Raw genomic sequence first — 72089 nt, forward strand, 5'->3', positions numbered from 1 at the left:
AACCAGTATGTTCTGCCATCATTTGTTGTCCATATGAGGCCCAATACAGCAAGTCCAAACTGAATCTCACTTCACACATTATTTATTGCAACCAGCCGTTGGCATATTCTCACTTGAAACTCACTCGCACACGCTTAACATGCATGAATATTGCAGATGTGCTTCTCACAGCTGAGGAGGGAAGATAATTTTTCTCTTCAAAAATTCAAATTAAAAGGGAAAAAAAAAAGTGAGACACTGTACATGACAAACCTGCTGAAGTCCTCAGATATAAAAGAGCAGCGAAACTACAGTAAAACGTTACAAGAAAGCACAATAAATGATGAAGTTATATGTTGTCTACAACTAGAGGTGTTTCTTTTTTTGTTTTGTTTTTTCACTCAAAACTTGGTTCCCAACATGTTTGAGCACACCGTTTTTTTTTTTTTTGTTTGTTTGTTTTTTTTCTCTCCTTGGGTAAGGTGATGTTGTAGTATTCTGTATGGGTGAAGGTACACTATAATTTCACTCTGGAGTAGTCCCACATGTATTTTAACCACAACATTTCTCTTTTTTGCCTGATAAAAATTAATTCTCTTCTCACTGAACACACGCAAATTCTCCATTTCAAAAAGGTCAACGTCAAAAGATTAAAAGATTAATAAAGCTCAAAATATGTAGAACATCTATCTTGAACCAACATTGCATGGAAGGAGTGGAAACAACTTTATTTATTCTTTTAAATGTGAAATCCATAAGCATTCTTTTTCACCAAACAAAAATTAAAGTGTAATACATCAGTGTTTGTGTTAACACAAGTAACTCATAAATTCAACTCAAAGAATGTCTCATGATAGACTGTCATTAACTCGTACAGAATTTTGAGCGTTTTGCCATCAACACTGTTGAAATAAAAGATTTAAAATGTTCACATACCATCCATATTCCTCCTTTTTGCAGGTAACCCATGCATAACATATCATGCTTTTGTCAAATCATATAGAAGGGTGATTTCACTAAAATATTGTCTACTTGCATTAGATCTAAGGAGGGTTTTTTGGCAAGTCCTTTAGCTAAGAGTAATCATAGCTGACACGACTATTATTCAAACGTCAACCTAAATTTCCCACCCTCATTCATCCGTCTGCGTTACAAAGATGTTTTGAGGGGTCAAATTCTACAATATTTGGCCTCTTGTTTCCTTGCCCAATCGGCCACATGCAATCTTTTATGAAACGCTCTTTGACAGGACATACTGAAAACAAGGCTCATATCACTTACCAAGAGCCTCTACAAATCTGCATTACAGCTCTATCTATCTATCTATCTATCTATCTATCTATCTATCTATCTATCTATCTATCTATCTATCTATCTATTTTAGATACATAAATTTGGATAAATGGTTACAATATATTACCGACATAAAGGGCCCCGTGTGTAAAGAAGGTAAGGCAGCTGAAAAAGTACTTTGTTTGAGCCTAATTCTTAGATTAACCGAATTTCCTCAGAGTGAAAGTATAAAGTATTGCATATTTTTTTCAGAGAATTGTCACTTTTTACTACAAAATTAATAAGGAATAAATGGTCATTTAAAATAGCCTTTAGTCATGATTTATAATGGCAATTTCTTCTTTTACAATTCCCATGTGCCTGGAAGTACTTCACCTAAATGATGACCTCCTTTATCTGGTGTTCGGTGGGGTTCCTGTTATAAAACTGATAACCCTTAGCTGGGTTGGCCATTTACCCAACCTATTGTCCATGGCTTTTTGGCTCAGGGGGAAATCCATTGTGTGAGTGAGAGGCAAGGGCAGTGACCCTGCTGTTAACTTCAGCTCACCCTGGTGTGATGGGCCATCCTGAGGTCATGGAGTCCCGGGCTTAACAGCAGTGCTAACTCTATTTTCTCCCCGCTGGATGAAATAACAATCTATCCCTGAACCAGTTAAATTATGAATTAAGGTGAAATGGATGTCAGGCAATGAAACTTTACAATGCAACTGAAAGAGTTATTGAAAGGAACGGAAGGCTTGGGCAGCCAGTGCAGAGATTACTTTCTTGACAGTTTTAGTATATATTATGTTGTCTTATTAAGTCGAAAGCCTACAGTAGATAGTTACAGATAGAGGCTATGTTCTTTTTCTTTACTATCTGTCAACTTTACTATCACCAGAGTGGAGTCATTATGAAATTCCAGTGGGCAGGAAGGTAGGTCACTGGCTTTTCAGTAAGGGCAATACCATGAATATGGACTGAACAAGTACACGCTGAAATAAGTAACTTTTTATCATTGTGACTTCTACATGTTGGCTCTTCATCTTTTGCTTATTTTTGTCCATCATATCTATTTTGGGACCGAACAAGCCAGCTCAACCTGAAAATTAGCAAAGTTCATAACCAAATTGATAAGGTGGCTGGAGTAATGTTCCTTAGAACTGCTCGATGCAGCTTGCAGAGGACACTGTGTTTCTATGTCTAGCATAAGGGAACATTGAAAGAATGTGTTTACAGAACACACCTTAAACCTTCCACAGATGTGTGACTGTACTCTACTAACCCCTATCCCATTTCAAGCTCACTTCGAGTTAATTTCAAACTGCAGTGGCGAACATATAGGCACATTTCAGGACAAGAGGGTAATTCCAAGCAGTAAGAACCAATCCTATCTCTTCCAGCCAGACGACACAGATGTTTATGGTGGCATGTGAATTTGGGAAGGGGTTCTATGACAAGGGGATGTCTGTGCTCTCTCTCTCTCTCTCTCTCTCTCTTTCTGGATACTGAGACCCAAGTATGACTGAGTCAGACTGTTGAGCAGGTGGTTCTTATCGTAGTCCAACCAATGCACCAGGACAAGTTATTAAGTGACATCTGCGGAGTATCCACACCCCCACACCACAAGTGGAGCCAGACTAGCAAAGTATGGCTCTTGTGATATGCAATGGGGCGTTACTGTATTTACTGATGGTTGTCATGAAAAATTTGTAAATATTTTTTTTCCCTCATTTTGCTTGACTCTTTACCTTACTTAGCACAAAGCGACTACCTTTTTAGTAGGCCTTTTTAAAATAATATAAACTATGCCACAACTATGAGACTGTACAGTTGTAAAGTCCATACAAATCAATAACATCCATTAATGAAAATGCTCACATTATGATCAGTCACAATGTCATTAAAAAATTAGTAATTAAAAAATAAATAACTGGAAAAAAAATGACAGTAATGTCTCTCTTGGTGATGCTGTGTTTTTATTCTGACTCATTTCACTAAGGGTTTTTTTTTTTTTAATTATTTATTTACAGTACATCCCACTAATCGAGGATGGAGGATGTGTTGGTCCAAATATGTCATGGTGGTTTGCTCAACTCAGCGCTGTCCTTTGATAAGTGGAAAATTAGGCTTAAGTTGGTGTGAGTTTTTCAGCGATGTAATTAATCTTGAGGAGAGAAGGGAAAATAACAGGAGTAACTCGTCAATGATGAGTTTCAAAGCTTTTCAGTGTGTTCCAACATGAGCAGCTGTTTATTCAGAAAACAGGAGGTAGGGTTTCGACCGAGCAACACGCCAGCTACCTGAAAAATGAAAGAATTAATGCACAGACCTCGTTTTCAACGTGGTCAGTCTGATGAAAAGGTGTAATTAAGAGCCCTTAGCTAACACTTTTACTAATGTCCAAAATGGACAGGATGTTTGGCCAAATATTAGATTCTCCCTTTCCCATTTTGGACAAGAAGCTGCTTTCTCAGAGAGAGATTTCTTTTTATAATGAAAGAGACACTAAACAAAAATCAACAGCGGTCTCATGCAGGAATTTGCTCTCACGTAGCTGACAGTTTCTACAAAGGCCACTGGCCATTGAGTTTAATGTCCTTTTACAATTTTTCCGCCCTCTTTAGCAGAGGCCTAAAACTCGTCCATAGGTTTGTGGTGAAGCAAGAATGCTTGCAGTAAATGGAGTGGTTTTTCATGTGTGTTTGTGAAATACTGCAGTCCATAAAAATGGAATCCATCAACCACCTGAGAGCTGAACACCTCTATTTCTCATGAGGAGATCTGTCATTGGTTACGTGGTTCAAGAGTTAGAGGAACCAGGAGCCAAAGAGGAAATTCAGTGAGACATTTGATTACAAATACCCAGGACTAGCACCTCAAAGCAGTGCAAGCGAAATTTTGTTTCTTTCTCTTGTTGGAGATCTTTGAAAGATACAATAGAACTATCTGCCACTGTCAGTTGATGACAGATAAGTCCAACAGATAACATAAAGCAGACAATCAAAACTAAGTAAATTTATGACTAAAATAACTTTATAAGTTAAAAACGTAGGGATTTTAAAGATGTTAAATTTCCAATTGAATATCCAAGAAGGATGAAGAGGACTGCATCTGAAAAAAAAACTGCATGACCACTGGATGCTGGTGTCTCACTGGTATTCTATTTGATATCAGAGTCAGGATAGAGGTGAAGTACTGTGAAGTTATAGTGGATTTGTCACTCAGTAAAGCATAAAATGGGGGCAAATACTGCTATTTTCAGTTTTTAAGGAGCTTCCTATTCCCTTTATCATAATATCAAGCCACATTAAATATATTTCACATTCCTTGTCCATGTCTTATTTCTCAGTTCTTCAAACTCAACTGCAGGTCAGAGAAACTGATAATGAGTGGGCGATGTATGACACAGGTTGGCCAGGTGGTGCTTGCTAAAATTGAAAAAAAAAAAAAAAAAAAGTAAATATTTACAGACGTTAATCCTGATATCTCTATCCACCTACAGTGTTGATGGCCCAACCGACAGAAGGCAAACAGCATGAAAAGACCCAACAGCAAGAGCGATACTGTGCCAGCACAGGGCATTTCAACCAGCCTGAACTTGCTTGTTTCATGATCCCAACCCCAAGACAACCCTTTCCATCCAAATCCTTTCATACAGCAAAAAAAAAAAAAAAAAAGAGAGAGAGAAAGACAGAACGAGAGGAGGAGAGAGGGAGTGAGAGGGAGAGAGAAAGAGCCAGAAAAAAAAAAGTGTTGTTTTTCTTGGGACAGCTGCGAAGAGGCAGCATACACCGAGGCCCTTAGCGTAAGAGAACTGTCTGTATCAGATGTCTCCCCACACATCCTAATACAAATATTGTGTGGCAGTTGTCATGGCGACGCCGCGGCAACAGCTGGCTTGATTCACTTCACCTAGAACCTGTTCCTGATGGCACGGTGCCAAACACTCTGAACTTGAACTCCTCCGCAATGAATTGGAGGTGCCATGTGAATATGTGAGCTTTCTTTTATTCCCCCTACATCTTCTTCTTCTTCACTTGTTCTTTTCAAGGATGTTGGCTGTTAGTTTTGTATCATTAACCCAACGCAACCTTTACAAACATCTGCTGAATTTTAGCAATGTATCATTTTTTGTTGTGAGAGCTAACAATAAAATAAGACAGTACTGGATTTTCAGTTAATTTTGGATTTTTTGCGTCAGTGCGAGTGTTTCTTTATCCATGTAAGGACGTGGCTTAAGTTTGAACACTGAATAATGATCATTATGTCAGACGGATCCCAAATATATCTGTTCACCGAAGTTGCCAAAATAATATGGCAGTTAAACTAACATAATTTGTTGAAGAGTTATTTCTAATATTAAAATTTCTGTGTAATCTTAACTTGCCCGAGCTGAGCTGTCAACCATGTAACTGCAGCCAGCAATTGGACCCTTCCCCAAAGATCGCCTGGAAATGGTTTTCAGGGGGTGGTCAGGTTCCTAACGTAGAACACTGATCTCTGTTTTCCCGGCTTCTCTCATGCACTTGGGGTTCATGTTACGGTTATCGGAAGGAATCTATGAAAAAAAGCGGAGCCAAGCACAACTGCTCATCATCAGGACAGATTAACCTTGTCAAGCAGGGGCGCACCAGGAAAAAGAGAGAGAGGGAGAGAACGAGAGAGAGGGAGAGAGAATGGCTGGCAGGCAGGCAAGCCGGCTCCACAGCAAACTCAACACCAGTGAGGCCTTCCACTAGTCCTGAGGGAGCGCAAGCACTCAGCTCCCTTTTCAACTCCACTGTGCCACTACATGTGTGTAACCTTCCCGAAAACATGTAGACACACGGCATTCACCTGAACCTCATTTCATTTCCAGCTTCCTGCCTTTTTTTTTTTTTTTTTTTCATAATTACACCAAATGGTAGATGGCTAAACATCAATGTGTTATGTATGTAGGCCTTTTTTCCCCCCGTGGACTGAGGTTGCCTTAAATGCTGGTCTGTGACCTGCCTTGTTTCTTTTTAGACTGAGGATAAGATTAAGAGAACTGGTAAATGGATTTAAGAGCACCTAAGGGCAACTTCATCCCATTGTTTATTTCTCCTGTAGTGTCTTTTTTCATTAAGAATAGAGGGAGGCATCAACAGAGGAAGGTCTGATGCTCCACCTTTCTCGTACTTAAAGCCTGGCGTGTTTAGTGATGGCAACGGTAGGTTATGTGGTAAAGATTTACTTGGTATCTTAGCAACAAGGTATGCAAGAACAACACTGGCTTTGATGCTCCTTTTTTTTTTTGCGTCATTCAACTGAAACATTCTATCATATGGGAGCAGGTGACCATCAGGTCAGGTTTTCCAAACCCTAACTGTTTGCGTGAAAATGACCTGCAACGTTCTCCGAAGCCCTCAAACCTGCGATGAGTTCAAAGCTTTGCTTCGTCCTGAGAGACCTGCCTGAAAATGCCCTTTACCATAGGAAAGGGTTGACAAAGGTTGTCTCTGAGAAATCTTCTGAGGTAACATCTCTGGATACTGAACTCTTGAACTGTGCGTGTTGATCTAAAGCCTTGTTCATTTGTTCTTTGTAAGGAACAGAATTACAGGTTTGATTTTAACAAGCATGCAGTTACAGACAAGCTCATACCTTCTAGTTGAAACTTGATCAGTTATATTTGACATTGGCACAAAATCAAATTCTCCATATCTTACAAACATCGTATTAGAAATCTTTGTTGTAAATCATCATATATATTTTTATTTATAGTGACTGGCTGATAACAGAAAGTAAATAAGAAATCCAGGACATCAGGCCATTGAAGTTTTTCACTCATCTTGCACTTCCAAAGCACTGATTAGTCTTATATTCTACAAATATCCAGTGCAACATTTTCAAGCCTAATATTGTCACAATTTCAAAATCCTTGAGTAGTTGTCTAAGCAAATCCATAATGAAATGGTAACAAGAGTACAGTGGGTCATTTTAAATTAATTATGTTCAATAAATAAACACACCGCAATGCAATAAAGAGTTTCTTTGATTGCATACTTTGTGGGTTTTGACAAAAACCTGTTCTGGCATACGGTTAGCAAAACATATATTGTGACAAGACGAAGCAAACAGTAAACATTATGTTATACCACAGGGTCGCCTGTGCCAAAGTTGTCATGGCAAACCTGGTTACAACACGTAAGAAAACAAAGTAAACTTTTCTGCAAACTTTCCTCTATTTAAGGTGTTAGCGTAAGCAGTGACAATATGACCTGAAAACAGATGTGCATCAGAATTTCAAAACCCACCTCTCTTAAGGCAATAATGTGGAATAGTCACATAGTTTGAAGGCAATCCTGGGAGCAAACTTGGACTTTGCCCTCATGTGTCTTAAGCTGAAAAGCAGGCCCCACGGCTAAGCTGTTTGTGGTTTTATTTCAGCTATGTAGAAAAGACATAGTCTTCCTTGCCAGACAAACAAGAGGAAGCCAAGCCGCAATGGCGTTTTTTTTTTTTTTTCCCTTCCCTTTTTCCTTCACCCACTTGAAAGGCAAACAGAACGTTTCTCAATTTAGGTCAGTGGTCAGTGACAGTCCAATGGGACACGTTGGTGTTGGGATGGAACTCTATTTTGTCCTGCAATTAGCAGCAAACCAGAGGTCTGTCATTGCAACTGCAAAGTAAGCCTTAACCTACTTAGGTTAATCCATAACCCACATATCCCTAAAGATTCAAAAAAACATCCTGGATTATGTTGCCACAATTGTTTTCTGACACTGTTGATCTGTGTTTAAAATTAAGGGTTTTTTTTAATCTACTCAGGCCTCTCTGTAGGACTTATAATTTAACATAATTAGGTATGTAACTTCCGGACACAACTGGTTTTTAATAATTGCATTTGGAGGCATAATTATACACGAAATGCAACAAATAAAATTAATATTCAAAAATAATCCCAGAACAGATTCTCCACAGAACATAACTTTTTTTTTTCCTTTTTTTGAGTCCTGACAAGTCGTTGACTCTATAAAAGAGGCCTGGCTCTCCGCCACATCAGCTCTGCGGCTCCACTTCCCCTTAACCGATTCTCCCAGAGGGGGGTGCGAGAGCCCTTAATGTCATAAAGCAAGAAATCAGGCCCAAGAGGGGTGGAGTATAAAAAACAAGCACTCGCACACTAGGGAGTGCAGGTTGAGACCCAGCCCCTGACATTCCACTCAGTACCTGCTGCTTCGGCACAGAGAGTCGACTGGAGTTTTTGAACGCATCTTAAAGAGAGGTACTATTTACCCGCCGGGCCGGAAAGCCTAGAAGGAGGAGATGGAAAAGGAGGAGGAGGAGAAGGAGGAGGAGGAGAGGTTGACGAGTGCTCAGCTCAGGTTTTTTTGGACATGGCCAAGTGCAAAAGGGCCTTCCAAAAAACACTGCTGACAGCGATTGTCAGCACTTCTGTCTCTCTCCCTCACACACACACACACACACGAGTCTTCATCCACCTCCCTCATTGTTACTCGTTTGGTTGCATGTCACAGAGTTTGCTTTGTACCATTCCAGTGTGCTCTAGTTTGAGGCAGGGCTGGGAGGGAGGGAGGGAGGGAGGGCAGGGGTGGGGGGGTAGGGGGTCTGCTCTCTACAACAGCTAGCATGTGCCGACCGGAAAAGAATTATGTAAATGGGTCACTCATTAAAAGTTTATGTAGTGGAGGGAGGGAGGCAGGGAGGGACGGAGGGACAGAGCAAAGGGGAGGGGGCTGCCATTTAGTGTTAGAGATTCACACAGTATCACAGAGGAACTGAACTCACTGATAATGATTGAGAATTTTTTTTTTTTACAGAACTAGGTCAAGCTATAAAATAATGAAAACTAGCCAAATTTATGATAGAAAAACATTTCAAGCTCAATACAACAGATGTCAGAGGCATACACACGTACGTGGAATCATGGTACATTTTATCCATTTAAAAAAAAAAATATTTAAAAAAAAAAAACATTTGAATGCACACTGAACAATTACCAAGAATTCACGTACAGAACGTGTTTGGACCGTGTATGTCAAAAAAAAAAACCAGAGCTGGTCTCTCAGTTGGAGGTGGTATAGGAGTTACAGTGAGAGACTGACAAAAACCTGTCCAGGATTCATTTTGAACTTTATTGGCATTTTGCAAGACAAGAGAATTATGAACATGTTGCACAGGCGAATCTCTGTCAATTAGAGATGTCAAAAATCACTTTCAGACCAAAAGTAGTTTGGTTATTTAACATACCCTTAATATTAAAGGGTTGCTTTTTTTTTTTTTTTTTTTTTTTTACTTTTTTTCAAACTTTTTTTTTAGCACAACCTAATCAACCATGCTCTGATTATTTTCATCAAAGATCTGATATTGCTGAAGTTGCATTTGTGGAATAAAGTAAATGGTAAACATAGCATTCAAGGCATTAAAGTAATTGGCTTAGCGAGACACAAGAGGTCACAGTTTGAGCAAAGTTATAACAATCTAAAAATGACACCTATGATATTAAAAAAAAAAAAACAACTTAAAAGGTGCAAAAGGCAAATATATATTTTCAATATAAGTACAAATTCCAGTTTGGACTCATCGACACAACGAGCTATTTACGCATAGCTTAAGTCCAGTCACAACTTAAGGGGAAAAACAAAAAAGAGAGAGAAATCCTTCGCATAGTGTAAACATATCTTAAAATTGGTAAAAGCTTGTCAATTTAATGTACGCGTCGAATCATGGAAACCAAAAAGTGAAAGGAAAATTGAAAGAGAGTATTCTAATACTGCAATGCAATAATGACTTGTCAAGCTCCATAATGGGAGAGAAGGAAATCAACCGAGAGCAAAGAGTAAACAGTCTCCTCTGTTAAAAAGTCCAAACTGTGAGGAACAATGAACACAGTTGCATAGGATCGCATATGCACATTATATATGTATTTTTATAACTTTTTTTTTTTTTTTTTGGCAAGTCGTTTCTTTGATGTTTTAATGACTCGAATCATCCTGTCACTGTGCATTCGATATTAAAAGAACGGGCTGTTAATTAGCAGGGTGGAACAGTACTGTTGTTGATGTTTCCCAAAGTATTTCTACAACTGATTATTAAATACAAGACCATCTAAGAAGTCAAAGGGAGAGACTATTAGAGAGAAAAAGAAAAAAAAAAAAGAAGAATTAGGTGGTTTAATATATACTCATTTATGAAAGTGACGTGCCAGTTCATTTGACTTTTAATGAGGGGTTCTAATTTTTTTTGGCAACTCTGATGCACTCTTTTTTTTTTCACTACCCCCCCCCCTTCCTCTTCGTTTTTTTTCCCCCCTGGGATCCAGTCCAGTTCATTTGACGGGTTGCAAATCATCAAGGAATTTCACATTAGGGAGGAATGTTTGGCGAGGCAACCTTGAAAGACAGAGAGAGTGAATGAAAGTGGTGCTTTTGGCAAACTGCCCTGACCGAGACGCATTGTTGCACTTATGGAAGTCATCACTGCCTGTAACTGTCCTATTGCAACATATTCATTCCTCACATAAGCCAGCTACAAAGCGAGCTGTGTTTTAATCCACGTTGACGTCCACTCTACTCTAATTGATCGTCATCGAGTTTTCCAGTGCCCCACAATGACGTTCATTACAGATGTGATTCTAGGATGACTCTGGCTTTTGTGTGAGTAAACTGCAGTGTGTCCCATGCGCTCCTTTACGTGTACTGCATGTAGTCTACATCATTCACTAATGAGCTTCTGAAGGTCCATACCAGCTCAGCTCTGTACAGCTTATAGACAACAGCAGTGAAACTCCACCGAGACATATATCTGTGCATGTGTAACGTTAGTCAGGTAACTGCTCTTTTCACACAACAAAGACCTGTGACTCAAGAATAATGAGAAGAAAACCAAAGTGACGTACTGTTTCAGTTGGTGCATCCTAACTACCACAACCAACCACCACCTGAACATTTCAGCTCTGAAAGACTGCAGTTAGTGTGTGTGAGTTGTCTAGATCAGTGTGCTTCACTGTGCCATCATTTTGTGTCTATGTCTGTGTGTGTGTGTGTGTGCACGCTCACCTCTAGTAGAGGAAGAAGAAGCGTGTCCTGTGAGAAGTGGCCATGTTCTCAGACATGTTACGTACTTTCAGGTAATTGACAAATCCTCGGAAGAAGAGGAGGAGACCTGGAGAGAGGGGAGGAGCAAACGGTCACCACGGCAACTCAATAAGCTTTTAAGTGCTGTCACCCTAGATGTCTAACTGAAGCCTTGTGTTCAAACTGCCACTTACTACAGAAATGAGGCTCACATAAGAATATGCTAGCTATATCTCGAATGGGTATCCTGGAGTAGCACAAGTACTTATTAAATTTCCATCAAGCCATTTTAAAACCAGACTTTTATAACAGCATGAACACTCAAACCATAACAGCCTTGCTGAAATCCTCTTCTTTGATGCTACCATATTTATGGAAATATCCATATTTAGGCTCCATCCTTTTGATTGTTGTGCCAGCATTAGTGTTCAGACAGCTTGGGGGAAATATGTAGTACAGGCACTATACCAACAGATGGCAGCATCAGATCAAAAACTTACCAAGCACCAGGAAAATCCACCAGAGCCAATACTGTCCATTAAAGTATCCAGTGAAGTAATCAGAAAACTGAATGATGAATAAATATAGAGATGGGGGGAGGGGGAGAGAGGGAGAGAGAGAGAGAGAGAGAATCATTTAACATATTAATTTACTCACTTTTCAAATCAGTTGTGATCTCCTAAAACAGCAATACTCAAACTATGGGCCGCGGACCGGCACTGGTCCACCTAAAGGAAACTGCCAGGTCCCCGCCTCCTTGACTGAACTTCCTGCTTTGAAAATAGTAACATTTTATTCGAGATTCTAGGATGCTAAACATTCCTGCCCTCGAGAACTTACTTAATATTCTAGAACCTTTACTATTTTCACCTGGTAAGTGACAGACGCACAGAGCATAATTTGGTGCAGCTGCAGGGCTCTGCGGACCGGCAGTTTCCTCATCCTGGACTGACGCGTCATATTTTGAGAGGAGCGGTTCTAAAATATTCACTAGTAACCAATAGCCCATAAACTTAACTTCTCCAACTTTATGAACTGACAACAGCTTTCAAACCATTTTGCGTGGATCTGTCAGACTAGCTGTGGTTTCTTACCCTCACGATGAGGATCCACTTGATGAGGGAGAGGCCAAAGCCGCATATGGCCCCATATCGGCCAGCAATGGTGTTGGTCAAACAGAAAGACAGACAGAACCCGATCCAGTTAAAGAGGAAGGCCACTGTTCACACAGACACAGACAGATTAGGAGTCAGATTACATCTGGTTGTCTCAGGAAAACCCTACATATGTCTATACATACAAATGTACTGATGTCTTTATACATATAAATATTAAGTTTACACGTAAATAATCTTTTATCAGCCAGTATATTAAAAAAAACAACTGTATCTTCAAGCCAATTATTGAGATGCTTTGGTTACAGTAATGTCTTGTGGCTGCTGGCATGCTAAAATCCAGTTATTTATTTGAACTTTGCAGTTATTACAGTGTGAAAGGAAGCGTGCCCTGGCGTGTAATTCTCGGACTTGACAGGTCAGTGAGATAAATGTCAAAATATTCAATCTATTTGAATGTTTTGGCAGAGCGGGAGACACAACAGCTTTGCAGAATAACGAGTTAAGTGTATTTGTTTTCATTGACCTACTGTTTGAAGTATTGGGAGAACTTTTTTTGTTGTTGATAAAAAGAAGAAAGAGAAGCTTGCCGCACCTAGAAAATGCTTACTGGAAGCCTGGAAAGATGTCCGTCAAGTGAGACAGAAATGAATTAAAAGCCAGAATGTCACCATCTAGTGGTGAAGATTTACCCAGTGTGGTGTGGTAGGGTGAAACTGAATCCTTGTAAGTAATGTGTAATGAGATATATCAGGATTCTAACTGAAAACGAGGGGATTTTCTTTATCAGGGAATCAGCAATGAAGCGATATTCAGCATCTAGGATCTTAGCACAGGGTATATGCAGGAATTCTGAAGTTAAATTCAAGACCTTTTAAAACCTTTTTAACACCTTTTCAATACATTTTGAGACCTCAACGCCACTTTGAGCGGATAGCGGTTACATCAGCAACACACCTCTAATGTACATTTACTATACACTGATTTTGAGATTGCAAAACTAAACAGTCTTAGTTTGCAAACACTGCTATGGACCACTGTATCAATACAACAGAATTCAGATAGGCTGGGAGGGAACAAAGCTCAAGAGAATAAATTGAGTGACTAACGCAAAGGTAAGGTTTATCAAAATTAATAACAGTAACACACACAGAGAGAGAGAGAGAGAGAGAGAGAGAGAGAAAGAGAGAGAGAGAGAACATGGTCATAAACAAAACTCTCTGTGGTCTTTGCATGCTTTGCTCTCTTTCCCATTCACTTTCTGTTGCATTTGGCTTAACAAATGAGGCCATACAACATCTTCACACAAAACACTGTTGGGAATCACATCGTCAGCATGCTATTGGGCAGGTGGGGCTCTACCGCAGTGAATGGCCACTCAGCCATTAGAAGGACACTCATAGGTCTATATTACAATTACCACTGATAAAGCCAGACACAGTCTTATGAAATCATTCATTTCAGAACTCCGAATTTCACTATATGTACTTGTGTAAACTTTGAACATGGATAATGGTAATATATGAAACAAACAGTGAGCTGGGGAGGGGGGCCATCAAGATTCATGGCATGTGCCTCAATTCAGTTGGTTTGCGTTCCAACAACTGTTCTGTTTCCACCAGCTCTTGGCAATGTCAAAATCGGGAAACATTGTTTTAAAAATATCTGGAAATTCCTTCGTTTAACTGAGAGAGTGGTGTTTTACCACTGTGTCGAGAGACCACAGAACCTCTAGGCGCAGTGTTGGAGTGGCGCCCATCGTCACTCTGAGGTCAGCAGAAGATGAAGTAGCGACCGGCGTAGTAGCTTCAGCGGTGGTACTGGGTAGTGGTGTAGCCAGTGTAGCACAGAAATGTGCAATAAACAACTGCTGTCTGCATCCTATAGCGGATTTGTGACTAGCACTGTGCATATGGGACCGGATAGCGTTGATCCCCATCAAGGTTACACTTATTGCTTTGTTACACACCGAACAATACGTCTGTCGGTTATTCCCAGTGACAGGTCTCAGCCATGGTTCAAATTCAGTGTCCTCCAACCACTTGTCCCAAGAATTTGCATTTCCTCATTACCTTTATTAGTTTACACACACACACACACACACACATACATATATATATATATATATATATATATATATGTATGTATGTATGTATGTATGTGTGTGTGTGTGTGTGTGTGTGTGTGTGTGCGCGCGCGCGCGTGTGTGTGTGTATACATACATATTAGGAGCTGCACAGAGCACTCGAGCATTCGAGCACTTGAGCAAATCCATCAATTCTCGACGTTCTACAATATCGTCGAGTACCCGCTAATCGCGTGATGCTAGGTCACGCGCACTCAGTTCTCAGTCCAGAGCCCTTGGTAAACAAGAGGAAGTATGGCGACAGCATAAAACGGAGAATCAATTGTTTGTTTGCTTTATTGTTGTATTTCACTGTGCAAATTTTCTTTCCCAACTGCCGTTGCGGTGAAATAAACGTGGAACATTTGTGAGTTGTGGATGGATTTCTCAAGGATGGCTCTAACATCGAGTCTGTCATAATAGACTGGGCTACTAACGCGGCGAAACAGATTAATGTTGTTAAAAGTCAGATGCAAGCAAATATGACTAATTTAATTTTTAAGTCGGTTAGGCTTACCAATGATGTCCAGGCAAAAAACAGCCGCTATATCTCAACACAATAAGAACATTTAACGGAAAAATAATTATGCGATTTCAAATTTACCCGGGTTTAACCCACTACAGTGTGCACAGCACGCTTTATTGACTGAGCTTCCTGTCTTGGGCTACTGTAAAATGTTGGTAACAATAACGTTAAAATATCGTCGGTATCATCCACACTTCACTATTGCGTAAGGTAAGACCAAAGACCATATGATATGTTATCTTCATATCATATGGTTAATTTTATGCTTTGCCCTAGGCGCTGGGATCAAACGCATCATAGTTGAATAGTCTTTTAACTGATGCAGCAGCACCCAGCCCCCCGCGCGCACCGAGTACAAGGTTTTCAGGAAACGAGTGCTCAAGTTGTAAAATTATGTACCCCTGCAACCCTTAATATATATAAACATTATCGTAAAATGGCGATGAAGATGTATTAATTCTTTAATGGCCTTAGTTTTTGCTAAATTGATTTATTATCTTTTAATACTTTTTAAGACCTCGCAGACACCCTGTAGTATGCAAAGTGTAATACTTCCATCAATCACCAGGTGGTGCAAGATAATCGTAATAATCACAGCTGAACCAAACAAGATAATCGTAATAATCACAGCTGAACCAAACAACACAGGGGGAGAGGTTGTCTCTCACAAATGTACACACACACGCTTGGAGATATGGTCACGTTCACAGAAACCTTAAACACACACACAAATTCAAACTTACTGAAAAAGGCCAGCATGAAGATGCCATCGTTTCCCACCCTTAGCTGATCAGCATCACTTAAGTCATCCCGGGGTAGAAAATCATCATCCTGTTTCAGAGATAAGACACACACACACACACACACACAGAGAGAGAGAGAGAGAGAGAAATCAGCCTGGGACAATGCCAAGCTAGAACAAACAGGATTTATGTGCCCATCTTATCTGGGGACAGTTCTGTTTAATTTAAATGCCCTCTATGTCAAATCTACACTTGTTTTTCTTCATCTGCCCCAGGATGACTTTTGCCAAGTATATCTGCAGTCATATCTGGGCATCAGACAGCTAACAAACAAATGCAGTAGGTTTCAAACTCTGCTGATAAGCAGTTTAACTTCAAAACGTTGTCCTACTTGAACGCTGATAAACAGAATTAAGCCCTGTGTTATTTGAATTGTTTTTAGGTCATAAGTTATGGAGCTTTGGCTTTGGTGTTCCTTTTTTAACAATAGGAGTATTGAATGGGTTTTTTTTCTCCTTTTTCTTTATGAAATGTCAGTAAATCCCTGGAAAACCCACAACATTCCAGAGAATAATCCTCTTGGAAAAAAACACACATGCTGATCTGCTGCTTTCCTGTATTAAGAATATCAGACCATTTCATACAGAGCTTCTGACTGTAAGAATGGCCTAGTTGTATTAATATAAAGTGTGACCGTAGAACCTCCTTGAACTCTGTGAAATATTCTGTGGTAAAAAAGGGGGGGGGGGGAAAGGCCCTGATCGATATAACCGTCACTTTTTATAGTTCATCAGATGAATTGCCCCCCCCCCCCCCCCCCCCCCCTCTATAAAAATGCATGCATCACAACAGAGCAACACTGGCTGATGTACCACCCCTCCCATTTGCATTTTTTTCTTCTTCTTCTTCTTCTTTTTTTTTTTTTCACCAGTGTGATGTCGTCAAATGTGGGTTTTCTGCTGATGCAGGTCAAAACAAAGGCTGAAACTGAGTAGGGAGAAAGTATTCTGGGTTTTCTGAAAGGTGACAAAAATGTAACGCTCGACTTTTTTGTGTGTGGAATTTCCCTTTCAAACTTCCTTTTAACGTGGTGCATTCATAATGCCATCATTCACCGGTCATATAGACAATGTCATACAAAGCACAACCACACACACACAACCGAGCATGGATGAGTAAGTCCCATTCAAAAGCCACTTCAACATACTTCTCTGCTCATACGCAGAAAAGAGGAAGAGCGCGCACACACACACACACACACACACACACACACTCGTTTCCAGGTCACAGTTTTGGGATGTGAGAGCCCTTTTCTAAACCGATTTGGTTCATTGTGGTTTTTCTGTAGAGCTGGACCACAGAATTAGGGTTCATGGTCAAAGGCTGACTGAAATTTACATGAAAAACAAATGGGGAAGTGGACATGAGAGGAGAGGGACTTCACTGAGAGAATGTCTACCAGCCTCTACCAGAGGTGCCAGCGCCGGCACATCTAAAGATCAAACAGCTTTAGGTCAGTCAGGGAAAAAAAACATAAAGCAGTGCAGTGGTTGGCAACCTGTGGCCTATGAGTCATAGGTGGGTAATATGTGGTTCTTCAATAATGAGTACACCAAGACCATGTCTTCAGCAACTGAAAGTATTTCGTGGGAAAGAGCACACTCAATAAATGTGTATGTCACGTTAATGCTTATTAACTAAAACATGGACACTTATTTAAAACATATAGGTGCAACCTAACCATTGTAGTTAATAGTACTTATAGCAGTCATAGGCAAGTAAAAGGTATGTTTCATTTGAAAGGTTTTAGGCCTACACTATATCCAGGTATCAAGGCTGACAAATTGTTTCATCGAAAATTTGTCAAACAGAGCGATGAGTAGGCTGCCCAATCATTTAATCTTGACTGGAAAGACGCTGTTTTTGTGAAGGAAAAAATTCAGCATTCACAAGCAGATCCAATAATAACCCAGCAGTCTCCACATACATCAGATACATTTCACTGTAGTGTTTCACTTAAATGAAGATAAATGTCTTTTCAGTCTTGCTTAGATATTCTATTTACTATATCACTACTTCCTCAGCATCTTCAGAGTTCCCTCTTTTCTGTTTTAATGTTTTTATGTAACACAGACTACGAAAACAACAATAGAAAAAAAACTTCATTATATGCTTCGTGATTGGTGGAGCGAGAGAGAAAAAAAAAAAACACCACTCATCACAACGCCCTCTCCGTGCCGAAAATGGTGATTTATGCAGTTTAACACGGCTCAGATTTGCTGAGAAATGCTCTTCACACAGAACGGGCGTTTTTATCTCCGGGCAAATCCGTCCGACCAAACCGACTCAGGCTGCGGCCTTTTCGGCACGTCTCTGACAGACTCCCAGACTCATTCCTGCGTGTGTGTGTGTGTGTGTGTGTGTGTGTTATATTCCATATCATAGAGGGCACAGACCTGAGGAATGACCTGCACGGCGGACGCCGCCATGGCAGCGGCTTTGGCCTTCTCGGCCTCGTCGTAGGTTGGCAACGAGGTGGCCACGCTGTAGGGGGGCGGCACGGGAAAGTCGGCCTGAAAAGTGCTGTCTGTGAAAGAGAGCAGTTAACACAGGGTCATGCGGAGGAAGGAAAGCTAGAGTCCTCTCACAATGAGTGCAAAAAAAAAAAAAAACACCTGATATAGGCCACGCTGTTCTGGGAAATGCTTTTTATACATCAGGGCCACATTTGACTTTATGTGAGTGGTCTCTGAGATAAGAAAACCTAAATGACTTTCACCCAGAGAGAGTTTTTTAGAATTAGGTTAGATCAGAGGAGCAGGTAGAACGAGATTTTGAGCAACCCAGAGTTGGCAGTACCCTAGCAATTCACTAGAACGTCAGTGAAGTGACAACCCAGAGCTGGCAGTATCCTAGCCATTCACTAGAACATCAGTGAAGTGACAACCCAGAGCTGGCAGTATCCTAGCCATTCACTATTTGTCAGTGAAGTGACAACCCAGAGCTGACAGTATCCTAGCCATTCACTAGAACGTCAATGAAGTGACAACCCAGAGCTGGCAGTATCCTAGCCATTCACTAGAACGTCAGTGAAGTGACAACCCAGAGCTGGCAGTATCCTAGCCATTCACTAGAACGTCAGTGAAGTGACAACCCAGAGCTGGCAGTATCCTAGCCATTCACTAGAACGTCAGTGAAGTGACAACCCAGAGCTGACAGTATCCTAGCCATTCACTATTTGTCAGTGAAGTGACAACCCAGAGCTGACAGTATCCTAGCCATTCACTAGAACGTCAATGAAGTGACAACCCAGAGCTGGCAGTATCCTAGCCATTCACTAGAACGTCAATGAAGTGACAACCCAGAGCTGGCAGTATCCTAGCCATTCACTAGAACGTCAGTGAAGTGACAACCCAGAGCTGGCAGTATCCTAGCCATTCACTAGAACGTCAGTGAAGTGACAACCCAGAGCTGGCAGTATCCTAGCCATTCACTAGAACGTCAGTGAAGTGACAACCCAGAGCTGGCAGTATCCTAGCCATTCACTAGAACGTCAATGAAGTGACAACCCAGAGCTGGCAGTATCCTAGCCATTCACTAGAACGTCAGTGAAGTGACAACCCAGAGCTGGCAGTATCCTAGCCATTCACTAGAACGTCAATGAAGTGACAACCCAGAGCTGGCAGTATCCTAGCCATTCACTAGAACGTCAATGAAGTGACAACCCAGAGCTGGCAGTATCCTAGCCATTCACTAGAACATCAGTGAAGTGACAACCCAGAGCTGGCAGTATCCTAGCCATTCACTAGAACGTCAGTGAAGTGACAACCCAGAGCTGGCAGTATCCTAGCCATTCACTATTTGTCAGTGAAGTGACAACCCAGAGCTGACAGTATCCTAGCCATTTACTATAATGTCAGTGAAGTGACAACCCAGAGCGGGCAGTATCCTAGCCATTCACTAGAACGTCAGTGAAGTGACAACCCAGAGCTGGCAGTATCCTAGCCATTCACTAGAACGTCAGTGAGGTGACAAAAGAGGGGAGCTAGTAAACTCCAGCAGTCCAGTAACAGTTTCAAGTCTTCACGATTGACCAACTCAAAAACAAAAAAGAAAAGCCAATAACAAATGTTTAACCAATTCAAATGACCACAATCAAAATGCTTGACTTTACTTTTTAGTCTTTTATCGTTTGCATATGCGGGTAGTTCATATTAAATCTGCAGAAAACAGCTCAGGATCGAGTTGTGTTTGTAATGTAACACTTAAATAATCTGACATGGTTTTGAATGAGGTGATTTTCGTGCTGTACGTACCTGGAGCGGCCGTGGCTCCTACTGCCACGCTGGCGTAGGGAGGGGGCGGGGCCTCCGCCTCTGTCGGCATGGCAACAGGGTCACTAGGGGTAATGGCTGAAGCGGCGGCCTGGGCGGAGGTGGACGGTTCAGCGCTGCCACACGCCTCGGAGGAGTCATCCTCGTTGTGCAACTACACAAAGACAACAGAGTTTCACCGAGAGTCACTAAAGGGTTAACACTGTGAACTACATTAAAAAAACAGTCTTGCCAAGGCCAGTCTGTTTGCCCATAACCCTAAAATGATCATTTGTTGTCTTTCAGTGTATGCAATCAAGTTCATCACCTCAGACAAATCAATATAAATGATACTTGTTTGTCCTGGTCTTTCCACAGTATAGAACCAAATGAAACCATTCAGCAAACTCCAGAATCTCCTTCAACGGAAACATCACCTAGGCCAACACAGCACAGCAAATAATCCCACGCATGCACCCTGTCTCTTTTACCCTGCAGTTTTTGTCAATAACGCAACGGCATTAGAGAGAGCCACTGTTCGACTGATTAAAGGGCACAAGGCTCAGTGAGGCTGAGAGAAAAAAAAGAAATAAAAAAAAACATTATACACCTAAGGAGTGCAATTTGTTCTGTGATTCAGAACTGACGCTCTGAGGTCCACATTCAGTATACATGACACATCAGTAACCCATCATCATGTAAGCATTTGTCTGGTAAAAGAATGGCACAGAGTACCATCACGCTGGCCCATAGCTTCTACTCCTACAGCGTGGCAACAGTGCACTGTTTAATCTACGACGAAATTAATCCCCACGCTGATTCAAAATCCATTACCCAGCCTGAACAGTGGGCCAGAGTATGGTAACACAATCAACAACACGGCTACGGGACGAACTCTGATTAATTTAAGTAGTCATATCCTCGATCTGTGCACAAGTTGCATGTGTGGAAACAATGAAGATTTAATGACTAAGCAGAGAGATTGGAAAGAGACAGAGGTGTTGCATTTCGCAAGCTTTGTCATGCATGGCCGATATCTGTTTGTACTAGAAAGAAGCAGACGCATTCTCACTTTCTGTCATAGCACCGCATGCTGACACAGAAACTGCTGCGATTCACAGAACCCAAAGCTCATCACTAATTTGGTGGCGAAACATGACACGAAAACACGAGCACGGGCAACGATAACACCTTTAACGGCAGCCAGTCATCTGCACTGCCCCTCCTCTCAGAGCGCAGACAAGGGAGAACCAAAGTGACAACTGTACCTTCAGTGAGAAAATTTCTCCTCTGCTGAAGACAGAGAGAGAAAGAGAGAGAGAGAGAGAGTTGGGGCCCTAAAGCCTGTGAAAGAGAATACACTGCTCCTGTTTAATGAGAGCACGTCTACAATCTCTGGTAAAGCAAGAGCCATGTGCAAGAACGCTTTTGTGATTCGACAACGGTTCAGGACATCAATCGCGCCATATGCTTAAGATCTGAACGAAGAGGATGTAGAGTAGAGATAGTCTACTTGGCCTCAGTGTTTGATACCCACTTCAAGGCTCCGCTGTTGCTAGCAGAGGACGACTGGGGACAGACCTACACTAAACTGAGAGCTGCAGTGGCAAAAAAAATCTGGGGGGGGGGGGGGGGGGGGGGGGGGGAGTCAGTGGGCCAATTACTGTTTGTGCAATTGCAATAACGCTGGGTATGCAATAATCCAGTCAATCCTTATGTGTTTAAGTCTGTTATGAGAATGTTACTTCCTGCTCAATGTCAACTCCATTCTTTACACGTTGATCTGAAACCGACAGCAAATAGGAACATTAAGGAATGGGACAATTTTGTACCGGAATGGAAAACGGCAGTCCTGTAGTCTTCGGTTCGATTCACAGTACAGATGGAGTGAACCATGGATTCACTGTTCTGATTGAAGTTTTCTTTGTTTTGTTTTGTTCTTCTGAATGTAATGTCAAATTTAGTATGAGAGAACATTCCACACTGTTTCTGCTTTTGATCATTAAAAATAACGTTAATCATAATTTGATTTGGTTTGGTTTGATTTGAAGCAGGTATGCCTTTTGTTTTGTTTTGTTTTGTTTTGTTTTGACGCCGGTATGCCTTTTTTGTTTTGTTTTGGCTTGGTTTGTTTTGAAGCCGGTATGACTTTTTTGCTTTGTTTAACCATTTTAAATAACAACAAAACACACAGTGTCATTACAAAGACTATGTACTTATGTAATGCTGTTATACATAAATCCACATGAAGGAATAAAGTAGATCTCATCTCTTGGTTTCTTTAAGCAGGAATAGCTGCATATTGATCTTTAAACGGTCAGAACAGTCACTTGTAATTTTGCAGTTATTCGTTTCTTTTTTCTGCTGAAATGTCATTTTCCTGCAACCGTCCAAATTGCTCAACTTTACTTTTCTTTACTGACTTTCTAAAGGAAAAACTTCAAAATAAGTGCTGCTCCAGTTTGTTTTCTTGCAGTCGTTTTCTAAAAAAGAAAAAAAAAAAAACCTTTAAAGTAAAAGGTACTGAAGATTACCTTTGGTTTGCTGTGATATAAACTGAACTATGACCCAAAAACTGTGAGATATAAACTGGACTGTGAATAGCGTGCATCATCACACCTCTAGCCTAATGAATGTAATGCAAATTGAACCTTTCACGTTTAGCTAATGTGAGTTTCTTTACACTTATTATGAGAACAGGTCAATGCGATATCATGCACGAGTGAGTCTAGGCAGCCCGAGAGATGGAAGTGGTTTTTGGGGTATGAGCAGTAGGAAGTGGAGAGTGGTAGTCTTCTTCCTGACTCACATGGGGGACATCCCCGCACCCTCATGAAAAAAAAGAAGGGACTCTTATGCTCTGGCTGATTTCTTTGAAGGCACAAAAATAACACCTTCAGTAACCTCACATAACACGGTATACAGCAGAAGAGAAGGTCACTGGGTAAGAATGCCTCTCTCTCTGTAAACCCAGTGAAATGGTGGAGGAAGTATCTAAAGAAACATCCCATCTTGTCCGACCAAATTAAACCAGACCTCCATATACTAAGTGCAAGTGTCTGAACTCTGAAAGAGGTTTTTTTTTTCCCCTTTTAATTCGAGGGGCAATGATATAGTAAGTGCCCAGTGAAGCACACTCAACCCACAACATCTGGAGTAGCATTTCCTTTTGAGCAGACACATGAATATAAAAGAGAAGCCAACAGTATAGCCCTGCCTAGTAGTCACTTTGTTTCACTGTTATGTAAGCCATGGAAATGTGCATTTTCTACAAGTTTTCCTTAGCCTACTTGGCATGTTGAAAAGTCTATTCAATCAATTACTGCAATCTCTCAGACAGTTCTGTGACACTGTGATTAAATCAAAAGGTAACCTACTGTTTATGACACATACTGTCTAGGCCAAGTCATTTCCATCACCCAGCTCTGTAACTAATAAGAGATTAAACAACAGATTATATGATGCAAAGAGGCTGAGCGTCGATGAACTACGGAAGAGATTTTCAAAGAATTCTTCTGTGCGGCCCACTTTTTCAGTTGTGAATATAACAGTGGGCCAGCCAGACATGCAAAGTAATGAACTGTAGAATGTCAAAACGTGTCCAATCTGTAAGCAACATCACTTTTACTTGCTATTACTTTGAAGGCATACAACGTTAAGACTGACAAAAAGCAAACAGATGCAAGAGCTGATCAAGAATTAGGCTAATATGAAATTCTGTCAAAAAAATTTAGGTCAGTTAGACGTAATGTGATCTTATGTGATCATATAATTTCACGAGTATGACGCAGTCATATAAATGAACGGGACCTTTAAGTGAACCAGCAGCATCCATTAACAACTGAGGTCCGAAACAGAGAGACTGAACTTGAGAGAACTTGAAAACCTGCCCTGAACTACCCTCTTTAATTTTCTTGTACCTAAAAAACTAACAGAGAGAGAATGAACTTTGCTTTTGCACTCCGATACAAGTCGGTTAGCGTCTTAAGTAAATCTGATTGTTGCAACGTCAGTGGAAAAAGTGCCAGCGGCGAGTTTTCTGAAATTTGGTTTGTGTGTGACTGTGGCGATTGTGGCACAGACGCTGGTGGAGATGCCTGGTAGACATTCTCTTTCATAGTTAAGGATGACATGTGTGCATGAGCCAGAGGAGAATGCTCCGCAGGCCCGAACAGGCCCGTGGGCCACCTACTCAAAACCACTGAATTAGAGGAATGAAGCCCTCTTACCTCCAAAGCTAATAAGTGTCTAAAACTATGATTCAAGGTGGGTCTGCACCAAAGTTTCAAAAAAGCGTTTTTCATACTACAGCTTGTGCGACGTGTAGGCCAGTAGCAGGAAAGACACCCCCCCCCCCCCCCCGTATTGGCGAGGCCTCTCTCCACCCATTTGAAAGCATGGAAAACAGCATTTAGTTACATCAGGTTACTGATGAACCAGTGTGACTGCCAACAAAGTTTGCAAACAGCCCGGTTCACACAGTAAGGCGAGAGAGCGGGTAATGCGACCCCGTCAGAGGGGCACACGCTGTGGTCCCTTAAGCTGCAGCTGTCAAAACTCTCAGTGACAGAGCAGAGTGGCCGTCAACAGGTTATGGAGGTGTGCCAAGCCACCGGTCTCCAGAGCATGGGATAAGGCATCACAAATCACACGCATCTTCCGAGGTGTGAGCCCAGAGAACGCGCTGAACTTTGATTAGCACTGACATTCACTGCCGCGCCTAGCGAGAGTTTGAGTTCCATACGGGTCAGTGCGCCAGAGTTAAATCACCGTAGTGACAAAGTCCAGCTTGGAAATCATCCTTATCGCAGCAAAATGAAGGTTCAAGTTCCAGGTGAATCATTATAGGATGGGTTCCAACCAAGGACAGCGGTAATGTCAGGGGAGGGTTTTTTATCAGAAGAGTTTATCAGCAACTTACGCAACAGTTTTTAAAAAGCTTAAAACAATGGACAAGACATGGGCCTACCTGTAAAAAAATGTATGAATGAAACAGCATTTCTCCCTATCCTGAAATGTTGTTGCTCTAAGCTGAAGTGGCCTTAATGTTTACCACCATAGAGGGCAGACTTCAAGCAAAACATTTTGCATAAATTCTAAATGAATCCAGTTTGCCTCTATGAACGTCCTCCAATTACTACCAACTATACAAATAAAACTGCTTAGGTCCATCAAAGAATAAAAGCTTAGGTCTAGGAATTTTATCATTCTGACCTTGGAATTTCAAGGCATCAGCATTTGGGATGGCAACACTGTCTAAATAACAATGAAAGAGACGTCATGTTTTCACAACAAATCCCTAAATGGAAATGCCATGTCTATTTACTCCAAACAATTGTTGTGTAAAGTACAACAATACTTTGGCCTAAGCTGAACCACATTGTGACTGAACCTGACAATGATTTAATCCAATTCATTAGGTCACATTCATAGCTCTAATCAGCAAAGACTCCAACCACAAATTCTAGATCATTTGAATAGACTATTCTAGGGCTCTGAAGCTCCATTCAGTCCAATAAAGCTGCAATAGGTGGTGGAAACAGGAAATAAGAGATACTTCAATAAGATAAACGTATCTGGCAGATCACTGAAGCAATGAACAATCACTTCCCTGCAGACCAAGCATAATAAGCTTCAAATCAGCCCTTAACATTCAGTATGCCGCGAACATAACAAGGTGAAGTGGAGATGAATTCCAGTCCGACTTAGTTAGATTCCATTGGTATTCTCTCGCTTGTTGACTCCCTTCTCTTTGTGCCTAGAGGCTCTCATTCTTTTACGGTAAAGAAGAGGGTGAAGGAGCAGCATTGAAATAGAAAGAGTATGTCAAAGGGAGAGACGATGATTTTGTGCACACAGAACACATGAAGGGGAGACAAGACGCCAAAAGGGACGATGGCTGAATTATGAACTACCAAAAAAGGAGTAAGAGCATCAGAGAGTGATGCATCTGCTGTGAAATCATGAGCATCTACACAAAGATCACTCACACTGTTAAATGGAAAACAAGCAATGAAATGACATGCTTTTGTAGTTGTTGCATAGCAACTGTCTACCACACAGACTATATCTCTATATATATGCACGTGGGGAGTAAAAGTAAAGTAAAAGGCATTGGAACTGATTGAATTTATCCTAAAGCATGGTGTAACATAACCGTAGACCATGTGATGACCACTCTACCATCTTATGTAATACATTACACTTAATCCGAGTATGAAACCTTGAGGCCTTGCTATGAAGCCTGACATCTAGATGTCCCTCTCTCGGGTATGATGCCCAATGTCATAACATGAGCATCTGCGAAAGGACTAACACCTCTAGCTTAAACCCTCCAACAGATCTTTGGTCAAATTCAATTCAAGGGCGGCCAGTCATTCCATGAAACACACAACTGAAACCAGCCATTGCGCTGAAGATGAAGAATTCGATGTTTCGATGTAATAATGTTTGAAGTTCTAGCACAGTTACGCCTCTTGATCTTTAACGCTATAACATGTTTGATACTCCATCTTAAAAAGCCAAAAAATCATGAATCTCTTCGCCTGTGCCTCTACACTGATGTCACACACGCACTCGGAGATAGCCACATGATACGGCTTCCGAAAAGTGTTACATAAGGTGGGTTTCACATCAGAGATGTATGATAAGTTATTGGATATTTGCGCAACTCAGTGCCTCTGTCACACCCAAATATTTCACGTCTGAAAAGGCTAAAAATTCCTCTCACACACGTTTGACTACACCTCTCCCGTTTGTCACCGAAGCGAAAGAATGAGACATATCTGCTTAGAGATTTACAAAGATAGCACACGGCTAGTGATTTTTCTTCCGAAATTCCCCTTCGTTGTTAAGTAGTCTGCTTCATCTGAAATGACGCTCGATGACACGTAACCAGTATATCAAGTTACATTTAATGATATGAATTGTGTCGCCTCCATCCCCTGGTTTTACGTTAGCGACAAACCGTAACACGCCAGCTCACGTAGAAGTGCAGTCAACACTGGGGGTCTACGTTGGGCAAACAGTTTAACACAAAACTGAATTATTCACCTTCAAGAATAACATTAATTTCTCATAAATTTACACTGAGAATGACAAGCGAAGAGGTGCTGGTTATTCGGCGATACTTACCACTTGGTATCGGCTCACGGCTTGTTCCATTTTCTTTAACGCAGCTGGCAAGTTAGCCAGCTAACAACAAACGCAGCCTTGTGTGCTTCAAATCGAAGGTAACTTGTCTAGTTGGCAGTGTTCAGATGTGCTATAACAGATGTTCTCTCTAAACTGAGAACATAAGACTCCCCCATTTACACAAAACTCGCAGTTTATTGTACAAACCTCGTCATGTACGGGCTGATTCCTACAGTCGACAGACAAGCGAAAAAAATGAACACGGGCACTTTTTCCTGTGACGCAATGAAGACGCAAAATGTTTTGAAGTCGTTCTGGTTCGACCTCTTTCCGTACTGTTTCTTATCCCAGCGGTCACAATTTTGATCGAAATTTTGCTTGGAGTTTGTAAAGTTCTAAAAGAGTTGCTGGTGTGCTTGTTACTGAAAGGCAAATTATAAATTAAATAATGTGTTGTCTTAAACGAAGGTTTTGATGTGGGCGGTGTAAACGGTCACATGACCAGAGCCATTTATTTCCAGCTGCTTGTGCCTTACATAGAAGATGTCTGCTTCAGAGCTCTGTAGGAGAAAGTTAATTAAACGCGCTATAGTACAAATACAACTACTATGTTTGGTACTTATAATCTTTAAAGGCTCTATTATTGATATATTAATAGGATCGTTCTGCCACAGTTATATCATGCTCATAGTAACTATGAATATGTCACTGGTCACAATTGTGACAGGTGGGATGACAAAGTGGCTCATTGTAATTTCATTACTGGTTGTTGATAATCTGGGTGCCTAGTTTCCGTGGGTGTGCAGGGGTTGTGGGTGTGCATATGCTGTGTGTATGTGTGTGTGTGTGTGTGTGTGTGTGTGTGTGTGTGTGTGTGTGTGTGTGTGTGCTATGTGTCTGTAAGGACTCTGTGTGTGTATGTACTGTGTGTGTGTAGCAGCTGTGGATGTGTAGGTGATATGGGTACTTCATCTTTGGTTACAGTATATGTAATAAAAAAAAATAACATTATAGAAGGTGACAATAAATCATAGGATCAAACTTCCCTTTCTTCCTCGTTTTTTGTTGGCTTATTGGTTAAAAAAGAAGAAGAAAGAAGGAAAAATCTGAGTCACTTTTTAGTTTTACACATGTGGCTGGGTCTAGTTTATCAGTTAAATGGGCTAAGGTCCACAAATGGATTACAAGCACATAATATCCTCTAAAATTCAGAAAAAAAACAAACTCATTAAATGTTTATATCAGCCTGCAGCTTTAATAATAAAAATGTATGCCTAATTCAACAAGGATTTGAAAGATACTGTAGGGACAGCAACATGATATGAAGAAATCTGAATGCAATAAATTTATCTGGAAAAACTGAGAAAGCTCTTTTTTTCCTCTCAACATTTGTAGGTGTTATGCAGTAGTTTGAACAAAGAGATTTTGACAAGGGCTCCAAAAAATGTGTGTATATGTTGCACTCCAGTGGTGATCTGAAGTACTGCTGTGCTTATGCGTTACGTTCTTTAAAATCGCTTGGATTAGTGTTATGAAACCAGCAGTGTAATTTTCCATGCCATTCATAAAACATGCAGAATAATGAACACAAGCAGCAAGTGTTTTTGAGTAGATGCACAATCTCTCGTTGGTGACTTACAGATCTGCTTTAAATTGAATACAAATGATTTCACCATACTCAGCTTCTGTTTTGAAGGCCAGTTTATTTTATACAAATTACATAATAATTTGATCGTCTGACATACATTAAACTGTGTCATTCTGATAAGCCACCACTGGACCTTAAGGAACTGTAATACTTAAGCGCAAAGAAGATAATATCTAAAATTCATACCAGTAAAAAAAATATATTGGTCAATGCAGTGATTTGACATGAGTTAAATAGAATTAGGTAACTTGTTAATTGTCACATTTTGCTCAATAAATAACAAATAGATACAAATACAAAGTCCTGGATTTGTCTTCAATAATTCTTGTCCACAGACAAGGACTCACGGTGTATTACAGAAAAGTTTCTCCACTAGATGCCGCCAGTTTAAAACAGCAAGGTTTCAAACGAGGAAACAGTTTTTCAAGCTGTGCTCTGAAAAGGTGGGGACTGAGTCTGCTTAAGTTCAAGCCATCCCTTTATCTACTCAAGTGTCTTTTCCTTCAGAAGAGATATGTCTGAATCCCAACGTCTTATCTAACAAAGTCACATTAACCTCGCCTTGTTGTAAAGTATTACAGAAGAGAAAATTATTTTTAGTGAGGTATGGTTTGCCAAATTTTCTCTCTCCAAAGCTTTTTTTGTCAGAACTAGTTCTGTCCTCCTTGTAAAATTGTATCCTTCAAAAAAAAACATCTGTTCTACATGGGGCAGTACAGACAAAAGTAAACAGATTACATTATCAGCAATCTGATTGGACAAAGTCTTAAAGATGACTTTACATTCACCAGGGCTCACAACCTGCCTTAATGTATGGGTTGCCTTTTCTCCTTAAGCCACAATACTCTTTCTATTTTGTAGAATTACCATTTAAGCAGACATTTTTTATCCTATTGAACTCCTTAATTTATCTTACAGGACAAGGACGAGAAATAAAGAGGCAGTTTTATACAGTAACCGACAACAATAGAGTGAGATTACCATAGAGTGAGATTCAAGGAAAGAGGATTTCTTGGGGCTCCACCCTGGGTCACCTGCCCTCCATAGGCTATGGACAGATTTAAAGCAGTTATAGATGTGAAGTCTTTGTCTACTATTTATCACCCGCAAAACTTACACCATTCTCTGAATTCTTCTGTGTGACATTCCAGAATACCACTAAAAAAAACACTCTTGATCCATGCATAATAAAGCAGGGCCATTTTTCAATTCAAAGTTTGTTACATACTGTCACATTCATTCATACTTCATACTACTTCACACAGTCCCTTCCACTGTGTATTTGTATTAAAGTTGGGATAATTTTATTTTAAATAGTGTTGGGTCGTGTGTGTGTGTGTGTGTGTGTGTGTATACAGTTAAGCCCAAAATTATTCATATCCATCTCAAATTTAGATTTATAGTGAATTTTTATTTGACCAATAGGTTTCATCTGGTGGGAAATGGCATAAACAAGTGACAAAAGACGGTAAGACATTGTGTCAAAGATGTTAATGATAAATTTGAACTGTTTTTATGTTTGTTTGTTCTTTTTACATTTTTACGAAAAACGCCATGTCCAACATTATTCATATCCCTTGAAATTGTCACAAATTTTTGAAAAAATGTAAGCTACTATACTATTCCAAATGGTCCCGGTAATTTCTACAATGCTCTAGAGCATTCTAATCAATTATAAATTGAGAACAGCTCATACAGTAGTTCTCTAGTCAGTTACTAGTCAATTGCAAGTCATGGCTAAAACCAAAGAGCTTAGGTAAGACCTCTGTTTGCTCATTGTGGCTGCTCACAAGATGGGGAAAAGATATACAGCCATATCCAAGTGTTTTCAAGTGGCAGTGGCCACAGTGCAAAGCACAATCTAAAAGTACAAGGAGTTCCACACTGTGAAAAATCTCAAAGGGTGGGGTAGGAATCCAAAAGTGACCCCTGCATTGGCAAGAATGGTAGTTTTAGAGGCCAAGAACAATCCAAGAATCACCACCAAGGCCATCCTGATGAATCTGAGCAATTCTGGTACTGACATCTCAAGACAGACACTCCAGTGGACACTGCACAAGGCTGATCTCCATGGACACCGACCAAGGAGGACTCCACTTCTCCAAGACAGGAAAACAAAGGCTTGCCTAGCCTTTGCAAAAGCTCACCTGGACAAAGAAGAAAGCTTTTGGTCATCCAACCACAGAATCAATGACCACAAGTTTTCTTCTTGTCTGTCTTTTCTGCCAAGGAGGACTCCACTTCTCCAAGACAGAAAAGCAGAAAGCTTTTGGTCATCAATTCTGCGGTCGGATGACGAAGAGCTTTCTTCTTTGTCCAAGTGAGCTTTTGCAAAAACTTGTGACAAATTCAAGGGATGTGAGTAATTTTGGATATGGCATTTTTTTGTGAAAAATTTATCATTATCTTCTCTGACACAATGTCTTATCGTCTTTTGTCACTTGTTTATGTCATTTCCAGGCAGATGAAATCTATTGGTCAAATAAAAATTCACTATAAATCTAAATTTGGCATGAGTATAAATAATTTTGGGCTTAACTGTATACATGAAGAGAGAGAGAGAGAGCCGGGTGGGTTGAGCGGGTATCTACTGATTAAATCAGTATCAACTACTTTGCCACCTTCATTTTCTCTATATGTGTGTGTGTGTGTGTGTGCGCGCGCGCGCGCGCGCGAAAGAGAGAATTTGGCTTTAAAGAAATGTTCTCGAGGGGATAGAAGGACAAAGCAGGATGCGCCATTTTAAAAAATGACAAAAAAAGTCATGTTCGTCCCTGTTGCATAGACTTCTTAACTCTGACATGGTTAACAATGCATCAGCTACTGCTTTGAATTTACATCTTAATAATTATTCTTATGTTTTTGGTGTCGTGAAGAGTTTGTTGTCGTCCTACAGAACACACCGCACGAAACCGATTATCCTAATATCTATTATTCTTCCCTGCATATTTATATTATACTCATAATTAATAAAAGTACGATTCATGTCAAGCTGTAGCCTAACAAAAACAACACGTATTTTATAGCTTTGAGATGTCAGAGCACGTGCTTCTAGTGACACGCTCGTATTTTTCATCTATGTCCGTGAGATGCGTAATGTGCGTAGGAGGGAGAGCCCCTCCTCCAATAGTAGGTATAAAACCTTTCTCGATACCAGAATCTGTTGCGACTAACTCACTCAGACCCCCTTGTAGGTACGAAGTGAGAAGTTAAAAAAAAAAAAGTTTTAACAGATTTCTATATTCTCAGGAGGAACCTTACGCAGGAGCAAAATGGTAAGTGATTTTTTTACACATACATAAACAAAAAGTTGGAAAGTTATTTAGGGATAACACATTCTGTAATTAATCTCTCCGGACAATATCAGTTAAAGATATCTTATTATTTTAAACGGTTAGACGATACACAGCAATTACGACGGATGTTTTTTGCTGCGTTGTCACAAATTATAAGATTCCGGGGTAGTTATGAATATTCTGCATTTAATGTTTTATAGAACTATATTTTGCAGAGTTTGATTTAAAATCAGTTTATACGGGCTGACTGCTGATTGTACAGACTGGCATGCTTTTTCTCAAGTTTCTCGTGTTACTTTCGATGCAGACATATTTGACTAGGCTATATGAAGGCAGGGGCTTAATCCTGCAGGATTGCCTCCGGCAGATTTCGCTCTGAAACGTTAACGTGACGCATCGTTCTCCGAGTATCCATTTTGCAAATGCGGATTCTATTTTGTCGTTGCGTGTTCACCTGGACGCCGACTGTGGCGCTGCTGTGCTAATCAGACGCTTTGTAATTTTCCACTTTTGTATAAATAACGTTTTCTGAACGCAGCATAAGAAAAGCTACTTTGCCTATTTGTTATTTTGTCCTCATGAAATTAAATGATGGTGATATGTCGAGTGAACTGCCAACTTTCTTTTTTTAAGTAATTTCACTGTCGTTCGGGAGTTTTCAATAATCTGTCAGAAGACTGTTTCAGGTAGAGAACCATGCGCCGTCAGCGTGGTTAGGGTTGATTTTTTTCGGTGCTGAATGTTGATGTGCTTAGCGTGCATGTGTGTGTACAGTGTATGTGACCCATGACTTGGAGGGAAAAAAGTAGCGCTGCAGCTTCTGTGTACTTGTTCTCTCCTAACGTGCAGAATCCCTCCTGGTATGTTTAAATATGCTCACCAGTTTCGTTCAGATCATTCATTTAATCTCAGATGTTCTCTATATCTCTCTCAGATCACACCATAGTCAGTGTGACTGCTCCTGCCTTTCTCCTCGAGCCAGGTTCATGTCACTTCGTAAGCAGATGTGACCAGTCATTTGAATTAAACCAAACTCAAGCACATAGTTATAGCATAAACCATAATGTCGAGAGAAGCACACAGAATCCTGGCCACCCTGTTTCAAAGAGGGATACTTTGGAGTCAAATGTCATTTTTTTCTTGCACTCTAGAGACAAATGTTTCAAACACTTTATTGGTCCCTGTTCACAGATCTGTATTTTTCTTTACACTGTCGCAAAGCAAGGAGAGGAAGCAGAAAGGAAGTCGTTGGAGGATTTTAACAGTCCGTGCATTCATGCATTGGGTGTATCTCAGTTCCACACACCTTTCACAAATGGTATTTTGTTTTTCTTTGCTTTGACTAGAACTTCATTGTTGCATTCTAGCTGCTTCTATGTGAACTGAGCACATATGTAGTATTCAGTCTCACCAGTGACATACCTCTTAAGCAAGACATAAGCAAGACATACCTTTAATGTATTGAAAATCTATCAACACCATTTTCAGTGGGGCGGCACAATCTATATTCTAGGATTCAAGGTAAATAAGTTAGGCTTGTGACGTTCCCATACTGAATTCCCTGTTAAATATTAACAAAAACAGGCACTGTGCTATCAGCAAAATGAAGTCTCAGGTGAAGGTGTCCTACTTTGTGCAATACTTAGTCTCAAAAATCCAGTTAAAGGTCATAGAAAACGTACGTTTAATGGGCATTTTGTATCTCTCTCCCTCGCGCTCTCTCTCTCTCTCTCCCTCTCCCTCTCCCTCTCTCTGTCTTTCTCTCTTTTTTTTACATATAATTTTTTATCATTTGTACTTACTGGTTTAACCACTAGGTTTGCTAGCTTGCTGTCCTGGAATATCAAAAAAAGGGTCAAAAGAGATCTTAAATAAATACGTAAAAAGATTCATTCGAGTATTCATCCTGAGAATTCAACCTGTTAGGTCAGGCTGTTTCTAAGTATCTTGTGGAAAAGCAACACAGAGCAACTGCAGACGCACAAGGTCCACTGTTTGTGCTGCTAATGAAAGCCATGGGGGTTCGATAACTATGGGGCCAAGGTAATTGTTACTTGAAGGAGAACTGTAACAGCTGCGTGTGTTGGTGGTATTATGATTGCACAGGATTACACGACTGACATAAGGATGTGACAGTACCTCACACACAGGAGTGAAGGGTTGGTAGGGTAGAAATAGAGGAGGGGTATGGGGGTATAGACTGGATAATATTTGAAGGGGGCTTTCAAACTCCCATAAATAGCTGCCTGTTGACCTGGCTGTTATGTCCATACTAGGGTGTCCTTATGAGTCTGTGTTCTCTCCCCCCCACCCTCTTCAATGTTGTATTACTAAGAGTTTGCTGGCAGGGAGGTAAAAATAGGACCCCCAACCAACAGGAAACACAAGGGGATTCAGGAGAACAGAGAATCCTACAGCAGGGGTTAAAGAATGCATAGATTTTTTTTTTCTTTTTTGCATGGAAATGTCCCTCTCTAGGCTAAAGTAGAGCACCTCTCCGGGGTAGAGGCACAGATATCCACCCAAAATCCTTACGGAGCACTTATATTACAGTTAGGCAATTAAGTTTTAGCCACCCTTACGCAGATTGAAGATTGAGCTGAAGATAAGGACAGAGACCTTTTGTTTATGACTGTCAGTGCTCAGTATTGCGCCATGAAGGACAGATATCACAAGCGTGTGTTAACACCACTGAGACGCTACTTTTTCAGTGGTACCACACAAAGAATAGAGAGTCCATCTGTGGTTGATCTACATTGAGGACTGAGATGTGCATCATATCCATATGTTATCAGTCATGTGAAGGTTCTTTTATTCAAAGAGTTAGTTAAGAGACTCAGTCGTATCTACAGAGCTGAAGAGAGAAGTGGCTGTGTCACCCCCTCATGTTAGTTAAAGCACTTGAAAATGAGTGTGTCAAAGGAGGTTATTGAATCACCACTCCAAAGTCCATGAATGTATTGTTTACTTAACATAGCGCAAATCGCTAAGTATTGATTTTCAGTAGGAAGCATAGCTAATTTCATTTCTGCATAATTCATTATCTCTTCTTGTGGAGTTTGAAGGCTATGGTTTGGAGCTGAGATAAATGTGTTTTAGATCTGTGGTATTTGTTTTCCTAAGTCTAGCAAATTGTCATCCACAGGGGATCCTCAATTACCTAGACATCTGTCAGCTGCTAACCATTTGGTCCATAGCTTCTAGATCCTTTACAACTCTTCCACTCTCTCTCTCCCTCTTTCCTGCCTTACCGCTTCCCTCTCACATATTTGTGTTATGGTTAAAGACAAGGCCGCGGTTTTCATTCATGTGCACTTCTTGAGTCAAATATGTTTCCGCCAACTCCCTTTCGATCGTAACTTATTCATCACCACACCAATCAGAATTCTACCTCATTACAGATTTAACCTCATTAATGTGTCACAAAACCAGTTTTCAAACAGGATTATGAAGCGAACAAGTGGAACAACTGCTGTTCTTTTTCTTTTTTTTCTTTCCCCAAATGAGACCATTGACAAGCTGAAAGGGAGGAGTGCCTTAGACGATTGTTCTTAACCTCTTTGGTCATTTGCAACATTACGCTGCCTTTTTGCTGCATGCTAGAAATACCTCAGCGGGGCGGTGGCCTTGCGCATTTCTGATATTAACCTGTTAGAATGCCTCTCCACACCCATCTCAGGGTCTGTGTGGACTTGTTGCCAAAATACTTCTGTGGGGCTACTTTCAAATGAATGAAATATGAGGGATGTGTGTGTGTGTGTGTGTGTGTACTGGGTGTCAGTATTTCCATTTTCAGCATTGTGGGTGGTATGAAATACAATGTGGAGGTGAAACTAATGTAGCCACTTCTCTTTAATAACAACGTAGAGACTGTAAGAAGCTGGTCTGTTTTTCCCCCAGCAACTTGTCAGTTAAGCCAAATGAGAGAGCCCAAGGGCAAAAGCACAATGAAGATAAACCCGTGACTTACTAGAACTGCAGATAAACAGGTTGAGCTCTTTCCATTCTGCCTGTGCCCCCATTCTTTCTCAAAGCTCACCTGTCAGCTGCAGCTGTCAGTCAACCATGACTGATGAAAAACCACACCCCCTCTCCATAGCTCTGAAATTGTTGGTTGCTGCCATCTGGAGGAGAACTGTTGTTTTAGGCTCTGTCTAAGCCAAAAACATGGATTTCAGAATTAATTAAACAGCAGAGCCGATTAATCGCCATTTTCAAACCCATCTTTGAACTCTTTCTGTCAATAAGAGTCTGAGGAATGCCTTACAGATATTTCACATTGACAATGAATCATATTAACTCTGTGAGGATGCTGAAAGAAGATATTGCTCTATTTCTCTATAAATATACTTAAATTAGTATTTATCTCTCCCTGTGCAGTGTAGGGCTTAGCTAAATGACAGGGATGCTAACTGTCTCCACCCCTTTTGTTTCTCTACAGCGTGAGTGCATTTCTGTCCACGTCGGCCAGGCTGGAGTCCAGATGGGTAACACCTGCTGGGAGCTGTACTGCCTGGAGCATGGGATCCAGCCAGACGGCCAAATGCCCAGCCACAAGCCCGTGGGTGGCCACGACGACTCATTCACCACCTTCTTCAGCGAGACGGGGGCTGGCAAGTATGTGCCGCGCGCCATCTTCGTGGATCTAGAGCCCACAGTCATTGGTAAGTGCTCTTTCACGTAACCCTCATTCGATCGTTATCTCTACCATCAAAGCAAATATGAGCTTCAGGGAGGGAAGTGTAGTGATATTTGAGATTGTTACACGTGTATGTGAAACAGTCATAAAATCAGAAACTTGATTTCCATTGCCCTAATGTTTTAAACCCACAGAGAACATTCAAAATGTGCCTTCGTCTGTAAAATTAAGATGAACAGCAAGACATTAAAGCAGCAAACATTGCACTTTTATTCTGGCAATGAAAGAGTATATGTCAGTATATAAATGATATAAAAACAGTTGATTTTAGAATGGCAGACAAGGACTATGTGTGCTCAGATGTAAGATGACATTAGCTGTCCTGTAATAACCTTTAATATTGTGTACTTTCAGATGAGGTTCGCACAGGTAACTACCGCCAGCTGTTCCACCCAGAGCAGCTTATCTCGGGTAAAGAGGACGCTGCCAACAACTACGCCCGTGGCCACTACACCATCGGCAAGGAAATCATCGACTCAGTGCTGGACCGCATCCGCAAACTGGTAACAACAACTAATTTTCAGAAGCTTCACAGTCTCATGTTAAAGGTTGAGGCATAGCCATGAAAAGAAATTTAAAAAAAAAAAAGGAGGGGGAGGGGGTTCACTTTTCACTGTTCCTGCTCATGTGACTGATAATTCATAATATGAATTGCCTTGTTTCACACTTCTTTGTCAATCAAATTTAAACTAAGAGGATCTGTTTAGTTGATGTGTCATATGTAATGTTTGACCATGTGACAAATGTTAGGCTGCCTTAGCAATGCATGTGTCACTTCCTCCAAATGATTATACTGATTTTGGGGGAAGAAACCTCTGGCACTGGTTAAAGACTACAGTGATAAATGGTTTCAGTGTTTTAAGAGTATGCAGTGGTAATAAATAATTCCTTTCACTTCCCATAATTCCACAGGCTGACCAATGCACAGGGTTGCAAGGATTCCTGGTTTTTCACAGTTTTGGTGGAGGAACCGGATCAGGCTTCACCTCCTTGCTGATGGAGCGTCTTTCTGTTGATTTCGGCAAGAAGTCCAAGCTTGAGTTTGCCATCTATCCAGCTCCTCAGGTGTCCACAGCAGTGGTGGAGCCTTACAACTCCATCCTGACTACACACACCACACTGGAACACTCTGACTGCGCCTTCATGGTAGACAACGAAGCCATCTACGACATCTGCCGTCGCAACCTGGACATCGAGCGTCCATCTTACACCAACCTCAACCGTCTCATCAGCCAGATCGTGTCCTCCATCACTGCCTCCCTTCGCTTTGACGGCGCTCTGAACGTGGACCTTACCGAGTTCCAGACTAACCTGGTGCCCTACCCACGCATTCACTTCCCGCTGGCTACCTACGCTCCAGTGATCTCTGCTGAGAAGGCTTACCATGAGCAGCTGTCTGTGGCCGAGATCACCAACTCTTGCTTCGAACCTAGCAACCAGATGGTCAAGTGCGACCCGCGGCATGGCAAGTACATGGCCTGCTGCTTGCTGTACCGCGGAGACGTGGTACCGAAAGACGTCAACGCAGCCATCGCAGCCATCAAGACCAAGAGGAGCATCCAGTTTGTGGACTGGTGCCCCACAGGTTTCAAAGTAGGCATCAACTACCAGCCTCCTACTGTGGTGCCCGGAGGAGATCTGGCCAAGGTGCAGAGGGCTGTGTGTATGCTCAGCAACACCACTGCCATTGCAGAGGCCTGGGCCCGTTTGGACCACAAGTTCGACCTCATGTACGCCAAGCGGGCCTTTGTCCACTGGTACGTTGGGGAAGGAATGGAGGAAGGTGAATTCTCCGAAGCCAGAGAAGATATGGCTGCATTAGAGAAGGACTACGAGGAGGTGGGTATCGACTCCTTTGAGGACGATGAGGAAGGCGAGGAGTACTAAGGTGGAGACCTGCTACCAGATGACAGCTCAAAGCTCATCAAAGCCACAGTAACCCTGGAAAATTCCTGCATAGCTTGACCTTTGAAGAGGAAATGAACTTCCCTTTCTTGTGTTAACTGTGCAAACCACTGTCCTGTCCTCTTGTCATTACCAAAGAAAGCATATAAGGCAATGTTGTGGTACACCATTGCACATCGTATTACTTGTGACAACCAAGCTATCTCCAATTTACATTGTCTTTTTACTTCATTTCTGTCTCTTTGTTAAGTGATCTTTTCTCTTTTTTTATTGGTCTTTAATAACTGCCAAATAAAGCAGTTAAATTCTGATTCAGTGTTTGACTCTCATTGCATTTTTCCCAGAAGTGCAAGCGTTTGTTTACCCCTCCAGTCAAGTGAGGTTGAAAAGTGAGTTACATGGTAGACAGTATGTAAATGATCTGTTTTGCCTGGGTAATATTTTGGGCATCTGAAATGTTTATTTAAACATGAATGACTTTATTTTGCTCCAGAACAGCATAATGTGGCTAATTCCTCAGCATTATACAGAGAGCAAATCCAAGGGAGTTAAGTCAAAATAAATAAATCAATTTTTATTGCACTTATGTTATTACACTTGTTATTATTATCTATTACACTTATGTTAATTATATTAAGTCTGTCAAACATTCAAACGAAGAGCAACTTGAGCGTAACAGACGTGCATACTGACCAATTCTCACTGTGTAGCGGCCGAGCTTTGTGGGCTCGGCTATGTTTTAACATTTTAGGAACATGAACAATATTGCAAACAAGTATACATTAACACTTTGGTAAATCGGCTGCATTACCCAGTCAGCCTTCTACCTCAATAGATTTTTTTCACAGAGCGATGAAATGTGGATGAGCACAAAACAAGGCGAATCATTGCTTGTTTTGTACTTGCCTTGTTAAAATAAAATCCACTAGAGGGCATGCATGTCTTATATACGTTACAGAGATTTACTGTTGGTTCCATTAGTAACAATAGCTGTCATTATATACGACAAATTAAGCAAAACTCAACAAAAACAATTTCATGGATTACAGCGTTTGTAGTATAACTTGAAACCTACTGTATTAAATTCATTCAACTTGCTCCAGCTTTTGTCCGGACCTTTATGGGTTAAAAGAGCAAGACTGTGTGTCAAGTCGACGTATATGTGTACACGGAAGTATCTTCTAGTGGAAAAGCCCTGTGGACGCCGCAGACTTCTTCACAAGGTAATTTTCAGCCGTCCATTGGCAAATGATTTCGATACAGAATTTTAAAACAACAGTGGATCATAATGTAGAACCGCACGGTTTTATACAAAAGTTAGTTCAGAATCTTGTATAGGTCTCTGCATCTCGATGGAACCTAATAATTCACCGTAGCTTCGATTAGTTTCATGGTAACCATACAGATAGCTAGCTGCTCTTGTGCCACGTTAGCATTGAATGAATTCTCAAAAGAGCTGGGCTTCGTTCTTTACTGTTCCATACTGTCCAGACTTTGCCCCTTGTTTATAGGAAAACTGTTATACCAGTATCATGAAACTTGTACATTATACAGATATGTCTGAAGGACGCCTGTCTCTCTCACTTAGCATAATCAGTGGTAAACTTGCGTTTTGATAGCACCAACCTACGTCATACATTCTACGAGCCAATCAGCAGATGCTGCCATTTCGGAGCGACCAGCCGTGTGTGCTCAGTTGATGCAGCTACATCAGGTTGTCTAGTGTGAATAATTGAAGAGACACAGACAGTTTTTTCCCCTTACAAAGCTAAAGATCAAGTTTCATGTAGACAGACGACCTGTTTATCAAACGGATTATGGAGGCACAGATTTTGAGAGCGCACATAGAAATAAATGATCGCACTTGACCAATCTTTTCATTTTTGTCAAATGTTTATTCATTGTGTCCAGTCATATGTTTATTTGTGCTTTCCAGATTTTAAGTTGGGATGTTACATTACATCAACCCAAGTTAAAAAAAAAAAAAGAACAGTTTATGACTGAAACAGACTTTTCCTCTCTTACTCAGTGCCACTCTCTTGTTCGTTCCTGATTGGTTGGTTGAGCAATGCCACAGAGAGGATGGGACAGGCTATGTGTATCTGCTCTCGCAGTGCCATCACCATTGACAACAAGAGATACTACTTTGTTCAGAAACTGGACGAAGGGTAAGACTTACATCAGCCCACGGGTCAGATTTGCATCCTGCTTTTCAACATCCAACAGGCCACTACAAGGCTTGGACAGTCTTAATTGATTTTAGAGAACCACTGAGGAAAGTTACCTCACTTTTATAAATAAACTGAATGTTTGTTCGATAAAACCCAGATATAAGCAATGCCAAAATAATGTTGTCGACCTGTTGTTACAAAAGACCTCTACAGAGTAACAGTACCTCTCCCTATCCCTTTTTCCTTGTTCCCTCGTACTTCTCTTCCGCTGTGGGCTTCAGAGGGTTCAGTTATGTCGACCTGGTCGAGGGAGCTCACGACGGGCGTTTCTATGCACTGAAACGGATCCTGTGTCACGACCGCGAGGCTCGTAAAGAGGCTCAGAACGAAGTGGAGATGCATCGTCTCTTTAACCACCCCAACGTCCTGGGCCTCACCGGACACACCTTCACAGAGCGGGCTGGCAAGACCGAGGCCTGGTTACTGCTCCCTTATATCAGCGTGAGTATGCTTTCAGAAAACAGGACATTAATCATTTCCTATTGTTAAGGTAAAAATGTTAACCTTAGCGTGGGATGCTATGTTCTGTGCGTAGAATGACACTAGCCTTGGATGTAAATAGCCCGTTTTAATAGTTTGAAATTGGCTCGCGGTTGTGTAGAATTGTGCGTTGTGAACAGCCCAAAGGACAGCTGTTGACATTATTAGTAAACGTGTGTATGATTAAAATGATAATATAATGTGTATGCAGTGTGTCTGTGTGCATGGCATGTGTACAAAAACTTTTGGCCCAACTAGGATAGCTGTCTTTACTTTTGTGTGCGTGTGTGTCTGTGTGTGTGTGTGTGTGTGTGTGTGTATGCGTTTACACTCTGCAGAAGGGGACTCTGTGGTCAGTGCTGGAGAAACTGAGAGACAAAGGGAGCAACATGCCTGAAAAGCGAATACTGCATATTTTTCGTGGCATCTGTGAAGGTCTCAAAGCAATCCATGATAAGGGCTATGCACACAGGTACTGATATCAACACACACTCATGGAAAACTCATGGAGGACCATTAGGTAAACGAACTGATGAACAAATATCAGTGAATATCACAAGGCGATGATATGTGTCTCCTACCCATGTTGGTCTAAAATGTAAAGCTTAGAAAACAAAGCAGGTGAACTGTTAAAGCCTTCAGTGAAAATGTGATTGGCCGCAACACACTAAGTGAGGGTGTGTATATTTTTTTCCCGTACATTGGGTAGTGATTGGTGCCAGCTGCATAAACACAGTAATTATTTTTACGCGACAGAATTATAGTTTGCCAGTCTGTTAGGTTGGCTACCAAGAACCAGATTTTGTGCGATGGTATCATCTTGTAATTTAGTTTTGCTACCTGTAGCTTTTCAGTTTTCTGGGAAATTAAACAGTCTGTTACTGTTGTCAGGGACCTAAAGCCCACCAACGTCCTCCTGGAGGAGGATGATAAACCGGTCCTAATGGACCTGGGTTCTATGAACCGGGCCAGGATTGAAGTACGGGGTTCCCGAGAAGCCATGACCCTGCAGGTTAGAACCAACAGCATGGATCAAGCTCGCTTTTTCTCTCAAAGAGAAGCTTTTATGTTAGTTTTGTAATGTCGGCCTGAGTGAAGCACGCTGCTGCTTTTCTCTGCCTACCAATATCACGTCCACTATTATTCATAGTGCTTTAGTGGTGTTCTAACTCCACAGATTAAAAAAAATGTCTCTATCTTCTGCTCACCTCATTGTTGAATGATCTAATTGTAGTTATGATTGTCTAGATTGCCTGGTTACAGATGAACCTACAAACCCTTTCGAAAGACTGCCAAAATATCCCTCTCTCTCTCTCCCTCTCTCTCACTAACTCTCTGTCTCTCTCTTTATAACTCTGTATCTCCCAGGACTGGGCAGCTCAGAGGTGTACCATCTCATACAGAGCTCCAGAGCTCTTTAATGTGGAGAGCCACTGTATCATTGATGAACGCACAGATATCTGGGTGAGCTTTTTTGGCCTTTTTGGTCTCTTATTCATCCTCAAATAAGTTTTTTTCTTTTTTCTTTTTTTAATTTAGTCCCAGGACTGGTGGTTGCTGTGTCCCTCTGCTCAGTTCAGACACAAAACACAGGAATCCCTCTAATGATAATGTGTGGTTTTAAACATTTACATTTTTGTTTGTTTCTCTTTGGCCTTCTCTGTGGCCTTTTGAAAGCTTCTAGGTTATGAATGTCCATCTTGTTTTGAAATTCTATCTTTTACTTCCTCTTGTTTGCATTAAACTGAAAGTTTCCCTGTTCATAGTTTTCCACAGGTGTTTACTATTTACATTAACCTCTGGTATTTACTGTGTGGTGCTAACCAGTTTTGTTCTGTTGGTAACTTTTATGTCTCTCTCTTATCTGTCTGTGAGTCTGTGCTCTCCTCTTATCTGAAAGCATAAAAAAGTGAGCATTCCTGCTCTCTGTGTTGTGTGTCTCTAGTCTCTTGGCTGTGTGCTGTACAGTATGATGATCCTGGAGGGACCTTTTGACCTGATATTCCAAAAAGGTGACAGTGTAGCCCTGGCTGTCCAGAATCCTGTCACCATCCCACAGCCCTGCAGGTGACTCTCAAACTAGTCATTAATTGTAGTATGCACATAAGGACTTTGTCAGTGTGGGAAACTTGAAGCCTTTTCCTATAACAGATTAAAAAACAATGCTCCCATGTGCTGATGACATATTAGAACAAAGGAAGTGGCTAGCACTCACATTGGCTAGCATACAGCTTAGCTAATGAAATACAATTGTAAAAATACCTGAAAGAAACCTCTACAGTTAACATCACAGCTAGTATGATACATGTTTTTGTAGACTTGAGCTGTGCTGCTCTAATCATCATAATCCTCTGTTTGTTACGCGCAGTTATTCTCAAGCCCTACAGAACCTCCTCAGTTCCATCATGGTGCCTAACCCCCAGGAACGTCCTGACATCAACTGGGTTCTAGACCAGGTTCAGAACCTCCAGGGTTCGGAGGGCGGTACCGTCGACACAAACAGGATATGATGTTTCTGATCCACAGCCATAGGGATAAACGTTCTCTCTCTTTCTCCCTCTCTCTTTCTCTCTCTCTCTCTCTCTCTCTCTCTCTGGACTCTGGACTTTGCACTTAGACTCTCTCGGGGATGACACAGGTTCATTTGCTAAATGAACCCACAGCCTCACAAACAAATGCTTGTTTTTACCTCAACGCACTAACAAAGAAATTCACACGCATGCTGTAACGGACAAATACGCACACACACACACAGAATATCTTAGTGCCCATTTTTTTTACAAAATATGGAAATTTAAATCATTGTCCATTTTTTACACAACATAGAAGTACATATACCATTCCACGCTCCCTCTCGCAAATAGACACTTTTTACAGGGACGTGCAGTAGGCCTTCGTCCATACCATCTCACTTGTCTCATGTCAGACAGTTCCACCGATATGTGAATGTTGGGGGAGGGAGCACATGAGCGTACAATACATGACATTCCTCTCTTTTTCCAGCCTACAGATTTTAAGGAACAAAAGAGAACTTGTTTTTTTTTTGGGGTGGGTAGTCATTATGTTATGATTCAAACACAAAGCAAGCTATTGTTATGGGGAGAGGAGTGTTAATAGAGAGAGTTGATAAAAGAGAGAGTGTGTGCAGATGCGTGCGGTCCCTTTTACAAGTGAAAAATACAGTTGATTTGTTTTAAGCAGGGCTAAGGACTGGAAGAGGTCTGGCTCCCTTGAAAGTAATATCTGACTGTAATATTTCTCTTGGAGAGGAATGTCTTTTTTTTAATGTCTTTTTTTTTTTCTTTTTTTTTTTTTTTGCTGTTCACTTGCTGTGGAATCAGTGTAATTGCCTTTGGATTCTCTCAGCTTCAGGAATCAGCTTAAATTGACAAGAGAGAGATCTGTTACTTTGTATGCAATTTTTGTGTGTTTGCGTGTGATAGATCACTTTGTGTGTGTTTGCATGTGTTGGATTTGAGTGTACTTCTGTATCTTAAATGAGTGTATTTGTGTCTGATTTAGTATGTGTCTGTGTGTGTGTCTGTGTGTGTGTGTGTGTGTGTGTGTGTGTATTCATCTATGTATGCATGGTGTTTGAGCGTCATGCTCTGTATGTCTCATACAGCTGATTCTATGATATATTCATAATTACTGTATATTATGTTGGATTGTGTTTCATATGTATCATTTTTAATCATTTACTTGTTGGAGAAAAACCTGCACTGTGTGGTACACTGCTAGAGACATAGGAAACATAAGCAGCAAGTCACACTTCATTTGCTTGTAATCCTCTAACTAAGTGTTACATGTCCGACTTTTAAGGCAGTTTTACAAGGGCAAGATGTTCCACCTGTTGTTCTCAATGCAAACGAAACATTATGTAAACAATATGCAAACGTCAGTACATAAAACATAAGACAAATTCAGTATTTTTTTTTCTTAGTTGAGGGTAAGAGCTGCAAAATTTGTGCCGCCCGAAAAGACTGTTTAACCTTGCCATCATTGTGTAATCTGGAAGTCATGTGGTACGATGTTCTAAGTAATAAGGCACTCGTCACAACTTAATAAGCATGCGATAGCAGTTGCAAAGAAGTAAATTAAAGCACTAAGATGTTATTCAACATCTCTTTCCCATGCTTTTATGGTCAATGTGAAAATACAATATGCAGCTTTAATGTCTTGTTGCTTTAGTGCATATTTTGGGGACTGATTGTTAATTTATGCATTCCGCCAGATATAAAATCATTAATTTATGGGTTTTGACTGTAAAGCCCCTTTTTTCTCTTATGTTATGCTCTACGCTTTCAGATCTTTTTAAAGACCTTTGTAAAGTATACTCATAACCTATGAAATGATTCTAGGGCCAATACCTAGTGAGCACAGGACAACTGAGATTTTGTGTTGTTCGCAGCAGATGTGATATTTTGAATATTATTCTAGAGCCTCTGTTCTATCACATGTCATTTACAAACTTCTGTCCTTGTGACCGACTGTCTCTCGTTGTTGATGTTTTTAAAATATGAAATCAATTAAAGAATAATTCAACCACAGCATTGACAGTGTTTGTTTTCCCTCAACATATGCACCTCTGTACTGATGTAATGTAGCTTCTTCACCACAAGGGGGTGGTAATAGATTAGTTGGGTCCAGACCATGGCATTCTTTTCACTCCACTGAGCCCACAATTAGTACAAGGAAGTATGTTCCAGTTATATAAATACAAACACTATCACAATCCTCAGCAATAAAGCAAATCAGCAAATCAGATTAAACTGAGAGAGAGGCCAACATCTATAGCACAATAGAAAAGATGGATCATTTTTCGTGACACAACATGATGTACAGACATCTTTGTATGTTTTGTTTGTTTGTTTGTTTGTTTGTTAGTTCAATGTATATAAGCTAAACAGAGTGCTGGATAAAGAGGCTAGTTCTATGACAGTTCTTCAATTTAGTTCTTAACACAGTCACTGCAGCATGTTATCCTCTAACCCAAACACAAACACACCAGTTTACCATCTTACCTTCAATGCAATCAAGGCTTTTTAGTAATATCTGAAAGAATAAACACGCTGTTCAGAGACTATCCAAAGACTAGAGTTGGGAAACATCACTTGAGTGGCTTAAATCAAGTCATTTCTCTTTTCTGAAAGGATTATTACCAAGATTATTGTCAGGCCAGATCAGTCAGGCTGAGGTGTGAAACAATTATTACAGCCGGTTTAGGACGCTGGATTTACTGCTCACCGGCTTCCAGAGGTCAAAGTGACATTCTACCTCACCCCTTGTCCTAATCAATCTCTCCAGCAACCCTAAACCCATTTCACAACCTAGACAGGAGAGAACGATCATAAACCACATACCAACACACACACACACACACACACACACACACACATACACACAAGGTTAAGTGTCCTCTCCCTCATACGCACCCAGAGACAAACACGTGCTAGTATTACCCCCTGTAGAATAAATTACGCTTTAATTAGCATTTTCCTCAATCTCACCCCCCTCATACGCAAGCCTCATCTTTGACCCCCTGAGATAGCATTCATTATACAGAAACCATGTTTATGGTTTGGAGAATGTTCCCCAGCCACCCCTTTGGTGTAACATCTTTATTTTCACCATCATCCTGGTTAAGCCTCCAGAAATGATGTCATGGTGATCCACCACAGGGTCAGTACAAAGCTGACCTCCATTTCAGTGACAAATAACTCAGCGTGTGACAGAAATAATCACCGTTTGTCAAAAGCTAACCATGTGTGTGTGTGTGTGTGTGTGTGTGTTTGTGTTTGTTTGTGTTTGTTAATATGCTACACCGATCCTCCCAGGTCGCCACATTGTATTGCTTTCACGCCATAAACCATCTCTGGCTTCATTGATCTGACGATGAATCAGTTAGGAAATTATTTAATTAGCTAAGGATTATGGGTCACCGTTGAGTGGCTTTGATCCACCTGGTGATCTTACGTCTCCTTAAATCATTATCTGTCTGAGGTGGGCTGGGGAAGGGACCTCTAAAAGTGTAGAAGCACCATATATGGTTGTCACATGACCTGAACTGAAGTCTATGAAAGTCATGAAAGGTGGAGTTTAAACAAACCAAAATTCGTCCTAATTATTAATAAGGATTATTATTAATGTTGTGCTATTTATTGTTAAAATACGTCATATTTCTAAAGGTCCAAACATGTTTGAGGGTTTACCAATACCTCGATCACTTATCACCTCTCAGTAAGTTGGAAGAACCTTTCGGTCAGTGGACTGCGTAAGTTCGATCGTTTACTAGATGCATTGTTATCAATTTTCGATTTGCTATCAGACTGAAACAGTGGAAAGGCTTAGGACTACATTTGAATCATTGCGGAAAACGTTGCACTGCAGAGAAGTCCCTTAGTAAGCATTTCAACCTCAAGTGGGCTTATATGAAATTAATGACCTGTGTGGAAAGTCAACACATTCTGCTCCTTGTATGTTTGCTTATCACATTTGCTGCCCTGGTTGAGCATTTATGACAAGCAGCGAAAACAAACATAACCTCTTGTTGACTCCAAGCCAATCACGTCACATCATTTTGACTTATAGGTATTAGCTTAACTTGATTATTAAGCCACATTTCGCCCATATAATGGATTTCCCGCTACCGTAATAAACGCCCGTCCGGAACGCAGTCTTGCCTTTTAAGAGAAATGTAGTTTATTATCCAAACTTGGCCTTTTTCATCAATTTGACCAGCGGTTAAAGTCAGACAGATGTGAATTTACGAGTCCCGTCGCTCATTCTCTTACCTAGCCATTAGCTTAAGTGACACGACAAGGCCGAGGGAAATCTGAACCAATATGGGTGATTACTTTAAAAGATCACACAATCTGTTCATATTCCCGTAATGAGAACGACATTTCGCTGATTGATTAAACTACAGGGGGTAAATATTTACGAGGTCTAAGTCGCTCAGGTTATTGTTGATTTATAACTAGGCAAAATAAAAAGAAACACGTTTATATATTTTATCGCGAAACGAGACTTTATTGTGACCATTTTCTGGTGGACCGCAGAGGCCGCGTGGCGTCTGAAGTAATATATAGGTCTAGTCAATAGAACAGACGGCTGAGGACTTTGATGCTTTACACATATTGGGTCATTGCGGTAGTCGTTAGACCGAGGAAAGGCAGTCAGCACTTCTGTCAAATCCGCCTCTTGATGGTGCAAAACAGTAAAACCACCTTAAATAGAGAATTTATGCAGAAGTTTCAATCACAGGAAAAGTTACGGCTCAAAGGAAGTAGTCTACCCCAAGAGCGGATAAGCCCCGTTAACAAGCCCCGTGGATAAGCTCATTCGAAACAGTTGAACAAATTTGTGTGAAAATACCAGCTCAGTCAAAATATGTTTCATACCAATAGCTCCTCAGACGTGGGGTTCTGTTGAGTTCGTCAAAGACTTCTCACATGATCCGATTGAAATGATCTGACTGAACACAGCCAGGTTAGAAAATTCTCATAGCCCCCCCCCAAGCCTCCTCCTATTTCGTCTTCCATCGTACCAATTCTGAAAATAACCTCCATTACTGCACTCATTGCAGCAAACACTTTGAGATGCTGTGAGCTCACTATTGAGACCTATTCTGTCTGCACTCCACTGTTTGTTTGTTTTTCTCACAGGATCTCCCTTAGAGGACTCGTTTTGTAGGCTGCTTTTAAAATTCAGGGAATATGAATAGAGAACATTAATATCCAACCTAATAAAATTCACAAAAGGACTCCAATTTGCATGATTTTCCTTTTTTTCATATTAAAGCGTAATACGGTGCATTGTTCCTTTGGCGGTTCAAAATGTTTGGATGCAGAGAGTCTGCGGACCTGCATCTTTAAAATATGACAGGGCTGTTCCCAAAGTGAAACAAATAATAATGAAGCCATGTCGACTTCGCGTGAACAGAGTGGATAAGGCCACTTATCTTATCTCGTCCAAGTATGGGCCTGTCTGAATCAGCTATGGAAACTAAAAATCATTGTTCAAGGTGTTAATTTAAGGCTTCAAACGGAGTGGTTTTAACAAAAGCAATAACCGTCCAACTAACTGAATGATTTTGGGCATTGCTGTTTTCATACAACTTCAGAACTTGCAGATAGGCTTTCTTTTCGTTCAGCCCAGTTGAATGAAAAAGAAACAGTTACATTTTCGTGTTTCCTAGAATAGTCAAAATTCCATCGTTTGGGTACTGTAGGATGCACTTCGCTTTGCGACTAAAGCCGATCTGACTTTCACAAACTCAGAAGCGCACACTGCTCATCACTGAAGACGACAGTTTTTCACGAGACAGGGCTGCCTTCCCGCGGCCAGTTAAAAATGCATTTAATCACTACATAAATACACTGTTGCCCCACCATAGAGAAATTATATGCTGTCTCCTCTTGTCCTGTAGCATATTTAATCACTGCCCTTACACGGACTCCCAATAAAACGTCCTGTTTTGGTCACACACTCATCATTTTGGCTTTTTTTTATTCACAAATGAAATGGGTTCGGTGACATCACCATCAAAGAGCTGATTACTTTACTTCCCCTTCATTAACTTAATTATTTGACTATCAGTAAACCCGCTTTAGTAATTCATATTTGAAAGCGACGACCGTAAATAACGTCTCCCACATCTAGTTTATTATGCGTCGCGGATTCGTCTTCCTTTGGCATGTTTATCAGCGACACTGTCAGCGTAAGGACAAAACAACGTGAGTACGTGAGTGGCGAAACGATGAAGAAAAAGTATGCCTCGCCCTCAGAAATGTTCTATTAAAGTATCCTGCATGTTATAATTTGTCTTGTGTGTGACGTAACCGATTTACGAACTGAGCCTAAATTCACTTTGTTGCAATGAGTCCCCCCCCCCACACACACACATACAGTTTGTGTTTGTTGCGCAGTTAGATCAAAGCCTAAATAAGCTATTCGCTTCAAACTGTGTTAATGCTTCAGGCAGCGTGAAAATATTCATATTAAACTGTTAGGAGAGGACGATTGTTTTTCAAACCAGTGAGACGTTATTAGATCAATGAAACCGAAAAACTGAATAATATCAAACTAATGTCACATAAGCAGGCCTACTGTCCGGCTTATTCTGTGGTCCTCCCTGCGGTTTTCTTTTTAGTCTGTCTCAAATATCAGGGTCTAAATACAGCTGAGGATAAAGTTGGTCACCAGTTTGGCCATTTTTAGCTTGTTCTGAAGCCTGCTGAAAAATTGCCCCCTCTTACTGCTTCTTTGTGCCATGTTAGCTTCTCAGTCAGACACTAGTCAAAACCCCAGATCGGGTGAGACGTTAAGGGTATAATTTATAGTAAATTGTCATGATCATAAACGGACTACAGATGAACTATACTGACTCTGTATTCAAACTATTGTTGTCTGAACCTCTACCTGTTCAAGCCTATTTTTTTGAAGACAGCAGTAACTTCATTATTATGTTTGTTTCAGGGTATACTGTCATGAACATATCTTTAACTAGATTTTGATATCACAATGTAATTGATCTTGTCTTCGCCATGACTTAGCTCCATGTGAAATCTGGCTCAATAGATTCTCTAGGAAAGGAATATTAGAACATTAGGTCATGGAGCAATTAGTGACTGTCTCAGATACACAGATACGGTAAGTTTATTCGCTTGTTGTATCAGCAGAAAAGACAAAAACAAACATTCAAAAACCAGAGACAGCCTCACACATTTTTAAGCACAAGGCAGCATCATACACGTTCTTCAGCTGTTGTATCTTTTTTTTTTCAGTGGTTTACTTTAACACGGTCAATCAATATCAGACAAATGCAATCTTTTTTTCTTCAAACTTTCATTCATTTTTTTCTTTACAATGCAAATAAATTAGAGTTCCACAAACTTAAATAACACAGAAGACAACAATAGCTAAAACAGAACCATCAATATCATCATTCCGCTTCACTCATTGGCTATGGTGTTCTTTAGCCCTGTCTCCTTTTGTCAGCTGAACGTAATGGCACATTCGCCTCATTGTCCTTTAAAACAAAAACATCAGTCACAGGAGGAGGCATTTGCAATGAGTTGAGGTCCGACTGGATAATGTCGGAATGTAAGCCTTTGACAAATTCAAGTAAGTTCAATTTCTTTTCTGCACATGCAGCTACTGCAGATGTGAAGATGTTTACTTCAATACAAGTGTAAACAAATGATGCGGTGCAGCTATTTAAAACGTGTGAGTTTTTGCATAGGAGAGTAGAAAACTATTTCGTCAAAACATCATCAAGTGATCAAAGCTTGTTATTACACGATGAGCATCTTGTTACAGCTCACGTTATGATTTTATTATGTCGTATAAAGTTTTTTTGAGTGGCTTGGTCATTTTTTTTAAACACAAAATGAAAAGAAAAAAACAAACATTAAAATGTTTCGGCATGCCTTCAAAACATATGCACTTAGCACAGAGAAATGTGAAGAGTCAAATATTTCATTCCGTTAACACGAGACAACAGTATGTAAGTGATAAAGATTTACACGATGAACTAAGAGATTTTTTAGACACCATTCTTTTGAAGTGATCAGTTTTTATATTGTGTGTTGTTTTATGTTAATAAAAAAAACATAAAAATTTGGTTGAGTATAATATTTCATGACAACAGATTTTATGTGGTGCAGTTCAAAAGGAAAACGCTGCTAACTGAATGGTTTTATACAAAACTCCATGTTAATGAACAGCATCTAATGAGATCAGCTAGACCACCATAATATGTGTGGTTAAGCACCGTCGTGTTAAAATGGTAACAGTAAGACAGTTGTCTAAATTCTTCACAGAGAGATTTTCAGATGAGCATCTATACATTCCACAACAGAAGTAAAGCTCTGTTGTTAATTGTCAGCTTATTTCCAGCAATAGAAATGAATGAATCTGGTGTATCAGCTGTATTTGAAAGTATTCAAGTATGTGTGTATGTGCACAAGTGTATGTGTGAGAGTGTTTATGCATGTATGTGCATCTTGTTGTTTGTCCTCAGAGGAGGTAAACACTTTCTCTTGTTCTCCCTTTCAGTGTTTACTCTGCCTCCATCTACTAAGTGAAGTCAAACATAATTCACTGTAGTGCCATTTGGGAGGCTGAAATGCAGCCAGCAAGCTGTCGCGCTTTCTGTTCCAATTCATTCATGTATTCAGCCAATCAACTGTCCTTCTTAAAGTATTCTTTAAGGGCCTCAGCCTAACCTCTTATTGTTTCCCCAACTTTCATAACCCCGCCCCAATTTTCCTGTCAGCCCCTCCCACCTCCTCCAGGTCATCTTCGGAGAACGGGCTGTGGGACTGGTAGCCTAATGACGTTGCGTGCTGCAAGAAGTCTGCAGAGCGCTGTGGTCCTGCACCACTGCCCATGAACTCGTGTTGCCCTCCTTCTTCGTCGTCCTCGTCTTCCTCCTCTTCCTCCTCTTCCTCGTCCACATCATCCACATCATCCGCATCTTCTTGGTCCTCCCTGAGAGGGACACCGGCCCTTCGACTGTCTGCCCCTGACTTTTCCTCCGTGACTTTGCCTCCTCCCCGCTGACGCTCCGCCTCCACTTGCGCTGCCTGCTCCTTTGCTTTGCGGCTGCGTTTCCACTTCATGCGGCGGTTCTGAAACCAGATCTTCACCTGGAAACACCCACAAATATTCATTTAAACGTGAAATGTTATTGAGTGAAACATACACTGAGGGAAATTCGATCCAAGGTGCGCTATTTTATTTTCTGTGTACCTAGTTGAATTAGCTGTTTCATTAAGAGTAGAGGTATGATGTAAAAGGATGAATGGAAGCGTGCAACTTCATTATTTTTATTTATTTAATTTTATTTACATTTAATGAGTTTTATACATGCCTGAGTTTTTTCAGGGCCACAATGCACACAAGTAGGGTAGGATAGTTATCCTGAAATATAAATCACCATATACAAGCCACCTTATACAAAGTAAGCATATTTAGCTGTCAATGGCTGTACACCTCTGGAGCACTGCAAGGGTTATGTGCTTTGTCAATTAGCTGAAGAAAAAGACTAAGCTTAGGAGGCAAACCCATATCCCTCTAGTTACTGGGTCTGTTGCCTTCACCAGGAGAACACTGTCCACTGAGGACGTGTTAATTCACCTCCCTCAACACAAACTGTCTCCTCCTTTCTCGCTCTCACAGACAAAAGACAGCCAAACACACAACACACACACACACACACACACACACACATGTACACGCACACATGCACACGCACACGCACACGCACACACACACGTGCACGAATGCACACACACACACACACACACACACACACACACAGAGCTTACCTGAGTCTCTGTTAGCATGAGTGAAGTGGCCACCTCGAAGCGTTTTGGACGGGACAGGTACTTGTTAAGCTTGAACTGGTTCTCCAGCTCCAGAAGCTGCTGACTGGTGAAGGCAGTGCGTGGTCGTCGACATTTACCCATTAATCCTGACTGAGGCGCTGCTGGGAGAAAAATACAGGAATGGCAAAAAAAAAAAAGTGTTAGCATAAAAATTACTCAAACAGAGCTCAATTTGACAAAAATGAACAGGAATGAAACCTTGTGAAAGTTACATTTATCAGAAAATTTGGGGGGTTATTACTCAATTTTTTGAGGCAATGGATAACCTCAAAACTTTGGTGTGTCTCAGCTATTTGGCTTTACAGTTCACCAGAGCTCACCAGAAATACAGCTAATGACTGGTGGAGGTAAGCACTGTTATTAAACATTTTATTAGTTTAACTATAAGCTATCTATATTCTCCAAATGTGTTACCTACATGCTGCATTGATAATTTTGCCTCCCGCTTGACTATTCCCAGGATAACATTTCAGTAAACATTAGGGTTATAACGTCACAAAAATGTATGTGATTGCACAAACGAGAATTAAAAAAACAAACAAACCTGAAACAGTCAACAAGGCTCTAGTGGCCAGCCAGCTACTGTCACACAGTTTTTCTTTTGTTGATAATTTTGAAGGAATATTTATTGATTTATTGATTTTAGCATCGATAAGGTAATTTGTAAACTTGCACAACAAAGAGTACAGTACAGATCCCCTAAGCATGCAAATATGTCCAGGATTTTTAAGTATTAATATTCTTTTGAATATTTCATATTAATCGTATATAAACACAATTAACATCAATAACGAACATCAATGAGATCATGTTTGAAAGCTGTTCATTTCGTCCCTCTTTCACCTAACCGAATGCCACCAACATTTCCAAAGACTCAATCCGAATCTTACGCTTTAATAAACGCTGTAATGCATGAACGTTTAATGGCGCGTTTGATAAATTAGAGAATAAGTGCGTGTTCAAAGTCTCGTAAATCGAATATAAGCATCAGGTAAAGAGATACAGCCTATGCATCTCCAATCCTGCTTGTTTTTAAATTACATCTGTGTGTCTTTATATAATGTCAAGGACTTGTACGAGCTTACACGCGCACGCACACACAAACACTCACACACTGAGACTCTTGAAATTGTCCGCCGTCATTAAGGATAATAGCTTCGCAGCAGTTTATTGTTGATGGGAGGACACAGTAGAAGCAGAGCTGTAAGGCAGTAAAGCGGAAGAGTGCACCATTAACTTAATGAAAATTCGATGAACGCTTTTGGAATTTTATTGATGAACTACAGAATGTTTCAGGTATTTGTTTACCACCACCCCCCCCCCCCCCCCCCCCCCCCCCCCCCACACACACACACACACACACACACGAAGACTATTTCGACTGGGTTGACGTTTATAGCAGAATAAATAAGTCAAAAGCAATAAAAATATTATAAATACATTAACATTAGGCTACAATATTAAAAAATGTTATTAAAACGACAAAATTTAGTGTTGAAAAGAAACCCACAGAGGAACTTCTCGAGACTATCGTGGTCCTCCCTTTGAAATAACACATGAGACACGCACGGAAGTGATATGTGTCTTTTGTTATCACCAGCACCGGCGTTTCAAATGGGTTAGGATTTAGTGTTGGTAATATAGTAAATGACAAATATTATTCACTCAGGCGGATGTAGATTTACTATTTATCAGAGGTATTGTTCATGCGAGATCATATGCAGACTTTGGCCTTAGGCGCACGTCATAAGACATGCAATGCACCTACATGTGCATGGGTCTACTTTCATTTTTCCGGAAGTGTCATAGAACACTAGCAACAAGCAATGATAATATAATTATTATTATTGTTAATAGGCTACTACTTCTACTACGACTGATAATAATAATAATAATGATAATAATGATAATGATAACGATAATTATAACAACAACAACAACAATAATAATAATAATCATTATGATTGTTATTATTATTGTTATTGTTGTTGTTGTTATTATTATATTCATAAAGGTGTGATGATGATGATGATGATGATGATTGTTTTTGCTGCTGTTGTTGTTACTGGTGTTGTCGTTGTTGTAAATATTATTACTGCCCGTTTTATTATAAAATGTTAGAATCAGTATTGAACTTTGACCTAACTAATCATTTGTGTATAAGCCTGAAAGTACTTCTTTTTATTTCATTAATTTTTTTTATTAATTATGATGAATTATTATTTATAACAGTGCTTCAGCAGTCCTCAAATGTTAACCAACTGTTAATTTAACCATTCAATGAATGATTGCCGTTAGGAACGTCTGAATATTCTAGTGACATATTAACCCAGAATCGCGTTCGATGGCCGCTAAGTCTCTCTCTCTCTCTCTCTCTCTCTCTCTCTCTCAGACACACACACACAGACACGGTGTGTCTAAGAAAATTTGGATATGATTTCAGGGGGACCTCGTGTCTTTACAAAACTTAACAGGACTGAACTCTTAATGTTTTACGCTCCAAAGCATATCACTGTCATTTCAAATAAAGGTATATTTTCTTTTCCAAAGCCGGAGGTCTGCTCAGAAACAGAACTGGGTCACAGTTTCATTCACATACTGAACACCAGATTTAGGCTTATTTAGACTAGTACTGTTTTCACACAATTTCATGTGCTTTGACGGTGATTTTAGGTGAACAGTGTGTAGAACAAAAATTCAGTTTACTCAAGGAAAATTGAGACGATATAGGCCTAAAGCTAAATTTAATGAACTTTATATTTATGAAGTTTATTTACTTTGAGGCTTTTCAACCACGCATTCGAAGGCTAACTTACAGTTGTAATCTGGAAGGCGAGGCACCATGATTCCTGCTCGAATCCAATGCTCCAGGGGCAAGGACCCGGCCATTGCTGCGGCTTTCAGTTGCTCTGGGTACGGTTGAGTAAGTTGGGTAAAACCAGAATATGCGAAAGCTGGATGCTGGCCACCCAAAGCCGATATTGGATACATAGGAGCTGGGTACATGCCAGGAATTGATGCCTGGGGCAGTGAGGTGAGCCCTGGATGTGGAATATTGAGTAAACCCGGTTTGGGTATTATCCCCGTCTGAAGTTGAATGGCACTTGAAGTTCCACGGGGAGACGGAGTATCTGCACGCCGACAGGACCCAGGGCTCCCCGTGGGGCTATCGCTGCTCAGTCCCGGTGATAAGTCCCTGTTTCCACGATTTGTTTCATCCGCTAGTAAAGCATCGATCCGAAAGTTCTTCGATTTCTCCATTGCAGCGTCTTTTCGTTAAGTTCTGAACTGCAGAAATGTACTCGTGTTTTTCACGACTTCCCCACCTTCTTCAGGACCGCTAATACCCTTTACGTTGCTAAATTAATATAGCCTACTCTCTCAAAAATGTTAAACCAGGGAGATAGGTCTACGTCTCTGAAAAAAAAAGTCCACATTCAACATGAGAGGGCAGGTGCTTTGCGCCTTAGATAATTCGGTGTCTTTCGCACCATACAGTCGATACTTTCTCATTCCCTTATCGTGTCGGCGTCCTTTGAAACTTCACACCGCATAATGACTTGTGACACCTTCTTCGAGCTCATCGTAGGTAACTCAAGCGACAAATTCATCTAGTTTTCAGTTGTCTGCTACTCAGAAACGTAAGTTCTCCCTTTTGTTTTCACAGTTCTTCACTGAAGTGATTTGCATAAAATATTTTTTTTTCTTTCGAGTCGGTGGCTCTATGGGGTATGTGACGGCGTTGCCCACGCAAGTCGGACTCTGTGCTCCTTAGTGTCCTAGCTTCCCCGCCGTCACATTATGCTTTGTTCTGATTGGCTCATCTGTATATCACACGTACATTAGATCACTCGTCAGTTATCTAATTAACTAATTACACTGTCATTTACTCGCCGGCAGTTCTTTGAGAGGAACCTGCCTTACCACATTTCCTTATAATACTGAAACTGTATCAAAGGAAACTTACAAAGGCATACGATATTGCTTTTAATTATCCACAGCTGAGATAGTTGAGTCGCTGTGTGAACCAGACTATTTCAATATTTAATATATTAGATTTATAACTAATGTATAACAGATAATCTGGGTGCATGTTCAAAAGAGGTGTATGGCTAGTCTTATAGCTGACATTGTTAATAGTCTGAAAACCCCTAATATTTTCATCATTTCCAATAGCCTATAGTGAAAAACTTTTATCAACAACTAGTAAGTACTAAGTACCAGTGTTTTAAGCATTTCGATACAAAAGGCATGATTTATATTCTAATTAGGGGATTTTTTATGATTTGCTTATTTTAAAAGGCCAGGCTAAAATACAAAGATAATTAAATTTAACGATGTGGAATTATGCATAGACCGTAAAATAGTGCATTACCAAGCTATGTGATTTAAGATCATGGAGTCCATTTCACTGATTTTCTCTACGTTTTGTACCTTGTCCCACGTGCAGGTGTATTCCTGTAACAGTATCAATGGAATTCAAAACTGTTTGTCTCGTTGCCTAACCCTGGTAATCCCACAACCGTCAATTCAAATATGATGCAATTCATCGACTCGCATTAGTCTATATATATTAATATTACGTTCATTTTGGAATTCATTTCAGTAGGCACCAGTGGGCCTATTTAATTAATCCAAAGTATTTTGTCGCTTTATGGAATAACCAATTTATTTTTTAAAGCTTTAAATGTTTTTTTCAATACCCTTAACACTGGACCAATAGGCTTATAGTATCTCCAAAAAGGTGGAAAGGTTTTTACAGCGGAAATAGTGATGTCTCCTGCACACTGCACACTGTGTGTAGGACTCAACGAATGCATGTAACTGTGAAGCCTTAGCACCCCATAATACGGCCATGGAGCCTGAGGTCCCGATGCCCTGCAAGATTACAGACGCCACTATTAGTCTTAAAATCCGTTTCTCAGTGGCTGAAATAACGGGGTAGCCCCTAACCCCTTAGGTAAAACTGAAAACGGATTGCAATGGTTATAGTTAAGATGATCAAAATAGTAATAACAAAATCAGTAACAGTAGAACACAATAACAACAACAACAACAACATCAACAGTAATGGTGATGATGATGATGACGACGATGATGATGATGATAATAATATTAATAATAATATTAATAATAAGAATCATCATCATCATCATCAATCATAAAAACAACAGCAACAACAACAACGACAACATCAACAATAATGGTGATGATGATGATAATGATAATAACAATATTAATAATAATATTAATCATCATCATCATCATCATAATCAATCATAACAACAACAACAACAACAACAACAACAACAATAATAATAATAATAATAATAATAATAATAATAATTCTAATAATAATATCCGCGTTATTGTCATCAACAAATGTTATGTAGCGCGTCTCCACGGCAGCACAGCGAAATACGAAATATGCATATGTATTCTACGTTCATGTTTAATGCACCTACGCATATGTACCTCATGTTTAATACATCTAATTCACCTGAATATCAATATGTTTTAGCAAAGCCTTAATCAGAGAATCTAAACGCTTGTTTCACCTCTACATACTCTTCAAAACAAAACATTACATATTCCGAGGTCTCGGTGTGCCAAGAAATGCTTGATCTCTAGTGATCTTTGATTCTGCTACAACTCAAAATACTCCAGAGTCTTTTAATGGATAAATATATATTTGTTTTGAGTGATGTGGAGCTGCTTAAGTTTCTCAGATGTGTGTGGGGGAAACACTTTTCAAAATCGTCATTCCATCACTTTAAAACAGTAGGCTAGTTTTCAACCAGGGGTTCACGGATCAGGTGGCGGTACTGAAGGGGGTTCGCGAGACTGATGGAAACGTCAGCGTCATGTTAAATTCATTTCATTAGAATTTCTAGGGGGTACCTGATGAAAATTGGCATGAAGAAAATATCTTAGATCGAAGGGATCCAGCAAAAAAGTTTGGAACCCCTGCCTTAAACAACAGATAAGCTATTGCTTAAAACAATTAGTCAAACTGAAAGTGTGGCGTTCGTTCAAAATCGGACAATTATTATTGCCTTTCCATGTTACTTTACGCAAATGTGAATGTTACCACAATGAAAATGAGGTGCATTAATGAAAAAATATGACGCTTGAGTATCTGATAAGAAATAATCGTCCTCCCCCGCAAAAAACAGACCACAGTATTACCATTTTAGCTCTAATTACTTCTATCTACAAATAATCACAAATATTTTGGTATGCAAATAATAACAACAGAAATGCTGAGTATGACAGTCGGGCAGAGTTGTTACACCAGCTGTAAAAAGGAGGTAATCCATTTTCCGAGTGTAACGGAAACAAAATCATCATTATCAAAATGTAATGGTAGCTTCGTTAAATTTAGGTAGTATAAAGGAAAAATATTTTGAAACGTATAAGCCTGTATACGCGTATATGCATGAAACCATCCATCAAGCTTTGCAAAACCTGAAATTGCTCGACATGCAAGAACATGGATAAAGCACGAAACTTCAGTTGTCTCACAATCTACCTCAGGAAATGTGATGTTTTTGTGGTGTTTGACCCCAGAAGATTGGAGCGTTGACACCAGAGGCGGTTGCCCGCCCCCTCTCCTCTTCTCCTATCACGAAGATTACTGCCTGTCGTAGCGGCTGATATAAGGCTAATTTGCTCAAGGGAAATCAACGCTAGCTGCCAAGTGCTCAGCGCATATTCTAAGCAACCTCTTCCCCCATCGCCTGTTCGCTGCTTTTATGATTTAAAAGTAATTTAAATAGCCCAGCCACTGGTAAATCCGTCACTGGCACCAGATGACAGAGGTGCACAAATTAAATTGAATCAATGCAACGAATGGCACTATTGCCCTCGGTGTCACATCCCTAGTTTAAGCGCTCGTGATCTAGGCGCGCGTACACTCACTCTCTCTCTCTCTCTCTCTCTCTCTCTCTCACACACACACACACACACTCTCTCATTATATGTTTTTTTCTATAGAAGAAAACAGCTGAAAATGTTTGTTCCACGGATTTAACTGCAAGCGACTATTTTTTATTTAGGCTACTTTTCGTGGAAACAAGTTTCATATATGCGTCCAGGAATGCTTTCCTTGTATTTACTTTTACTTAGTGAGGATACACTTTATCCAATGTGATTTGAAACGATGATCTGGACAGCAACATCTAAACAGTCCGTCGTTTAGTAGCTTCAGACTATCAGACTACAGCTGATTAACATGAGTGATGGAAGATAGAGGATGACCACTGACAGGGTTTTGATTGGTTCTCATTTCAGGGGCGGCCTGGGATTGGGTGACAGTACGTACAATAACACAGCAAAGACTGCATAGATGCTGAGGTTGCAATTTGCCGGAGTTGGATAAGAAAGTGTGAAGAGTTGCTATTTTTTTTTATTCTACGTGTGTCCTGCAATCTAAAATATTTCATAAACTCTTTATCAACTCATTTAGATGTTTTGATTTGTTATGATTATGATTATGACTGGCTAGTTGTTGTTGTTAATTTGTTGTTATGGTTGCAATTATTGTAACGCTTAGTATTTCAATCACATTTTTTCAATCAATTGTCCAATGTGATTCATCTGGGAAAAATACTGTATTCCAGTCATTAAGAATTAGAGTTAAATGCTGTTACTGGTGTCTGTTTTCTGTAAAAGCTTATCGAAGAACTGTAGTGAAATTGCTCTGCCAAGATCCAAAGGTATGAGAGAAAGTTATGTAAAATGTAGGTAAGATGTGATTTTTACAGCAGTCTTCGTTTGATTTGCACATAAACTCTGCCTTAAAACACAGACAGACATCAATACAAACACAGTTCACAGAGTCCCTATTTAGTTCACGCCGCATTGCAAAAACAGGGCGGCTTACATTGCACTACAAAGTCAAAGTTTATCAACTAATGTTGGTTGTAAAACGTAGTGCATGAGGAACATAAAAGGACCTCTCACCGATTACAAGCATATTTTTCAATCATTATCGCAGCTCTGTGCTGATCTAGGAGTGTCAGAAACGACCGACTTTCTCATGCCTTCTCAGAATCTTTGTGACCTGTCCTCTCTGTCAGCAGTTCACTTCCCCCTCTCTCTCTCTCTCTCTCTCTCTCTCTCTCCCTCTCTTATATTTAGAAAGGTGATCCCACAGAAACGATCTTGAGAAGGCAGAGAGCAGAGCACAGGCTTTCAAATGTGAGAGACTAATTTCATATGTTCACATAAACAGCTTTGCAGACAAGCTGGGTTTTTTTTTTCTGTCTCACCTTTATTAGGCAGACTACATTGGTTTCCCTTTCCTTTTCTTCTAAGCCTGCTTTTTCCTAACACACCGTTGGGTAGAAAATGGCCTTTTTATGAAGTAACAATCAGCACTCAGTATCTCACTTAATTAGACTAATTCCCACACTCCCACTAGTAGTAGAGGGAGATAAATCAGTCTGCTCTCCGCTCAGACCTTGAAACTCTAATTAATGTCGGCTCATTTAGGAGGGAAAGATAATTTACTGGATTTTATCCCCTTGCTCGTGACCGTCAGTCTTAACTAATGTTGAGGCTTGCCTAACGAGCCTTGAGCTGTACTGCATGTCTATAGAGTAAGGTGTCGTCTGGGTGTGGGCCCTTCAGTTCTCAGGGTCCTCACAGTGTATCAGTTCCATTCATCTTTTGGCCTGGTGGGCTTAGTGACTACTTACCATTTGCCAGTGTAAATAATTCAGAGCAATGTTCTGTGTTCCTCTTCTAACCTGTTTATATGGGACGAAACCACACTCCGAATACCACGCACTAAAACCCGACAATGCAGCCAAATATCATTTCCTATGAAGAATTCACAAGTTTGTACACTTTAATAGTCTAGGTAATAATTCTGGAACAATTCATATTCAAAATACACTTTTTTTCACTTACACTTTTTTTTTATTTGAATAAAGCAAGTGAAATGTCTGTATTTATTAGCATGGTGTGCCTTTGTTATGGTTCTGGATCCATACAAAGTAGTCTTCCTCATTTGAATCTCTTTGTAACACAATTTGTGTGTTTCCTGAAACAAGGAGGTCTTTAATAAGGAGGTCTCTGAATTGGATAATCAAACATAATCAACGTGTGTGTGTGTTTGTGTATGTGCAGGTGTTTTCTACTGGTAAGGTAATAAGTAGTTCTGCTGTGGCTAAGATGACAATACAAAGTGGTTAGCTGGGTTAGTTATCAGTAGCCCAGATTAAGCAAAATCACAGCTCAGCCCCTTACACCTCTTCCTCTCCTTAGGCCTATGCCTCCTCTCTTCCACCTTTACCCCCAGTACACACCTGTTTGTTTTTTTCCGCACGAGTAACAAAAGCACCTTTTCTCACAGACTGCGATGGTGTGAGGTTTATGATGGTTTAATGGGGGAAGGGGCGTATTCAACAGCCCCTGGATCTTTATGGTCTCACACAAAGCCTTCATTGTGTTCGGGTAGATAAACAGCTCTTATCGACGCTATCACACACAACTAAGCATAATTACTTTCACCCTGCTATCTCCCTCTTTTGCTTCTTCCTCTGCCCAACATTATCTGGTTCTTATGAGAAGAGGCTCCTTTTACTCTCTATCTGTTCTGTCCCCACCCCCCACCCCTTGTTTTTTTTTTAAGGCTCATCCTTTCAGGTCTCACCTGTATGTGCTAATTGACATTGGTATCATGGCTGATTATCACGGATTGCCTTTGATGATGCGTCTATGAATCTTTAACACACAGTAAGTGGTTTTTAACAGCCAAATTGTTCCGAGGAAAGCAACCTTTGGTAAGCGTGTAACCAAAGCTCTTTCATCCTTGATCAAGGTAGCTGTCGGTACCTCTAAAAGAATACAGTCTATGTTTGTTCAAGGCAATTGCTTTTGTAATTACAGTTGCTCTGTTCACTATGAGCCTGCTTCAGATGTCATGCCAGCTGTTTGTGAGTTGTGACCTTGTACTGCAGATCCGTGTCCATAATATCCTCTTAATGGATATAAGTCGAAGAGTCAGAGATGTTGTCGTTACCTTAGACAAACAACGTTCAGAAAAAAAGTTAACGAGACGTAGCCGCGTTACACAGCTGTGGTTAAAACACCTCAAGAAAAGTCTGGGCTCTCTCACTTGATCTCAAGGTCATTTTTCAGAGATGTTTTAACTATCTTTAACTATCTCGAAAGTCATTAACTCTCACACTCCCAGCAAGTTTTATTAGTTGTAAATCTTTATTCCCTCCCATTCTACTAAAGGAACAAAACAAGAAACTCAATGTACCTCATGCTCTCCTCAGTCTTTCATTGTTTTCTTCAGTTGCTCTTCTGAAGGACTTGAAAGAAGGGGTAAATCCACAGAGAACAATAAGATGACTTGACAAATGAAAGAAACAGTGTTAGAACAAATAGAAGGGCCAGTGTGTCTCTGTTCATGCCAACACTGTCTTAACAGTATCAATGAGTCTCTTCAATCCACGAAAGGGTGAGCTTATGTAGGTTCTGAACATAAAAGTGTGTGTCTTTGCATAAGATGAGAGAATAGACACACTTAAATGCAAATATTAGATGTATCTATTGTATAATCTCATTCACAGACACACTCTTTTCTTCACACTTTTAGTTGTAATGCTTATATGAAGCCCAAGTTTATGAACTGGGCTTTTCCAAACACACAAAGATCAGAGATTAGATGCATGAGATAAAATAAATAAATGGAGTTGGTTAAGTGTTTATATCTGCAACACTGGAACTCTTAGGAAAATCTCTTCACAACAACATAATATATATAAGGGAATGCTAAAGGGACTCTCCTGACCTAAGATAACATACTCAGCAGACCTAATTGCCTGTCCCTTTGTGTACATGAGGATTTCTACTGTGGTGGGCCAGGTTAGCAATCATTCTGAAGAGTATTTTTTTTTCTTCAGTTTTAGTTATATACTTCAATACAATAACGTTAGTAGATAACTTAAAATGGAAAATTACAACAACTATGTGTAAGGATATTACTAAATCAAACAGTAATCATATTCTGTGACAACATTCAAACAGTAAAACCATCACATACATTAGGTAGAATTCTACTCAACATAGCCCCTAGGCTTGTGATTATGAATTACAATTTAGTTTGATCATTGATATACGTCTGTCTGTTTTACCTCAGTGGTCATGGCCAGTGAAGGAACATGTGGAAGACTAAGTAACAGCGTGGATTCAGGCTTTAATGATAAATTTAATGACAAACCCTACTGAAAACCTGAGTGTGACACATTGGCATTTACGCCGGTTAACAAACAAGCTCTAACCACTATTGGATTCTTGAATGGAAAAATCAATGGTTCAATTAACCAAATTTTTACCATTTTGTCACCAGTCAACAGGGTAAGTAAATGTACTCACTGATCGTTTTTTTTGGGACAGCAGTCACATGACTGAAGAAGTCTATATTACCTACCCAGTGACAAAACAGAGCCACGTCCTATGGTAATATTCAAACTGTCAAATATGGCGTCTGTTAAATCAACTTACTAGAAGACCACAGTTCAGCAAATAAATGAATTTTTTCCAAAAACAAGCTCATACTGAACAAAGGGATAACATTGCTTTTGCTTATAATTTTTAATTGAATTATGAACCGAGTTCGACCCTTAAAGCAGTTGATAAACAGAAATAGGGATTTCATTTTTTTCCTGTCACGCTTGCTCAAACCAGAGTAGTGCACCACTCTCCAAACCACAGCCTTAACCTCAGCAGAGAATGATACACAAGTCCTCATTATTTCAAATACTCACACGTTTCAGTAATTTCTAATATGACGACGACTAATTCCTTCAGACAACAAAACAGCAAGAATTAGTCCACAGTATCACTGAGAGATGATGTCATTGCTTTTAATGATGGTTTCATATCTTTACAGGATTATTTTATCTGGGAGATTCTAGAGCTTGATTGGAACTGGGGTGAATCTGTATGAGAATTTGACATGCTGTCATTTATTACTCGCGACGTCATCGATGTATCGCTCCATCCACTTGTCCTCTGACCTCCAACCCCCCCCCCCTCGCTGTCTCGTTTGAAGAGGAGAGAGGTCAATCGGATCACGTCTTGTTACCCAGCTGGAGTTCCTCGGCTCTGGTCCCGCCGCTACCTGATTGGTTCTGATGTGTCGCTCCGCCCCCTGATAAAACAGGTATGGTCCGCTCAATCAGTGTGTGGCGGTCATGCAGTCTGAGGATGGGTAAAATGCGACTGATCGTGTACCCCAGCTGAAGTTCGGGCAGTAAAGATGCTCTCCAAGGCTCAGGCCTCAACATCGGTTCATTCAGTTTGTCAGTCATCATCCTTACGACATTCTTCTATTCTTGCAGCACCACTGACTGTATATAAATTATTACATACATATTCTTTCATATTATTTTTTCTGTTGCAACACTGATACCATCACACCCATCAATTAAAGTGTGCATTGACATGAAAAGTATATCTTTACATTCTGTTGGTAGACATGGTGAATGAATAACATATTATGATACAGAATACAACATGCATATATGTGTCACACCCTGCTCATTTCTGTTCCTTGTTTCTCGTGTCCTCGTGGTTCTTTTATGTATACTTGGTTTTTGGTTCAGTCCAATGTTTTGATTTACTACCCGTTTCTCCCTTGGTTCATTCCTGTTAGAGTTCTGTTAGTTTAACCCCGTTGAGTTCATTCTCTCCACCTGCTTTCAGTTAGTTTTTCTCATTTACCTGTGTATTTATACTCTTTGGTTTTTCCCTGTTTCTTTGTCTTGCATTGTTTTGGGTTTGAACCCCATGTCACGTTGGTTCTTTTTCTCCCCTGCTTTTGAACACGTCTCTCTAAGTTGTTACTTTTTATCATGCCTCTTGGAAATAAAGTACCAACTGACCTGCAGCTGCATCCAGCCTTGTTGACAATATGTCACCTATCCATCTTTTGATTATACAGGACACTGAAGTCCACCCAAAGAAATTGCATGTTATTGTCACCTCCTGTTTCCAGATATTCAATTGGCACTGACCTTCAAACATATCTGAATACCAGACTGCTAGAGACCTAGCCATTCTCTATAATAAACACATACATGTCGGTCTTTACATTGTTCTTTGTAGTGCTAATGGTGCATATACAGTTCATGTAACTTCATTTTGCCCTGTCAGACATGCAGGTGTGGCATTTTCAAATGTTTTCAAATTTTGAACCAAACTGATTGCTATCAGGTTGCTATCAGTGTGAGTGCATTTCTGGGCTATGTTCGTCCATGACCCTCCTGAAGGAGGCTCAGGTCCACCCTGCCCGGCACCAGAGCAGAGTTAGAGGGGAATTAGCAATCTTTTAATCGGGCATTCTGTCAAAGATTCTGACAGGCTGAGTGGATGCCGCTGTCACTGCTCAATTTATCTCTGCTCCCAAGCTGAACATGGAATTTCATTCTCTAATTAGAAACCTTCATGACCCTAACCCCAAACTTCTGCTGCTTCATGAACACATACTCACTCTCTCTCTCTCTCTCTCTCTGATGACAAAGCTGCATTATGGAAATAAATTTATCCATTAGGTGCATTGTTCTGACCGTCAAAATTCGATACACAGGGTTATTAATTGCAAAGCTCTTAGTTCTAAGGACAGATGATTTATCAAATGTATGCATAAATATTCATACACATATACACACACAGACATGCAGGGAAAAAGAGAGAACAAAACAGCAGTTTGAACTGATATGCAGTAACCATTTTCTTCTCATATTCTATCAACAGTGTCACAGTCCAACAGGGAAAGAGAGACAGAGAGAGAGAGAGAGAGAGAGAGAGAGAGAGTGCATAAGCCTTAGCACAGGTGGTAGCATAGACTGTTGTGTGTACGTGTGCATGTGTGTGTGGGTGTGTGTGTATGGGAGCAGTGCGGGGAGACACATCCCATTTATCAGGACACTTAACCTCAGAGACAGCAGGTTGTCATCCAGAGCGGAGGACCAGGCACTTGATCTAATTAGGCCTGTTAAACGACACACCTCTCCCGGATTTCAATCGCTGCCTCTCCCTATTTCCATCTCCAGCTCTATCCCCCATGGCTCTCCCACACCGTGCCTTTACCGTCACAGGGCCAAGGGGAGACTGGTGCTCCCAAACTGCAACCGTAAGACGCTCGCTGTCCTGCTCCTGCTCCCACTTACGTTCATAAGAGATTTACTTATTTATAAAAGAATGATCACCTACAATCGCCTCGTTTAATTCGTTTTTTTTACTCAGTTCTTCTTATGTAGTTGTTGTTTTTCTTTTCTTTTTTTTTTTGCATTTTTTTCCCCATCAAAATTGATCATTTTCCATAGTTACATAAAACATACCCAGAACTCTATTAATTTACTGTGCCATTTACAGCGCTGGACGTCTCTGAATTCAATCCCAAAAATTCAAGTCTTTCAAATATCAGGTGAATAAAAAAAAAAACTTAAGTCTGTCACATTGTGTGTAATCTTGTTAATATTGCTGTCATGTGCTCTCAGATGAGGATGCACAACACAACATCTTTCACTAATGCTTTTTAAGATGAGATGTAATGCTATACCAGCTTTACCATCCTATGAAAGTCACATACAAATCTGTTTCCTGAATTCCAAAATGTTAACATCAAAACACACCGGTAAACACACTAGTAAACACACTGATAAACTGCTCCACTAAAATACTGTATCAGAGAGGGACATGGATCGAAATGTAAAATTATATTAAAGGTGACAGTTAATAAAGCCAGTCACTTTACCAGCCTGAAAGTGCTTTATAAGAAGAGCTCAAAATTCAACTGAATTCTGACTTAAGTTTCTTTGGTTGTAATGAGAATTCTAAAATCAGATAGAAGAGAAACATACTACATATACAACAGCAATCTTTAAGAGGTTTACTGATTTATTTGTCTTTAATTCCAGTTTTGGTTAACAATCAAACAAAAGGTGCACTGTTGACATTTTTTCTATTGTCAGTAGATGGATATTGATGTGTTGAGTGTTAACTGGATAGTCTGTGTAAACATGTCGTCAACTCACTGTTCAGGAGGAAAAAACATGAGAAGTGTGGCTACTGGCCAATATACTATTCATTTAAATGTCCCTCCACCCTTCCCATTTGCTAATATCAACACTCTCATTAAAGACAACAGGGTCCCAGTGTCTGGTCTGAGCAGAGGTCAAACCCAAGGTCAACAGTCATCTGGTGTCTTTCCCCGTAACGTGAAACTGACACAGTGTGTATGAGAGGCTGGTATTATCATATGTGAGAGAGGTTAATCTAATGTCTCATCTCTGTAATGGCTCTCGCTTAGTCCAAAGCCCTGCCATGACAGACAGAGCCAAATGACATCACTCATGTTTCCCTTTATTTGAATAATACATGCTCCCATGATAAGCAGTGTTTAGGTCTCTCTCTTTCTCTCTTTCGTTCCTTCAGGCATTGCTGTCACATAGTGCCACATCCATTTGGTATAACTGATCAATGTCAGATGACACAGAGACCCATAACATTCCGTAAAGGTGAAATAAAAAACAGCTTTTCATTATTGCATGTACACTGCAGCATTGTGAAAGGGACTGACTCTCTCTCTCCCTCTCTCACACACACACACACACACACACACACACACACTCTCTCATATCAGCCCTGTGAACATTTATGCAACAGTGAAATGATTCATTTTAATTCCACCAAATGACGAAACACACTATCAGAAAACGTGACTTAGGAAGGTTATGTCAGAATATTTTTGACATGAATGGGGATACTTGTATTTGTTTTTGTGTTATTGCTTTCCAAGTGGTTTTCAGTTTGTTTCTGAAAATTAACACCAGTAATTGAAGACATTCAAAAATGTCTTTACTTTGACTAGTGTGGTATATCTTTTTTATTACACTGGTGTTTTCCTTATTTTCAGCCGCACTGGCAAGAGTACTAAGTGACTCAGTTTCATTACTTTAAATGAAAGATATACTCAGATCCATTCATCAGAATCAGACATGCACAATTCTTCTCTTTTATGACCACACCCTACACAAACACACATGATTCAGGTAACCAAAGTCCCAAGGAAGTACTGACTATTAAATTCAGGTGTAACAAGACTTAGTCTTTACATCTCAGCCAAGACACTGATAAAGGTGATGACTACTGACAGGAACAGTTTTCATATAAAGATTTAAGACCTTTTCATAAGAGTTTTTTGACTACCCCACAGAAACGACTTTCTGTAAAATATAAAGTAAAATATTTTATGGGTCGAAACGGTGTTTTTCTGGGGTGCAGTTTCTCAAGAGGGAGGATTTCCCGGATTTAAATAAAAGTGAATGAACAGTCCATCATTTTGGCAGTGTCCCAGGCGGGACACTGACAGTTGGGACAGTGCCTCATCATTCTTAAAGTAGCTGTCAGAGAAAGGTTTTATGCAAACAGTCATCGGTATCGTGCTGTAATCATGACAAGTGATAGTAAACAGGAATGAGGGGAACGGAGAAAGATAAAGCATGTGCACGGTGTAAAAGAGGGATGAGATCAACAGAAGAACTCAAAGAGGACAGATGACAGCATTTCACTCCATCATTTCGACCATCTGCATGCACTTCATCAACATGAAGGGTCTGTCCGCTCCCTATTTCAGGAAAATTAAATGGGTTTACGGTAAAGATGCCTGGCAGGGGTGGGGGAGATTTGCGAGAGTGTTTGTGAGTGCGTGTTGCTTACTGAACAAGTTGTACAAGTTTGTACAAAGTTAGACTTATGTAAATACATCAGTCAAAGAGTACGTTACAGTTTCTTGCTAATGACCTGACCAGATTTGACCTCAGCCATATCTTGCAGCACAGATATACAAACAACAGAGAATATTTACAATTGCGAGTATATATGAGTAAATATGTAAGGATGTATGTGCTTGCGTGTGTGTGTGTGATAGGACAAGCGACCGGTTTGCACTTTAATAAGTGTTCAGCCCTCATGCACAGAATACAGGCATCATTATTTTGGCTCTCTTCTCTTGATTCCTCCCACGTTGTTCCCGTCACTCCTCCTCCCCCTCACCATCCTCCTCTTCTCCCTTTGACATGGTAATGGTCACAAATTGATGAAGACGTTTCACTCATTTGCCGACAACTCCCTGACATCCCTTACACAAACACTTCAAGCTGCCGCGACTGCCCATCCATCATCGGGCGGCCCCGCCCACCCGATGTCTGAGAGCTGGGCAGTTTTTAATCAGCTAATTCGCTCCCTGGTGGTCACCAGGTTGACCACCTTCACAGTGGATAATCCCATCTGCCCTGCACTCTTAATCCGCCTTAATGAACTGCTGATCCGCCAATTAGAAGCAATCATGGCAGACAGAAGATAAATATGATGCTCTCAGCCTCTCTCTCTTTCTCTCTCTCTCTCTCTCTCTCTGATGGTGCTGAAAGAGCCAGCCGGTTTGCATCAGAGTTTTGAAAGACACATTGTCAAGGAGACGCACCGTTTTTATATGTGCACGTTCTATTGTGATGAGCACGTCCATCTGTATTTGGAACCTGTTAGGGGTTTTGTTCTCATTGTCACAAAGGTAAAATGTTTTTGTTGTCAAAGAGCACAAATTCTTGAACATGGACCCTCTGCTCAAAGTTTGTAGTGTTGGTTATTCTAGATTTTTCTCCAGCAATCAGTCCTAACACAGTTACGTACAGTTTCACTTAACCAACCAATAGGAAAATATAATCTCTAAAACAGGCTCCATTGAAGGTCTTAAATATTGTCATGCTACTCAAATCCAGCATTACCCATCACTCTTGCTATAACAGTATCCAGCAGGAATCAAAACATACTCCTACAGTACAAGTGTAGGTTTTGGTTTTTGTGTCTTCTCAAGAATGCACTGGATAAATTAGAGGAACTGACTGGCTTAAATGTCTTTCTATCAGCTTTCCAAGCTGCACTGTATACTGGATTGAATGCTGATTCTACAAATATACAGACACATCCACAAGAATGGGATTGGATGCTTCTGGAGTTGATTTTTCATCTATGCTAAACCTAGTATGTTTTTTCTTTCAGTTTTGGGAAGTCTTAAATCATTTGTTTAGCTTGTTCTCACCTGGAGGATCAAGCCACTGAATTTCTGATCTGTGCTCTCC

The 72089-nt window shown here is 40.4% G+C and overlaps 4 protein-coding genes across 4 annotated transcripts; 2 read left to right on the forward strand and 2 right to left on the reverse strand.

Moving 5' to 3' along the window:
• Window positions 1-9356: 9356 nt before the first annotated feature.
• Window positions 9357-27707, reverse strand: ndfip2 (Nedd4 family interacting protein 2). Its single transcript, XM_030780731.1, has 8 exons — window positions 27275-27707; window positions 20144-20315; window positions 18284-18414; window positions 15828-15915; window positions 12413-12537; window positions 11819-11885; window positions 11301-11406; window positions 9357-10634 (listed from the first exon to the last, which is right to left on the reverse strand). Exons 1-7 carry the CDS (start codon window positions 27302-27304, stop codon window positions 11303-11305), a joined length of 717 nt encoding a protein of 238 aa, XP_030636591.1. The 5' UTR covers window positions 27305-27707; the 3' UTR covers window positions 9357-10634; window positions 11301-11302.
• A 4398-nt stretch (window positions 27708-32105) lies between these two features.
• On the forward strand, window positions 32106-39133 carry tuba8l2 (tubulin, alpha 8 like 2). The gene is made up of 4 exons (XM_030779551.1): window positions 32106-32197; window positions 36660-36882; window positions 37272-37420; window positions 37830-39133. Exons 1-4 carry the CDS (start codon window positions 32195-32197, stop codon window positions 38802-38804), a joined length of 1350 nt encoding a protein of 449 aa, XP_030635411.1. The 5' UTR covers window positions 32106-32194; the 3' UTR covers window positions 38805-39133.
• Window positions 39134-40034: 901 nt separating this feature from the next.
• Window positions 40035-44214, forward strand: stk16 (serine/threonine kinase 16). The gene is made up of 8 exons (XM_030780714.1): window positions 40035-40045; window positions 40852-40990; window positions 41275-41494; window positions 41872-42005; window positions 42425-42545; window positions 42902-42997; window positions 43479-43600; window positions 43902-44214. The coding sequence occupies exons 2-8, from the start codon at window positions 40905-40907 to the stop codon at window positions 44041-44043; spliced, it is 921 nt and encodes a 306-aa protein (XP_030636574.1). The 5' UTR covers window positions 40035-40045; window positions 40852-40904; the 3' UTR covers window positions 44044-44214.
• An 8571-nt stretch (window positions 44215-52785) lies between these two features.
• mnx2b (motor neuron and pancreas homeobox 2b) lies at window positions 52786-57189 on the reverse strand. The gene is made up of 3 exons (XM_030780867.1): window positions 56745-57189; window positions 53869-54029; window positions 52786-53187 (listed from the first exon to the last, which is right to left on the reverse strand). Exons 1-3 carry the CDS (start codon window positions 57187-57189, stop codon window positions 52786-52788), a joined length of 1008 nt encoding a protein of 335 aa, XP_030636727.1.
• Window positions 57190-72089: the final 14900 nt, after the last annotated feature.

The sequence above is a fragment of the Chanos chanos genome, chromosome 7 (genome assembly GCF_902362185.1).
Source record: "Chanos chanos chromosome 7, fChaCha1.1, whole genome shotgun sequence".
NCBI lineage: Eukaryota > Metazoa > Chordata > Actinopteri > Gonorynchiformes > Chanidae > Chanos > Chanos chanos.

Excerpts from the sequence above, each read along its gene's own strand:
- mnx2b (XM_030780867.1), bottom strand. The coding sequence starts at position 57,189 with ATGGAGAAATCGAAGAACTTTCGGATCGATGCTTTACTAGCGGATGAA. Across the intron at positions 54,030-56,744 it reads TCGCCTTCCAGATTACAACT|CAGCGCCTCAGTCAGGATTA; the intron begins GTAAGTTAGCCT and ends TTTTTCTCCCAG. Across the intron at positions 53,188-53,868 it reads TCATGCTAACAGAGACTCAG|GTGAAGATCTGGTTTCAGAA; the intron begins GTAAGCTCTGTG and ends GGGTGTTTCCAG.
- ndfip2 (XM_030780731.1), bottom strand. The coding sequence starts at position 27,304 with ATGGAACAAGCCGTGAGCCGATACCAAGTG. Across the intron at positions 18,415-20,143 it reads AGGAGCCACGGCCGCTCCAG|ACAGCACTTTTCAGGCCGAC; the intron begins GTACGTACAGCA and ends TCTCTTTCACAG. Across the intron at positions 15,916-18,283 it reads CCGTGCAGGTCATTCCTCAG|GATGATGATTTTCTACCCCG; the intron begins GTCTGTGCCCTC and ends TCTCTGAAACAG.
- stk16 (XM_030780714.1), top strand. The coding sequence starts at position 40,905 with ATGGGACAGGCTATGTGTATCTGCTCTCGCAGTGCCATCACCATTGAC. Across the intron at positions 42,998-43,478 it reads ATGAACGCACAGATATCTGG|TCTCTTGGCTGTGTGCTGTA; the intron begins GTGAGCTTTTTT and ends GTGTGTCTCTAG. Across the intron at positions 43,601-43,901 it reads ACCATCCCACAGCCCTGCAG|TTATTCTCAAGCCCTACAGA; the intron begins GTGACTCTCAAA and ends TGTTACGCGCAG.
- tuba8l2 (XM_030779551.1), top strand. Across the intron at positions 36,883-37,271 it reads TCTAGAGCCCACAGTCATTG|ATGAGGTTCGCACAGGTAAC; the intron begins GTAAGTGCTCTT and ends GTGTACTTTCAG. Across the intron at positions 37,421-37,829 it reads TGGACCGCATCCGCAAACTG|GCTGACCAATGCACAGGGTT; the intron begins GTAACAACAACT and ends ATAATTCCACAG.